General features: G+C 39.4%; 2 protein-coding genes across 2 annotated transcripts; one reads left to right on the forward strand and one right to left on the reverse strand.

Annotated features, from left to right (window-relative positions):
- Nucleotides 1-34,662: 34,662 nt before the first annotated feature.
- On the reverse strand, nt 34,663-38,641 carry LOC131011317 (zinc transporter 1-like). Its single transcript, XM_057939101.1, has 3 exons — nt 37,825-38,641; nt 37,571-37,720; nt 34,663-35,051 (listed from the first exon to the last, which is right to left on the reverse strand). The coding sequence occupies exons 1-3, from the start codon at nt 38,494-38,496 to the stop codon at nt 34,755-34,757; spliced, it is 1,119 nt and encodes a 372-aa protein (XP_057795084.1). The 5' UTR covers nt 38,497-38,641; the 3' UTR covers nt 34,663-34,754.
- A 24,343-nt stretch (nt 38,642-62,984) lies between these two features.
- Nucleotides 62,985-63,746, forward strand: LOC131008028 (uncharacterized). The gene has a single exon (XM_057934932.1). The coding sequence runs from the start codon at nt 62,985-62,987 to the stop codon at nt 63,744-63,746; it is 762 nt and encodes a 253-aa protein (XP_057790915.1).
- The last annotated feature ends 5,782 nt before the right edge of the window (nt 63,747-69,528 follow it).

Here is a 69,528-nt window from a genome sequence, read left to right on the forward strand (position 1 = left end):
AAAAATGAATTTTCGGTAAAAAAAAATAAATAAATATATATATATATATATATATATTTAAAAAAAATTGAAATGACCATTTTATCCCTCCGCGTTTTTTGCCTGGAAGACTGCTGCTACGTGGCGCGCTCCTAGCGTGACACATGGCAACAGTCTTCCAAGGTGTGTGGCAACCCGCTATGTACTATATACTAGTATAAGGGGGTGGATCTACATGATCCACTTCATATATATATATATATATATATATATATATATATATGTGTGTGTGTGTGTGTGTGTGTGTAAGAATGAGTTAAAATAAAAACACTTCTTAAAATATAAAATATCAAGATTTACGGTTGATTCATCACCTTGTTGGATGAATGCATGGTCCCGAGTTCGAATATCATAGGTAGCAAAAAATTAATTCGCAGTTCATACAATTACACAGCGAATTCATATGTGTTCTACACAGAATTCATACATTTTAGTTAGTTCGTATTATATACATTAAAAAGTGTTTATACCGTAGTCGTCTTCTATATATATAGGTAAAGGATCTTTTCATGAGAACGGAGAACCATGAACAAAAACATAATGTATGTGAACAATATATAATCAGATCGTGAACAATTAAATATAATATATATACAAGATATGACCATCTCTTGTTCATGTATTTTATGTATTGTAATTGTTCACGACTTGACAGTCTCTTGTTCATATAATTATATTTTTCGAGAAAATAGATAATAATAAACAAATCATTAAATTTTATGAACCGAGTTCAGCTGGGTTCCTAGAGATGAGAATTCGGTAGTTGACGGCCTGGCTAAGCGTGCCTTACATGCTCGCTCCAGTTTAATTTCTTCTGATGTTTTTCCGCTTGTTTCAAACTCTGTTGCTTTGAGTTAATGAAAGTTCTCCCTTCTAAAAAAAATAAAAATAAATTCTATGAACAACCCAACATAACTCATGAACAGATGTTTATAGTAATATGGTGAAAATCTCGCCTCCTTCAGTATTCAAACCCAGACCAAAATGCTTGTTCATACGATACATTGATTTGTTCATAGAAATTATTGACTTGTTCGTCGTTTTCTCATGCATTCTCTATTCTCTAAATATTCAAGATTCTCCATGTAAACTTTCTCTGTCTCTCGAACCATTCCCAGCCCTTCGACCATGAAGATCTACGGTGAGTACTTCATCTTGTTGGATTAATGCTTCATGTAGATTCGAATCTTAGAGGGAGCAAAAAAATTACTCCCTCCGTCCCACTTCACTTACCTACTTTCCTTTACGGGTCGTCCCACTTGAATTGGCCTGTTTTCCTTTTTAGTAATAAATTTTCACTATAAAATACATGGGTCCACATACTTTGCACCTAATTTGCACTACAATCTTACTCTCCTTAATAACTGTGCCGAAAAGAACTAGGCCAAGAGAGGTGGGACGAAGGGAGTAATTTTTTTCTATTCTTTCCGAGCACAATTAATTTCGCAACGAATGTAACAACTTTATACGACAGTGCAATACTCTCAATTGACACGATAAACTGTGATTTTTACGATAATCAACCCCAATATATATATATATATATATATATATATATATATATATATATATATATATAATGTAATAGACCACGATGGGCTATTAATTAAGTGAGTTCGCAGTCATTAGAAAAATACAATAATAGTGATAACACTCATTTTTTCATATTTTTAGTGTTCGTATAATGTCATTTTTATAAGGAATTGAGTGTTGGATGATTGTTTTGTGCTTAAATTGCTTTATCTTGTGAAATATGTTATTTGCTTGAACTTTGATGATTTTTACAGAAATATGGAGATGGAATTTGGAAATATTCTTAGAAATAAAAGTTGTAGTTCGTCTCAAAAGAAGTTCGTGAGCACAAACGGATCGTTAATCGGAATTCGGACGAAAAAGTTATGGCCAAAACAAGAAAGTCGCACACAGTAGTGAATAGTGTTGACGGAAATTTCCGAATTTTCGGGAATTTTCGGGTTTTTTTATATTTTCTCAGTATTTTTGAGTTCTACACTGTATTTATCTCTTGTGCCTATATATAGGTTCTTTCTGTGACCTATTAGACACATCTTTTCACATCTATTTACCTCTTTTCTCCATCTTTTCAGTTTTAGACTTAGACTTTTATTGTTTTCATAGATTAACTTTATTTTCCTACAAGATTCAAGCTGTCATTCAACATTCTTCCGGGTTTTATCTATTTTATTTATTTCAATTGCTTTATTTTATTTATGTTTTTATTTTATTTTATGATGTCTAGCTAGTTCTTTTATTTGAACCTAGGGTTTGTACAAAGTTGTTTTAATATGTGTGTTTGATTTGTTGATATCAATTTGCCCTCCAACTTATGATTCATGATTCCTGGTGCCTGTTTTCTTGTGAATTACCTGATCAATAATTTACATGTCTAGCTGTTCGGTTTGAGTCTTGAATGTGATAATTGTTCAGCCGATTCAAGAATGCATGATATAGTGTTAGCCTTGAGTCTTGAATGCGACAGGTGAAGCTATAGGAAGCTATTCTTTGTGTGCTATTTGGAGTAAATTTATTCATTGGAGTCTTGAATGTGAAAAGAGGTAAATTAATCTACGTTCATAGGTGTTTGTTAAAGAAGCTTGTGAATAATATAGTGATCTTTCATCAGGGTTGGATTAAATTGTTGAATCAATAGGTTGAATACATGTGTTTGATTAACAATAGTACATCCCTAGGGTCAGAGTCTTTTATTATTTGCGTTTTTATCCAATTTTATTTGCTTTGTTTTGATTTTAGTTTTGTTTCTCGTTTTCGTGGGAGTTTGCCTGAATACTACTAGAGTTTACTCGGGATTACTTAGAGTGATTCGTTATAATAGTCCATGTGGATACGATACTCGACTTGCTATTTCTGTGCTACGATTATACTGTTTAGTTGCAGTTTTTGTTGCTATAAAAATAGTGACCAACTTTTTGGCGCCGTTGCCGGGGACTATTTAGAATTTACTTTAATATTTCTGACTAGGCTTAAGCATTATTTTAGGCGTTATAAGTTTTAATTTTATTTTTAGTATTTGTTTTCTTGTTTCTTATTTTCGTTTGGTGTCTCAGCTGTTGGATAACCGTGAGAAGAAGAAGCAAGCGATGGCTGAGAATTTTGATCTTGAAGCTACGTGGCTTATGATTGCAGAACTGCAAAGACAAATTAAAGAGGCCAACAGACGTGCGCAGCCTCCTCCACCACCTTCACTACTCGATTACACTGTTTAGTTGCAGTTTTTATTGCTATAAAAATAGTGATCAACTTTTTGTAGTACAGTGGTAAGTATTCCCACCTGTCACGCGGGTGACCCGGGTTCGTTCCCCGGCAACGGCGCCAAAAAGTTGATCACTATTTTTGTAGCAACAAAAACTGCAACTAAATAGTGTAATCGAGTAGTGAAGGTGGTGGAGGAGGCTGCGCACGTCTGTTGGCCTCTTTAATTTGTCTTTGCTCATTCAGCTGCCTCTGCAGTTCTGCAATCATACGCCACGTAGCTTCAAGATCAAAATTCTCAGCCATCGCTTGCTTCTTCTTCTCACGGTTATCCAACAGCTGAGACACCAAACGAAAATAAGAAACAAGAAAACAAATACTAAAAATAAAATTAAAACTTATAACGCCTAAAATAATGCTTAAGCCTAGTCAGAAATATTAAAGTAAATTCTAAATAGTCCCCGACAACGGCGCCAAAAAGTTGATCACTATTTTTATAGCAACAAAAACTGCAACTAAACAGTGTAATCGTAGCACAGAAACAGCAAGTCGAGTATCGTATCCACATGGACTATTATAACGAATCACTCTAAGTAATCCCGAGTAAACTCTAGTAGTATTCAGGCAAACTCCCACGAAAATGAAGAACAAAACTAAAATCAAAACAAAGCAAATAAAATAGGATAAAAACTCAAATAATAAAATACTCTGACCCTAGGGATGTACTATTGTTAATCAAACACATGTATTCAACCTATTGATTCCATTACCAATTTAATCCAACCCTGATGAAAGATCACTATATTATTCACAAGCTTCTCTAACGAACACCTATGAACGTAGATTAATTTACCTCTTTCACATTCAAGACTCCAAGGAATAAATTTACTCCAAATAGCACACAAAGAATAGCTTCCTATAGCTTCACCTGTCGCATTCAAGACTCAAGGCTAACACTATATCATGCATTCCTGAATCTGCTGAACAATTATCACATTCAAGACTCAAACCGAACAGCTAGACATGTAAATTATTGATAAGGTAATTCACAAGAAAATAGGCACCAGGAATCATGAATCATAAGTTGGAGGGCAAATTGATATCAACAAATCAAACACACATATTAAAACAACTTTGTACAAACCCTAGATTCAGATAAAAGAACTAGCCAGACATCATAAAATAAAATAAAAACATAAATAAAATAAAGCAATTGAAATAAATAAAATAGATAAAACCCGGAAGAATGTTGAATGACAGCTTGAATCTTGTAGGAAAATAAAGTTAATCTATGAAAACAATAAAAGTCTAAGTCTAAAACTGAAAAGATGGAGAAAAGAGGTAAATAGATGTGAAAAGATGTGTCTAATAGGTCAGGGAAAGGACCAATATATAAGCACAGGAGATAAATACAGTGTAGAACTCGAAAATACTGAGAAAATATAAAAAACCCGAAAATTCCCGAAAATTCGGAAATTTCAGTCAACACTATTCACTACTGTGCGCGACTTTCTTGTTTTGGATATAACTTTTTCGTCTGAACTCTGATTTATGATCCGTTTGCGCTCACGAACTCCTATTGAGACGAAATATAACTTCTATTTCTGAAAATATTTCCAAATTCCATCTCCATATTTCTGTAAAAATAATCAAAAATCAAGCAAATAACATATTTCACAAGATAAAGCAATTTAAGCACAAAACAATCATCCAACACTCAATTCCTTATAAAAATGACATTATACGAACACTAAAAATATGGAAAAATGAGTGTTATCAACTCCCCCAAACTTAAGCCATTGTTCGTTCTCGAATAATGAGAAGAACACAATCAATAACACGAATGAGTAAGAAATCTAGTTCATCAATGCCTCCGAATAATAAAGAATGATAGAATTCTCAAATCCTCAATAATTAAGCACAAAATTCATCAATAAACACAACCTATAGCAAAATCAACCTTGACATTCCAAACAATTGAACATCACAAGGTATGTGTATCACACAACTCTCAATTTGATGGAACGTATAAGACGTGTATGCTCTCATCGAATTCAATGCAATGCAGATCACTTACCATAAGCTTGCCAATCGTCTACAATCTCCATCGCTAAAAGTGTGCCAGGACTAAGATCAAAAAGGTCTTTTTCTTCGGGTTATAATGTAGGGACATTGGTTAAGGTAGGAAAATATAGGCTAAGTGACTCAAAATAATTAAGAACACCAACACCTTATAACTTCGCAAAACAAGTATGGAATAAATTCCATCTTCCTCCCAACTATGCCACCATAATTAACACAACTCAAGGGATTTAATCATCACAAAACAGAACTAAACACTCTTTTATGCTCTCCATTTATTTCCAACAAACAAAGTCGATTTTCTAACCAATTTCTCAATGTACACTCGACTTCACACTTTTTTTCTTTTTTTTTCTTTTCTTTTCTTTTTCTTTTTTTCAATAATTTTTTTTCAACATTTTTTTTTCTTTTTTTCACAACCTTCTAGAGCTTATAAGAGTAAATAGTAGCACAATATCATCCCTTCTTTTTCACAGCCCACTATGATATTCACCACACAAAGATTCCCATATACTACATCACCCCCTATCATCCGGCTAAAGAATAAAAGCTAAATAGGCTCAAAGTGGATAACAAATGATAATTTTTTCGTTAAGGACAGTGTTTGGGATAATAAAATGTGGCTAACAAAAGATGACCTAAAATCATCTCCTAATCCTGGGCACAACAGCAACCTCGACACATAAACCATGGCAAGTTCTAGAAGATCACCACATGCATGACAAAACTCACAACAAAGAATAAACTGTGTATGATAAACAATTATGGCTCAAAATCTCACAGGTTTATTCAACGTCCAAAAGTCAAGGTCAAAATCACTCTAGAATTATGCAAATTTGTTCCAATTATGCTCAAATCATCAAAGAAAATCAAATTCAATTTTTTTTTTCCACAGAAATCATCATTGACATCTTACCAGAAATCTAATGGAGCAATAAACATCTCAAAAACAGAACAATCACACACCACCAACCAAGCAAGATAAAACAATAAACGCAACAAAAATAATAAAAGTGACACACATATCATCATCCCTCCAAACTTATTAGCTCAGCCCAAAAAGCAAAAGCAACCAGGGGACGGTCCGAACTTGTGCCACAACCAATCTGCGGTTCAAACCCAAACCTATTAAGGTTTGTGGTTGTTTTTGAAAGCATCAATGTTGTTGCATTTCTTTCCCGTCGTTGTCGCGATGTGAAAAGCCAATCACATGCCGCCTACCACCACCATTGCTGCCACCTCGTTGGCGTCCAAGCCCTTGCAGTGGGATGCATTTTTCTGAAGAAGGGCAACCCCAACGAAGATTTTACAACAACCACGAAATTTAAAGAACCCGATGTTGTGGTTGAGGCTCCATTCTCTCCAACATTCGAAAATTGCCCTGTACTAGTGCCGTTGAGAGTGGGCTATCGGGGCCAGCTCACAAGCGAGTGCTGACAGTGCCACCAAACGACAGACACTTTACATAGCAATGACTGTCATTAGGATGAGGCAGCAACCAACATGACAATCTCCTCTGCCACGAAGCCTTCGCTCAACATCATAGTATCTTCCAGCGTGGAGATTTTTTGTGGTCAGATACCATTTCTACACTTTCGTCAAAACGGCGCCTAAATCCCAATTTCAAGGGATTGAAGAAATGATGACGGTCTCTAAGTTTGAATCCTTAGAGGCTGATATCTTTAAGAAATTTAATGTCTCAAATCTATGGGATGCTATCCACGACTGGGTGCCAAACTTCAGACAATATCTACTTGCCAGAGGATTGCTCAACATTCCTATCAATGAAGAGGAATTACCCTCAGAGCTACCTCATGCTTCAAATGGCATTCGAAAAGATCAAACGACTGAAGAGACACCAACTGCAACAACTCACACAATTGATGCAAAGATTCAACTAATGAAGATAAAGCTTGAAGCTCAAGAGATGGAGATTGCTGACATCAAGACCAAGATTGCCCTTCTCGAGTCAGCAATAATGAATCTACAGCATCAGAGTGAACAACCAGAGATGGATGCAGTTGCAGCTGAAATGAGAGAACATAGGGAGGAAAGCAAAGAGAAGAAAGGGAAAGAGAAAAAAGAAACAAAGATTGGAAAGAACCTTGAAGAAAGGACCAACAAAAGACTTTGCATTAATTAAGTTCAGGTGAAGTATCGTATGATAAAGAAAGTTGAGTTTTGCTGATATCTGTGAATGTAAAATTTGGTGAAAAGTTATTGTTAAAATTTACTCTCGGAGAAGCTCTCTAGTTTTCGCGTGTTCCCTATCGCGTTTTGCTTTGTTTTTTACAATTGATATCTTATCAGTTAAAGTCTTTGATACAATCTTGAATGAATTGAATTCTCTCTGTCGACAGACAAATGCTTGCTGACTCATTCATGATTGTTACTTGCTCTATTGAGTTTAGTTTGTGAAATGTACGAGCATATTTTTGAGGGGGAACGTTACTATCTGCTCAGTCGAAATCTTGGAAGTGAATACACACAAAGATCAGCAGTCCAATAATTGTTATATGTGTTGTTGTGAACTTTGAAGTATTGTTGAATACGCTTTAAATCTTCAACTGAAGTGTTCATAACTTTAACTGATAGGAACAGAATATGAAATATTGTTGGGAACGGAGACTATAATATTCTTACTGAACAAGTTTTATTCAAATTACTTTTTGAATTTTGTAATACCCCGCCTATTTCTATTAAGTTTAGAATTTATTTTAAACTTAGATTAAGGTGATTCACGCCGGATAAAAAATGATTTATTTTAATTCCAACAAAATTATTTTCAAAAGCTTTCTGTTAAAAAAAATTTAGTCTTTTGAATTTGAAGGAAGTGCTCAACGTATATAATATGAGCTCAGTATATATATTTTAAGGATTTCACACAAAGGTGTTGCATAGAATGTTGTTCCTGATTTTGAGTTTTATCATCGAAATCTTGAGTTTTCAAGTTGGACACTATCATTTTTAGTGATCAAGAATTTTCGTTATTAAAGAATTTTATTTAATTAGAATTCATGAATTTCATTTTATTAATTCCACCCACTTGCTTGATTTTACTCCACAACCACCCACTTGCCTTATTATATTATTTAACCTCAAATATCTTATTATCCTTATCCACACATTTTAGCTTCTTTATTAAGCTAAACATATTCCTCTTTTATCTTACTTAATAAGCCAAATCTTATCCACTTGCCTTTAGCTTTCTTATTAAGCTAATTTTTTTTTCTCTCTCACTACACTCTACACTCACGTTTCCTTCAAGTTTTCAAAATAATTTCCAAATCAAGAAAGAGGTAATTGATTTTGTTTGCTATCTCCCCATTAATTCCAGAATTTATTTTCTTATATCCAACCTCAATTCTGCAGAAACAAGGTTTTACCAACAAGATCACGAACATCAAGGTTACCTCCATTTACACTCTACCTATATTTGTTAACCTCTGAATCAAGAACAAAGAACCACAACAATATACACACACACTTACTATATGTTCTAATCTTTTACATGTACAATCAGTTTTTTTTAGAAATAAACGGAAAGAATAGTTTTTTTTTTTTTAAGAAAAAGCCTGATCTATGCTATTGTGAATCTCAAACTGAAATTTGGGGGTTTGTTTCTCTATGTGTGTGTGTGCTTGGTTGCTGGGAGAGAGGGGCAGAGCAGAGGGCGAGAGGGGCAAAGCAGAGGGCGCGAGGGGTAGAGCAGAAGGGGAAAGGGGCAGAGCAAAGGGCGAGAGGGGCAGAACAGAAGGCGCAAGGGGCAGAGCAGAAGGGCGAGAGGGGCAGAGCAGAGGACACGAGGGGCAGAGCAGATGAGAGTAGGCAGAGCAGAGCTGGTAGGCAGAGCAGAGGAGGGTAGGCAGAGCAGAGGAGAGTAGGCAGAACAGAGGAGAGTAGGCAGAGCAGAGCTGGTAGGCAGAGCAGAGCTGGTAGAAGTTATATCATGAATGATTGGATAAACTGCTCTTACGAATTGTGAAATGTTTTAAAAGTTGCAGCCCACAAAGTACATTAGTACTTAGCCCAAATATTTTCAAATGTTTTTCAGGTTGATGGCTGGTGTTGACGTGGAGAGCTGAGGCTAGGGTTCAACTCCGTGTTTTGACTTCCGCTGTAGTATTAACCTTTAATTGTCTTTCATTTCCTTGACTTAAGACCTTTATGTTATGACTTTATTCGATATCTTTTGTTGAGCCTAGACTTTCGACTCTCAAGTATTTTGATTGATGAATGTTGGTTATCTGAAGCATGAAACTAAACTTATGATCCTAAAGTTGTTGTGTTTGTTGTTTGATTTGTATCAATTGTATATTTATCTTTCTTCATCCAAAGGGGCGATGCCCGATTGTTATCCCTTTTATTCGGATTTCTCAAGGTTTTTCCCTTGTTCAATTTAATGATGAGTCGTTCCCCAGTTATAATTATTGTTTCAAGAATTGGGTTGTGACAAATTTACTTTATCTTGACCCACTCATGATTTGATCTCATACTCTGCCCTTTCCATACTAGAGATTACACCAAATATTCCTCATCATTTAAAATCTCTTATTTTAAGAAGTAATTCTGACGGGCATTTATTGCGGATTTCAAAATTCATTAAATTCGACTTGGCGCGTGGATTTCAAACCGCCGCTGTCTTTTCGAATGCCCTAAGTAACTGTTCGTCTTCTACGATCACATTTCATCATTACTCTATCTCTTCTCACCAACTCCTTAGTCCATCTTTTCTCTCTCTTGTGTGCAAACTAACCCCTGGTCCACAACGATCAACTGTGAGAATCTCCTTTCAAAACTTTTTGTTTTTCAGATTCACAAAAATGGTGAGATCAGAAGAATCGAAGAAATCTGTTGACTGCAGCTTCAAGAAAATCCGGTATGAACATTCACTACATATGCCTTCCTTCCAATCGAAGCTAGGACATGGCGAGGCTGAAGAAATCATGGCACGACATCAATGGCTATCACTAGTCATCAAAGAAGCGCCCATGCTACTGAAGTCTCAAATCAAACAGTTCTATCAGGAACTGCGCTTCATTGAGTCCGGTGAACTCTTCACCAAAGTTCAAGTGTTCACCACTCCCAACTTCCAATCACAAGAAGAGGTTCCAATCAATATCACAAAAGCAGTTCAGGAACTGTTCGGTCTTTTCAACATTGGCCCTAATCCATCCTCCATTACTGATGAGGAGGCTAATGAAACCCTCAAGGGAGCAATGGCTAAGGCAGACGAGACCACTGAAGGAACACTCAAACCATCTCTGCTCAAACCTGGTCATCACCTTTTGGCCAAGATCATACAAAAATGCTTGATAGGCGCAATCGAAACTCCCGACAAAGCTTCACAGCCGCAGAAGAATGTTTTGGTTGCCCTAATGAAGCCCGGACCTTTTAATTGGGAACATGCCTACCTCGAGTTGCTTTGCAGCGAACCTCGAAACTCCAAACCTACCAATTTGCTCCGACAAGGCAACAGGGTTTCACAGATCATCATTCACAGCACCAGGAATCTACCTCAAATCTTCTGGTCAGAAACTTTGAAAGTAACTGATCAAATTTGCCTCTTTAAAGTGGCGAAGGCAGGACCCAAAACCCTCCAAGAAATCAAAGGTGATTGACATTTCATCACCTAAATCCATGGAGATTGTGCCCATTGAATCTCCAACTGATTCGAGTCCCATTCCTTCTCCCTCTCCCACTCAAATTCCATCCAATGCTCATTCTCTCACTTTAACAAACTTTCCTCGCCGTCCTCGCTCCACTCCAAAAAAGACTATCACAATATCTGCCTCTCAGCCTACTTCCAAAAACCCTCTAAAGCCCAACCTAAACTCAAATCAAAGGGCAAAGCAGTCCAACACTCTCATGTGCCAACTCGGTATGGGACTTCAAAATAATTGAAAGTTGTTGCAGCCATGCAAGCCGAAGCCAAGAATAATGCTACTCAGCATTTGAATCACCTTCTTGGTGAATTCAATTCTTCTCTAGAAGTCTATAAAAATCTTCATAAACTTCTCACTTATACCTTCCTAAAAACTGCTCCCTGCTCAGACATCAATGAGCTTCAACTTGTTGAAACAGATGACTCCTTCGCGCTTGAAGAAGCTGCTATGTTCAACATCTTCAACCTTTCCCGAGTGTGAGATGTTATTTACAGGTTTGACAAGTTTGCTCTGGACTACCTTGAGTCCCAAGGCTACATCAAAAGCACCATGTTCCTTGATTCTGATGCTGGCACCTCCACCTCTAAAGTAGTTGAAGAGACCACTAAAGCTGTTGTTCATGGCTCTGTTGCTCCAGTGTCTCCTATTCTTCAAAGACCGCTTCCTAAAGCCACATTTCAGGAAACTCCTGCTCCTAACTCTGTTCCTCATAGAAGCCCTATTTCCTTGTCCACTCCAAAAGATCACACCACCGACCCAGCAGTTGACGATCGATCAACTGAGGATGGAGATATCTCTACTCCAGAAGGACACATAGAGGTCATCACTGAAGATCCTCAACCATCGTCTCTACCCCTGTTTTCCTATGATGATCCCACCTAAGTCGAGGTTATCACTCAAATATCAGGACGTACTATTGCTTCTTCTCTTTCTACAGTAAATGAGCAAGTCATTTATTCCGCTCCAACCGATATATCTGATCTTTCCTCTTCATCTGAAGGAGCTTCCACATCTCAACGACAATACAAGGCACCTCATGTTCCACCTGAGCTTCCGGTTGAATTCATCGAGATTCCTCGCAAACCACGGGCTGTCAGATACGATTCTGACCTCGAGACTGATGGATACGTCATGGAATGGAAGTGTCGTATCCCGCCCCAAATCATATTCCAATTTGCTGAAGACGCAGAAGATCTGATTCAAGCTCTTCTGGACGTCATCTCTGATCAGCAGAATGAGATTGCCACTCTCAAGCATGAACGTGAACTGCGCGACATCTATGGCACCAGATTTCTCAAATACTTGCGTGATGTCAAAAAACAGGCAACCGAGGACATGATTGATCATGATATTTAGATTAAGCAGCTTGATTCGGCCTTGACTAAGCTACGTCAAATTTATTTTGACTATGAACAAGAGATGATTCCTACCAAGGCCATTGCTGCACTCACTCATGATAGACATAAGGCCTTTCACACCTATATCCCGGAACACGAAGTTCAAACCAAAGAGAAGCTTCTGACACTTCAACAAGAACTTCCCGGTCTTCGAATCGAATTCATGAAAGACTTCATGACCTCTACCGATGCTTAGTTGATGGTAGCAGAAGCTCTTCGTCCTGTCAATGCTAGAATTGCACAACTAGAAGGTGAGCTTCGAAGTCTTCACAATTCTTCTGATTCGGTGCTCCTGCAATCCATGCTTGCCGATATCAAAGAGCTCCAACTTCAAGTCAACTCTATCCCTCGTGATGATGCCAAAAAAGGTGAAGAGATTATGGATGATCGCCTCTCTGATGCTCTCCCAAAAGAATTGGCCTAGACCTTTGCCGATTCTAGAGCTATCCTTGCTCGTGCCACTTCGAAGACTGCTCCTGTCCCGTCTATTTTAGGAGAATTCAGCCGAAAGAGAACAAGGGAAGAAAGCTCATCCAGAGACCCAGAGCCTAAGGCCAAGAAGGCTCTCCACCTTGGTGAAGATGCTCTACGACCGCCTCCTCGACACCCTTCCCTCAAATGCTTCAAGAAGAACAGAGAATGAAACACTATATCAGTGAAGGACTCCTGGTATCCTACCTGGATAGGTTTGATAGACAAGATCAATGGATACCAACTGACATGAACGAATGGTGGCAGAAACTGAAAGAATGTTACACTAAGTGGGTTGTTTTTGCCAATCTTAACAGAGATTCAGATTTCCAGAAAGAAGCCTGGAAGTACTTTCTAGTTAACTGGCATGAAAGAGGAATGATTGAAAGGATGCAAACTGCTCAAAGAGAAGCAAAATTCTGATTTCTAATCCCTTAAAGACGACAGTTTGCCATCCAAGAATAAAAAATGGCGTCAACAGAGAATCTATCAAGAGAGAAGTCAGAGCCATTTGCAAGATCTGGAATGTGCCCTCAAACTTCAACTCAGATGATTTTGACAAGATCAGGAAGACTGTATTCAATCAGTGTGGTCAGATTCCATAACCTATAGAACTGGTTCTTCTTTGCTGTTCTGCTTTCTTCCTGTAATTTAAACTGATGTCTCAACAGTTTTTCCTTTAATGAAAAGAACTTCTTTTTTATCTCAACCTGAAGACAATAACTTTTTGTCCAGGCTCTGATTACTGTCTCTCAGTTTTGTCTTCGTTCAGTTTCTTTGAACTGTTGTTCTTCCTTCAAAGTGCAAGTTTTAGGTTCTATTGTTAAGGGGAATAGTATTCACCCTGTTTAATAGCTTGTGCTTTGAGTTCAGTCCTTTTCTTGCTTAGAACTATTGTGTGGTTTTGGCATCATCAAAAAGGGGCAAATTGTTGGAAACTTAATGAAATATCCTAATCCTAGTTTTGATGATACCAAAATCAATAGGTTTCACTTGTAATAGACTAGAACTGTTCGAACTCAAGTGTTTGAGTTCTTTTTCTAGTTCAGTTGTTGTTCTGATGATTGAAGACTGAAGAACGAATGACTGAAGACTAAAGATTGAAGACTGAAGATGCCGACTGATGTAACGATTAAGGCAAAGTCAAATACTGATATTTGACTTATCAGTCGAAGGATCAGTTTCGACAGATTACTTAATACGCGCCACATGGATTCAGCGGATTGATACTAAAGACAAGTATCAGTTAAACATTCTTCCTCGGATTGAACCTCTAGAGTTCAAAGGAAGCCACGCACTCCAGAAGTACAACCGCATTAAATGCAGAGATCTCAGGATCGTCCTTTCTCTGCAGAGCTCATTCCTTTTTCGTGACTACCTTTTCAGAGATGTACCATCTCCTGCTCTTCAAAGTAGCCGTTCTCACCAAACAAGGAACCTCGAAGATCGAAGCCTCAGCCCAAGTTCAAATTACTCTCTAACGGGAGAAACCTTGAAGACCATCTCCGCCAACGGATCTATTGAAGACATCTCCTATAAATTGCGCTTGAGGATCACTTCAATCTTCACCGATTCAACAATATAAGCTGAAACGCTGCCGAATTCGTTACTCAGCAAAACCAAGCTTCCTCAAAGTTTGAATCGAAGAAGAGAATCACAAAGTTAAAAATCAGTCACTGTTGATTACATACATTCTCTTAGAACTTAGGCAAATATTGTATATTCAAAGCCTAGGTAAAACTGACTGCAAAGAACTTGTTCTTTGTGGTTTAGTTGGCAAGTTTTCAAACCTCTTTTCAACGGACCGAATTGAGAGTTTGTGTCGAAAAGAAGTTCAGACCACTGTTCTGTCTCTGTGAGATCTTAGTGCCCAGTGTGCGCTAGGAGTGAGAAATCCAACCAGTGTGTTGGTACTGAAGATAGGCTCTTCAGTTGTTTCGGTTTGTTGTGCACCCGCAAACACACGTCCAGGTTTGTTGTGCACCCGTAAGCACATGCCCAATGAAGTTGTTGGTCTGATCAACCGACCATGGATGTAGGAAGTGTTTTCTGAACCACGTAAAAATCTGTGTGTTATTTACAGCTTTCAGTATTTACCTTCTTACTTGTGCTTTTACATTCCTAAACTGAAAACTGATTAATTGCAAAGAGAAACCTAACTGCTGACAACGTGATTAATATCACAGGCTATTTCGAAACAAAAGTTTTCCGCTGTGTGTGTTATTAGTCTAACTGATCTATCTTCAGATAGTCAGTAAGATTCATAAGATCTCTCTCTTTAACAAACTCGACTGAAGCCTTACGTGTACCAGTTAAAGTCTTTGACTTAACTGATAACTCTTTACTGAAGAGTATTCGGTATCAGTCGTCAACCTTGCTTTGACAAAACTCTTTTTAGTAAAAAGGTTGAGTAAGTTTGTATTTAAAGTTTCATTTTCGAAAAATAGCCTATTGGTGTATTCCCCCCCCCCCATACACCTATTCGAGACCCTCCGGACCTAACATAATTTTAGTAGTATTTGAAGTGATGGGATTCTAAATAATGAAGATAGTTATAATTTTTTGAAACCATGAGAGTTGGCCTATGATAGTTAGGTGATTTAATGTCTTTATCTGCATAAGAAAATTTTCTCCCTAGTCTTGCTTAATAAAAGAGCAGAAGTTGCACTTCTTATCTTATTATACCCATTGTTTTTATGCCCCCTGATTTAATGGTCACCAGAGCTTTTATTGTTCCCTGTTAATTGGAGCTTTTATCCTGGACATAAGCTTGCATTTTTGTCTCCAGCTATTGGTTATTGATCTTCTTAAGAAAGGCCTGAATTACTTCAGCCTCTATGTCTATTTATTCTTAGTATTTTTTGCTTTCTTGGTAAGTTGGAGGAATCCACTATAGTGGATTGCATACATCCAATTTCGAGAACCTGCTTAGTATTTTTTTTACTTGTATAGCTACTTAGTATTTATTTACTTATATAGCAAAGACACAGAAATAACTCAATTTTTCCCTTACATGTCATATAATCTCGAGCTTAACTCAGTCTGTTGTGCCTTATTTTTTCACAGGGAAAGAAAATTGTTACATGTCCTTAGTTTTTATATTTCTGTATATCATATTAACATTTTGCAAAATATTTGTAGATCGGAGTTCATGTTGCTCTTAAAAGTGTATCTCAACTAGGAAAAATTATGGCTAAAGAATGTGTACATAGCACTAACCCAAATGCAAAAGTTGGGAGACAAGTATTGGGAGAGAATTGGTGTGTCAAGTGCAAGTTAAAGTAGTAGTTGAATATGAAGAGCGATTAATTTGACCTTATGGTTATTGTCAAACACTTGGAGACGCACTTGGTGAAATGGTTGCATGGCCATGCGATTTGGTAAGTAATTTAATATCATTTCATTTCATAAGCCATTCCATTGTAAAACTTTTCAAACTCTTAATGATATGTATTTTTTTACATATAGGTGACACCCATTGAATGACAATGAAACGTCAAGTTCTTCCATTGAAGAAGTTTCTACAATAGAAGCTACATGTTTCAAGGAAATTTTTATTTTAGCTAAATATTATAAGTATTGTGTTTTTCAGTTAGGAGTATGTACTTATGAGACAATAGAGTAGATTTGATATTTCTTGGTTATCAATCACTCTTATTAGGCACTTTGACATTTAATTTTAGAATATTTCATACATCAAAGTAATATATTTGTTCATTTGTTATATAAGTTTAAATTATTTTTATTTCCTAAAATTTGTAGCATTGAATTCATTTGAAGCTAATAAATCAAATAATGTGAATTTCTAAATTATTACCTTATTAACAACATTAAGAAATATCGTTAAAAACTACTATATAAAATATATAACTACATCTTTCAATGTCAGCTATTTTTTTTTTAAAAAAAATTTGTTACAACCAAAGAAAGGAAAAAACCCACTCACACTCTAGCTCCTAAGGTGACTCGAACCCCCGACCTATTGGTTGGAGGGGAAGCGTCTTACCAACAGACTGCGCTTCATCGTCTATTAAAATATAAAGTGACATTTTATAGTGTCATAATAAAGTATATTTCTAGACAATAAAAAATGTAGTATTAGTTAGTTTTCGTGACATTAGTAACTGTTGTATTATATTTTTAAATTTGATAAATAATTAAGCTATTTGGACGTTATCAAGTGTCATCATAGCTAATTAACCCTTTAGCTACACTGTTACACACGATATTAAAAATCATTGTGGAGAAAAGTTAGATGTTGCAATAAACTATTTATGAAGACATTTCTAGGTGTCTTTTAAAGCTTTTTTTTGTAGTGTGATCAATGACGCTGTTCAGCCACTCCAAGAGAAGGTGGTGATGCTGGAGACAGAGCTAAAGGAGGTTCGAGACCTGGCCAACCCTGTGAAATTCAGGAGAATTGACCATAACATCGACCAATTATTCGCCAAAGTGGAATCCCCTCCCTGATGATGCCAAAAAGGGGGAAGGATACACTAGAAAAGGTCAAGAATTCGCCGCCGATTCAATTGGTCATCCATTGACAAAGGGGGAAGAAGGTAAAGGGAAAGTAGTTGCTCCTGCACTTCAATATCACACATCATCCAAAAAGTACCGGACTGCTGCTGAAAAGAGGCTGCGCTCTGATGCAGAGGGTCTGCAATCAAAGAAGAAGCTAAAACTTGGTGACCCGACTCCTCCTGCTGCCTCTAAAGAACTGAAAATATCAGTCACCCAGCTACTGAAGAATTATGAGACAACCAATCTTCTGAAGTCCCACACCATTGGAAACAATTTGAGCACCGAGAAACTTGGGTGCCCAAAGAGTTGAACAGTTGGTGGAAACGTCTCAAAGAGATCTTCATCAAGTGATCTCATGCATTTGCCAATATCCCTAAGGATCCCAACTCTCAGAGGCAAGCATGGGATTATTTCCTCAACAACTGGAGAGAACCAAAGAAGATCAAAAAGATCTGGGATGCTGCTGTTGCTGCCAGAATCAAATAAATCAAAGTTCCAGCGCTTCCCAAGGTGACACCTCTAAAGACTGGCGGTGTAATGACCCGCATTTTTATTTTTATTTAATATGGTATCGCGATAATTAATATCGCATCTTTTAGTAAATGAAACCCAGTTGCCAGTTATATATGAATCCAGTTTATGGTCCTGATTTTTTTTATAAAAAACGAAGTTATTATTTTAGCTTTATACTTTTATAAGTATGAGAAAAACGCGACGAGGATTATTGAGCCATTCAATAATCATTATTTTCAAGTTATAACTGACTTAGCAAAGTCATGTTATTTATTAATCGAAAAAAAAACAGAAGCAGTTATATTTTATTAGTGCTAATAGAAGTCGAGAAATTATTCCGACTGCAACGCAGATTAAATATACGTATTTAATTTATACACGAATAATGAGCAGAAGCCAGTATTTAATTGCAAAAACGCGATTAAATATACAGAATCAATCAAGAAGACAACCAAATCAATTAGCAAAAGCAAAAGTTTTTTTCGCAATCAATTAAAGTTTACACGCCTTTGCTCCACCAAACTTCCCACCTACTCCATCAGCTACCCACCACCCTTTTGCTCCCCACCATATTCGATTCTTTAAGGCTATTATCAGCCCTTTTACTCATTCCTTAGTTCTTCAACAACCAAAGGAATGAGAGATTTCATTTACTGCTGCCAAACTTCGAACATGTAAGCTTTGGTTTAAGTTTTTCCACCAGCCCATTCTTGATTCCCCTGCATATGTCAATAAGCATCTGAAATTTCAGCTATCTCCTCATTAAATTCAATGGCAACAAACAGCCACCAACAACAAGCAATTACAGGTATATACTAAGCTCCCTTCATTCGAATCCCATTTGCATTTCATCCAACAAGCATGATTAAGAAGAAATATTGAATGTATAGATGAGTATAGGTTATGGACTTAGCAAAGTCACAAGCACAGAAATCAATTCATATGTAATTCAATTTCTTCACATGAGTCAGACGATGAGAATTCTTATGACATTAGCAAACCACAGTTCCTAGTTTAATCTCTAACTTTATCAAAGTAGGAACACAGAACAGACCCCTTTAACTTCAAACCACACACCATTGTTTATATAAAGACTTATACAAAGAAGAAGAGGAAGATAGAACAAAGACTTAGCTTTTAGAAGGGCGGTTGCTCCGTTCGGTCGAAGCTGAGCCGACGATGGCAACGGCAAATACTTGCTGCTCCATCGAACTTCGACAACAGCAGCGGATCGGCGGGCCTTCACCTGCCGCCGGGAGGAACAGCAGCAATGGTCCAAAGGCAGCAGCGGCGCGGTGAGAGGCGTAGGCCTTCTTACTCCAGTCGCCGGAAACTCAGGAACATCAAAGCGGAAGCGGAATGGCTGAGGGAGGAGACCAACCGGTTTCAGGGACCGGAGCAGAACTTACACGACGACGAAGGAGCTTCCGTTGGCATCGGAACTAGGCGCAGGGACAGCTGACGCCGGCAAGATCAGATCTTGGCCGAGAAAGAGAGAGAGTGGCCGGCACCGCCCGATTCCATGTTTGAGACGAGGGAGACGAACGGCGCTGCTTCCAGGAGGCGACCGCTCGCCGGATTCCAGACGAGAGTGACAGCAGCGGCGACCTGGCAATCCAGAGTTAGGGCTCGACGGGATTATGCGTGAGGAGAGAGAGAGGACGTCGCCGGGGTTCGACGCGTCGACAGATGCCGGCTGAACAGCCGGAGAAGCGAAGCCGGCCAAATTTAGCTGGAGGAGAAGGGGGCCGATCGGCTGGTTTGAGAGAGAAGGAGGAATCGGCTCCTTGAGAAAGAGAGAAGCCGAGAAATTAGAGAGAGAGAAATAGTATGGGTTGTGTTTTATTTGGGCCATTTTATGTGGGCCGAATTTTGGGCTTGTTTTTTTTAAAAACTTGGGCTTTGTTTAATTTGTTTTGGGCTTTCCTTATAATTAATAAATTGGGCCGAATTTAATTACTGTATGGGCCTCTGATTTTGTTTTAAGTTGGGCCGAATTTTTAGCTTGTGTTTTTAAGATTTGGGCTTCTTTTTATTTAAGTTGGGCCGAATTTTTGAGCTTGTTTTAAGGAAATTGGGCTTTTCCTTTTAATTTATTGTGGGCCGAATTATTTTAAGCTGGGCTTGATTGTATTTTAATTGCTTGGACTTTCACAAATAAATTCGAAATGAGCCAGTCTTTATTTTAATTGGCCCTTCTCATTATTTTTATTGGGCTTGAATTAATTTAAGGAGTTGGGCTGATGCATATTTTATGATGGACTATTATTCTAATCCCATTATTATTTCGTTGGGCCTCGTTTGATTTATTTAATTGAGCCCAACTAATCAAATTATTTATTCATTGGACTAAGATTTATTCTTTTCAGCCCACATTAATTACTATTATCACTTGGGCTGAAGTTACTCCTTTGAGTTAAGCCTAGCAGTATCTATTATGATGGAGCCCAATTATTTATCAGTAATGAGCCGCCCAGTTTATTAATTAATGTTTTTGGACTTCCGACTTTAAAGCAAGCCATTATTGTTTATTTCATTTAAGCCACTGGTTTATTTAATTAATTGGCTACTCTCTTTTGAGCCTATTAATTATTTGAGGTTACGCTAGTAATGATATTTCTATCGAAAAGCCCGATAATTTCTACAAGGTCACACCTCGTTTAAAGCCGAGTTAGTCCTTTTTCAATCAAGTACAAATGCGAGGTTTATTTCACGACTAGAATATTCCGATGAGGAAGGAAGAATCACAATTTTATTCGACCGCGCTAGACGAGAATTAACTAAATCTATTAACGAGGATTAATAGTAGAATTCCCGATTATCGCTCAGAGTATTAGTTCATGCATACCAGGTTCATGCATAGTTAAATTACGCTTTCTCATTAATTAAGAATTTTCCTCGAGGCAATGCCTTATTTTATATTCTCGTGATTAAGGTCAAGCGCGAGAGTAAGAACTACACAAGGAGTTAGAGTACCTTAGCAAAACTTTGCTATCAGGTGGGCAATTTCTTACGCGTAAATAAAATGCTATACCAGTGTTATGCTTTAAAATGCAAATTGGATCTTCAAGTGTGGTATGCTTTATTACACTTACATGAGTTAAGCTTTATTATGCTACACGTTAAATGAATTACGCTATGTTGTTTATACTATTTACGCCCTATGTAATTTACGCTTGATTACGCTTATTTACGCTTGAATGCTTTACGCTGATAAGTTTATGCCTGTGATTGATGCTTGCGTCTGTTGGGGGAGGCCTCCCTCAATAGTACGATGCCGTGTCCGCTGAGGAGGGCCTTCCTCACGGCGCGATGCCCGTGTCCGCTGAGAGAGGCCTCTCTCGCGGCGCGATGCCAGTATGCCAGTGTTACAGCGTCTATTGGGGGAGGCCTCCCTCAATAGTACGATGCCGTGACCGCTGAGGGAGGCCCCCTTCACGGCGCGATGCCAGTGTTCGTTGGAGAAGGCCTTCTCCACGACACGATGCGTGTATATGATTGTTGATGATGAAGAATGCCCTTATGCTATTTATGAATTTGGAAATGTTTAATGAGCAAATGATATGAAAGAAACTCATGCCTCTTATGCGATATTGTGAAATTGTTAATGATGTTATGTTATATGCTTGGCAACTGCCCACTAAGTACTCTTGTACTTAGCCCTTCGATGTTTATGTTTGTGTAGGTTGAGCTGTGATGGGCGATGAAGTGTTGCTGAATGGAGTTTTTGTCGAACTTAAAGTAGGCTCAGAAAGGATACATGTCTTCATACATGTATCTCAGTTATGCATTCCGCTGTAAACACTGATTATTTCAGTTACACCTTCCGTTACAAACTCTGATAATGTTTTAGCCAAGCCCCTAAAAATGCCTTTTTCATTTTAAGGAATATAACGCGTATACAAGTTCTTTGAGTACCCTTTTTATGCGAACTATGCCTTTTTCCTTTTTAAGGAATATTTCACGCGTATTCAAGCTCTTTGAGTATTCTTTTATGCGCCCCTTTCTAAACCCGCTTCTTAATTTTCCTTCCCCAGTCATGGTTTTCCCGGATTAATTATCCTTAATTAAGGCCGGTCGTGACAGAGTGGTATCAGAGCAGTTCGTTTGCTCTGAGCCTAATAGTTTATTTAAGCCAAACTTAGAATGGATCACTAAAGTGTCTAGAGTTCAATCGACAAAGCTCAGCACTTCATCGCATCACACTCAACGAAGCAGAATGGTAAGCTATTCCAAGTTTTGAGTTAATGTTTACAAAAAGTGAGAATTTTCGTAATAGCAAAGTGAGTAACTGTTAATAGCTATGTTATGTTGTTATTAAATGAAATGATTTACGCAAGCGCGATTAAGTATGCCTATGGAATGAATCCCTATGAACATAGAGCTATTAAGATATGAGATCACCACTACTACAGAACATAGAAGCAAACGTAGAAGAAATTCGATTGTATCTTTTGGTGGCTATAGTGAAGGCAGCAAGATAAGTGATGCGTATAGAATAATTTTTAAGCTCATGATTTTATAGCCGCTATAAATCTCCATGACTTATGTTTAAGTATCCAATTTAGATGATGTGATATTATATGCTTAAGAATTGTTATGACTCATGGATTTGAGATGCTAAGGACCCTTAAAGCTTACTACATCAATGTTGTCATTGGAGTCTTGACTTGTTTACAAGTTAGAATAAGTTGACCTTTACAAGAATTCTTTAGAGGTTTGTATTAGGTTATGCTAGGGTGTACTAATTGGCACATTCTTGCTATCAGAATGCCGCCTAAGAGAGGACGCCCTGCGAGAAACAATAACAATCGCAGAAACCGTAACGCTGTACCCGAAGAACCACAAGATGCTCAAGGACATAACCCATCCCCTCCGCCCCCAACTAGGAGAGTCGAAGAACTCTTTTTAAGGCAAAATCCACCTACGTTTGACGGAACGAGTGAACCGGCTGAAGCTGAGATTTGGGTGCGTGCAATGGAACGCATTTTCAACTTTCTACGTTGTACTGATGAGGAACACCTATCTTGCGTCTCATTCCAACTAACAGGATCGGCTGACTTCTGGTGGGAAGCACGACGAAAAATTCTGACACCTGAACAATGGGCAAGTTATACTTGGGAAGATTTTAAGACAGGACTATATGATAAATATATTCCGAAAAGCTATAGCAAGAAGAAAGAAGTTGAGTTCTACGAGTTGAAGCAAGGAAAGAAATCTGTGGTTGAATACGACAAGGAATTCTGCAACCTGTCGAGGTTTGCTCCACAACAAGTGGACACAGAGGAGAAGATGGCAGAGAAATTTTGTGCCGGACTGCGCTACGAAATTAAGATGGCTCTAACAAGCCACGGAGGACTCTCATACACGGAGTCTCTGAACAGGGCACTTGACATTGAAGCTGCAATGCTGTCGGACAAGTTAGTCTCACCATTTATCTCGACGCCAAACGACTTACCAGCAGTCTCACATACTTTCAAAGGGAAGCGCAAGTGGGACAACAACGAAGACAATATCAATCAGACCAGTAAGAAAGTGTGGCAAGAAAATGAACGGGCCGAACAGTTTATTCAACCAAGGTACGAGGCACAGACTAACCTCAAGTCAACTGGGGGTAACCAAAGTCGGAAAGGAGTTTTACCTTGCCCAAATTGTGGTAAGATGCATAGGGGTGTTTGTCGAGCTGGAACTAACGGTTGTTACAATTGTGGCCAAAAAGGTCACTACTCCACGCAATGCCCCAACAGACAACGAGGTTCATCAATTGAGAACACCCATACCCCCTTGCCAGCAATACGTGGACACTTGCGAAATCAGCCTCAATCACATCAGTGAAAATCTTATGGAGACACCGCAGACAAGAGAAGCTACGCGGGAACTTGAAGACAAGATGAAGGAAAATACCCCGAACTGTTTTAGCAGATATATGCAAATTTCGGGACGAAATTTTTGTTAAGAGGGGTAGTATGTAATGACCCGCATTTTTATTTTTATTTAATATGGTATCGCGATAATTAATATCGCATCTTTTAGTAAATGAAACCCAGTTGCCAGTTATATATGAATCCAGTTTATGGTCCTGATTTTTTTTATAAAAAACGAAGTTATTATTTTAGCTTTATACTTTTATAAGTATGAGAAAAACGCGACGAGGATTATTGAGCCATTCAATAATCATTATTTTCAAGTTATAACTGACTTAGCAAAGTCATGTTATTTATTAATCGAAAAAAAAACAGAAGCAGTTATATTTTATTAGTGCTAATAGAAGTCGAGAAATTATTCCGACTGCAACGCAGATTAAATATACGTATTTAATTTATACACGAATAATGAGCAGAAGCCAGTATTTAATTGCAAAAACGCGATTAAATATACAGAATCAATCAAGAAGACAACCAAATCAATTAGCAAAAGCAAAAGTTTTTTCGCAATCAATTAAAGTTTACACGCCTTTGCTCCACCAAACTTCCCACCTACTCCATCAGCTACCCACCACCCTTTTGCTCCCCACCATATTCGATTCTTTAAGGCTATTATCAGCCCTTTTACTCATTCCTTAGTTCTTCAACAACCAAAGGAATGAGAGATTTCATTTACTGCTGCCAAACTTCGAACATGTAAGCTTTGGTTTAAGTTTTTCCACCAGCCCATTCTTGATTCCCCTGCATATGTCAATAAGCATCTGAAATTTCAGCTATCTCCTCATTAAATTCAATGGCAACAAACAGCCACCAACAACAAGCAATTACAGGTATATACTAAGCTCCCTTCATTCGAATCCCATTTGCATTTCATCCAACAAGCATGATTAAGAAGAAATATTGAATGTATAGATGAGTATAGGTTATGGACTTAGCAAAGTCACAAGCACAGAAATCAATTCATATGTAATTCAATTTCTTCACATGAGTCAGACGATGAGAATTCTTATGACATTAGCAAACCACAGTTCCTAGTTTAATCTCTAACTTTATCAAAGTAGGAACACAGAACAGACCCCTTTAACTTCAAACCACACACCATTGTTTATATAAAGACTTATACAAAGAAGAAGAGGAAGATAGAACAAAGACTTAGCTTTTAGAAGGGCGGTTGCTCCGTTCGGTCGAAGCTGAGCCGACGATGGCAACGGCAAATACTTGCTGCTCCATCGAACTTCGACAACAGCAGCGGATCGGCGGGCCTTCACCTGCCGCCGGGAGGAACAGCAGCAATGGTCCAAAGGCAGCAGCGGCGCGGTGAGAGGCGTAGGCCTTCTTACTCCAGTCGCCGGAAACTCAGGAACATCAAAGCGGAAGCGGAATGGCTGAGGGAGGAGACCAACCGGTTTCAGGGACCGGAGCAGAACTTACACGACGACGAAGGAGCTTCCGTTGGCATCGGAACTAGGCGCAGGGACAGCTGACGCCGGCAAGATCAGATCTTGGCCGAGAAAGAGAGAGAGTGGCCGGCACCGCCCGATTCCATGTTTGAGACGAGGGAGACGAACGGCGCTGCTTCCAGGAGGCGACCGCTCGCCGGATTCCAGACGAGAGTGACAGCAGCGGCGACCTGGCAATCCAGAGTTAGGGCTCGACGGGATTATGCGTGAGGAGAGAGAGAGGACGTCGCCGGGGTTCGACGCGTCGACAGATGCCGGCTGAACAGCCGGAGAAGCGAAGCCGGCCAAATTTAGCTGGAGGAGAAGGGGGCCGATCGGCTGGTTTGAGAGAGAAGGAGGAATCGGCTCCTTGAGAAAGAGAGAAGCCGAGAAATTAGAGAGAGAGAAATAGTATGGGTTGTGTTTTATTTGGGCCATTTTATGTGGGCCGAATTTTGGGCTTGTTTTTTTTAAAAACTTGGGCTTTGTTTAATTTGTTTTGGGCTTTCCTTATAATTAATAAATTGGGCCGAATTTAATTACTGTATGGGCCTCTGATTTTGTTTTAAGTTGGGCCGAATTTTTAGCTTGTGTTTTTAAGATTTGGGCTTCTTTTTATTTAAGTTGGGCCGAATTTTTGAGCTTGTTTTAAGGAAATTGGGCTTTTCCTTTTAATTTATTGTGGGCCGAATTATTTTAAGCTGGGCTTGATTGTATTTTAATTGCTTGGACTTTCACAAATAAATTCGAAATGAGCCAGTCTTTATTTTAATTGGCCCTTCTCATTATTTTTATTGGGCTTGAATTAATTTAAGGAGTTGGGCTGATGCATATTTTATGATGGACTATTATTCTAATCCCATTATTATTTCGTTGGGCCTCGTTTGATTTATTTAATTGAGCCCAACTAATCAAATTATTTATTCATTGGACTAAGATTTATTCTTTTCAGCCCACATTAATTACTATTATCACTTGGGCTGAAGTTACTCCTTTGAGTTAAGCCTAGCAGTATCTATTATGATGGAGCCCAATTATTTATCAGTAATGAGCCGCCCAGTTTATTAATTAATGTTTTTGGACTTCCGACTTTAAAGCAAGCCATTATTGTTTATTTCATTTAAGCCACTGGTTTATTTAATTAATTGGCTACTCTCTTTTGAGCCTATTAATTATTTGAGGTTACGCTAGTAATGATATTTCTATCGAAAAGCCCGATAATTTCTACAAGGTCACACCTCGTTTAAAGCCGAGTTAGTCCTTTTTCAATCAAGTACAAATGCGAGGTTTATTTCACGACTAGAATATTCCGATGAGGAAGGAAGAATCACAATTTTATTCGACCGCGCTAGACGAGAATTAACTAAATCTATTAACGAGGATTAATAGTAGAATTCCCGATTATCGCTCAGAGTATTAGTTCATGCATACCAGGTTCATGCATAGTTAAATTACGCTTTCTCATTAATTAAGAATTTTCCTCGAGGCAATGCCTTATTTTATATTCTCGTGATTAAGGTCAAGCGCGAGAGTAAGAACTACACAAGGAGTTAGAGTACCTTAGCAAAACTTTGCTATCAGGTGGGCAATTTCTTACGCGTAAATAAAATGCTATACCAGTGTTATGCTTTAAAATGCAAATTGGATCTTCAAGTGTGGTATGCTTTATTACACTTACATGAGTTAAGCTTTATTATGCTACACGTTAAATGAATTACGCTATGTTGTTTATACTATTTACGCCCTATGTAATTTACGCTTGATTACGCTTATTTACGCTTGAATGCTTTACGCTGATAAGTTTATGCCTGTGATTGATGCTTGCGTCTGTTGGGGGAGGCCTCCCTCAATAGTACGATGCCGTGTCCGCTGAGGAGGGCCTTCCTCACGGCGCGATGCCCGTGTCCGCTGAGAGAGGCCTCTCTCGCGGCGCGATGCCAGTATGCCAGTGTTACAGCGTCTATTGGGGGAGGCCTCCCTCAATAGTACGATGCCGTGACCGCTGAGGGAGGCCCCCTTCACGGCGCGATGCCAGTGTTCGTTGGAGAAGGCCTTCTCCACGACACGATGCGTGTATATGATTGTTGATGATGAAGAATGCCCTTATGCTATTTATGAATTTGGAAATGTTTAATGAGCAAATGATATGAAAGAAACTCATGCCTCTTATGCGATATTGTGAAATTGTTAATGATGTTATGTTATATGCTTGGCAACTGCCCACTAAGTACTCTTGTACTTAGCCCTTCGATGTTTATGTTTGTGTAGGTTGAGCTGTGATGGGCGATGAAGTGTTGCTGAATGGAGTTTTTGTCGAACTTAAAGTAGGCTCAGAAAGGATACATGTCTTCATACATGTATCTCAGTTATGCATTCCGCTGTAAACACTGATTATTTCAGTTACACCTTCCGTTACAAACTCTGATAATGTTTTAGCCAAGCCCCTAAAAATGCCTTTTTCATTTTAAGGAATATAACGCGTATACAAGTTCTTTGAGTACCCTTTTTATGCGAACTATGCCTTTTTCCTTTTTAAGGAATATTTCACGCGTATTCAAGCTCTTTGAGTATTCTTTTATGCGCCCCTTTCTAAACCCGCTTCTTAATTTTCCTTCCCCAGTCATGGTTTTCCCGGATTAATTATCCTTAATTAAGGCCGGTCGTGACAGGCGGACATGTCAATCGGGAGGCCATCAAGGAAGAAGTCCAAGCAGTCTGCAACATTTGGAGACTCGATGCGAAGAAGGTCCCCGAGCAGGTGGCCGCGGTGAAGAATCCAATTTTTGGTATTTATGGTCAGAATCCATAATTATAATCTACTACTCCCTCCGTCCACGAAATGAGTACCCATTTGTGGACGGCACGGGTTTTAAGAAATGTATGGAGTGTAGTGCGAATAGTTTAAGGGTCCCACTTTTTGAGTGTATTAATTAAAGAGATGTGTGGGGTACACTTGCCAAAAAGGGAAATGGGTACTCATTTCGTGGACGGACGGAAAAGGAAATATGGGTACTCATTTTGTGGACGGAGGGAGTATTTTTTTTTCATGTAAAAACTGATAGTGTATATTTCTCATAAACTGATGCTTTATCAGTTTCTGAAGCAATGAAGCTATATCGTTCCAAATCACCCTAAAGACAATTTCTTTTTGTCCAAGATCTGTTTTATTTTAATTTCATGCTCTGTTATATGCTTGAAGTCTGCTGATCTGAAAGTCAGCCTATATGCTCTATATTGTTGTTTTGAGCAGCTCTGATACAGGTTGTAGTGTTTTTAAGTTTTGATTGTTGTAATCTGTTTGTCGACTTTTCTGATTGCAGGTTTTAGGATCATATTGTTAAGGGGGAATTGTTTTCCCTCGGTTTATAGAGACTTGCTTTCAGTTTTTATCTTAGAATTTTCTGTATGGTTTTGGCATCATCAAAAAGGGGAAAGATGTCAGAAAAATATTAGAAATATCATATCCTTGTTTTGATGATCCTAAAATACTTAGTTTAACTTCACTAGACTAGAGTTATTCTGGATTCAAGTGTTAGAGTCCATGTTTTTAGCTAGATTGAAGAATGAAGAACTGAAGTACCGAAGACTGTAGTTCCAGTCAAAACTGAAGACCAAGAAACTCAAGACTGCTAACTCATATTGAAGGACTCGCATACTGAAGTATACTGGAAAACACTGATTGTTGGGAACCCCATGGAATATCATGTTTTGTTTTGATGATACCAAAATCCTTAGGTTTAATTTGTAATAGACTAGAACTGTTTTGAACTCAAGTGTTAGAGTTCGTTTCTAGTTTAGCTTGCGGTTCTGAAGACTGAAGGCTGAAGACTGAAGGACGAAGGATTGAAGACTGAAGACTGAAGTTACCAACTGAAGTATCAGTTGAAGAATCAGTTCGGAACTGATTACTTAATGCGTGCCGCGTGGACTCAGCGGACTGATACTAAAGTCAAGTATCAGTTAAACATTCTTCCTCGGACTGAACTTCCAACGTTCAAAGGAAGCCACGTACTCACAAAAGTACAGCCACATTAAATAAAGAGATCTCAGGATCTTCCTCTCTCTGCAGAGGTCATTCATATTTGGTGGCTACTTTATCAGAGACGTCACATCTCCTGCTCTTCAAGATAGTCGTTCCCACCAAACAAAGAACCTCGAAGATTGAAGCCTCAGCCCAAATTCAAAATGCTCTCCAACGGAATAAATCTATTCAAGACCTCTCCTATAAATAGCGTTCGAGGATCACTTCAATCTTCACCGATTCAACGACATAAGCTGAAACTCTGCCAAAATAGTTTCTCAGCCAAAAGCTTAACCTCCCGAAAGCTTGAATCGAAGAAGAGAATTTCAAAGCCAAAATCAGTCACTGCTGATTACACACATTCTCTTAGACCTTAGGCAAACCTCTGTTTACCCAGAAGCCAAGGTCAAACTTGCTCCAAAGAACTTGTTCTTTGAAGTACAGTTGGCAAGTGTTCAAACCTTCTTTCGAAAAAAAGAGCCGAGTGTTTGAGTGATTTGGAGTTCAGGAAGGTACTTTGACTCTGAGAAATCTTAGCACGGATTGTGCTAAGTGTGAGAAATCCGACACGAGTGAAGTGTGGGTACTGAAGAAGTGGTTTCTTCAGTGGTACGGTTGTGTGCACCCGGCAAGCACACGGTTCGGTTTGCAGTACACCAGTTAAGCACTTGCGGAGTGGATTGTTGGTCTGATCAACCGACCGTGGATGTAGGAAGTGTTTTCCGAACCACGTAAAAGTCTCTGTGTTATTTACAGCTTTCAGTTTTACATTATTACTTGTGTTGTTTCATTTGATAAACTGAATACTGAATAACTACAAAGAGAAACCTAAGACTAACAACGTGCTCAACCGAGGCTATTACGAAACTAAGTTTGTTTTCGTTGTGTATGATATCAGTCTGACTGATCTATCCTCTGATAGTCAGGAAGAGTGTTATCATATCTGTTTTAGCAAACTCGACTGAAGCCCTTACGTGCATCAGTTAAGTTCCAGTAACTTAACTGATAACTCCTTACTGAAGAGTTTTCAGTATCAGTCGTCAACCCTGTTTGGTCAAAACTCTTTTCAGTTAATAGGCGTCATAGTTTGCGTGTAAAGTTTCGTTTTGATATCTATCCTGAGATCCATCTGTTTTAGAGGAGAAAAGTAGCCCATAGGTGTATTCCCCCCTCCCCCCATACACCTATTCGAGACCCTCCGGACCTAACACTGATACATGCCACGTCGGATAAAACGGAGACTGATACTGAAGTAAAGTATCAGTTGAAACCTCGGGCTTATTCTCTGTCCCAAACTGATTATCAGTTTAAGGATGTCTTATTTGGTTCAAAAGAAGCCACGTGGAAAGTCAACAAGTAAAATTGCATTTAATATGAAGATCTGCAGAATCACCCTTCAGAATACGGAGTTTCTCCTTTTGTGCTGCTTTATTCTGCAACATCCTCTCCTATGAAAAGAATGACGGTACTTCTTTCAGATTAGAGAGAACGAAGACTGAGGACATGATCCCAAATTTAAATCTGAGTCACAACGATAGAAAATTGAAGATAGACCCCCTTCAACGGATCTTTCTCAGGACGATGCCTATAAATAGAGCTCAATGATCAACCTCATTCTTCACCGATTCAACGCACAAGCTGAAACTCTGTCGAACTTGAGACTCAGCATATTCACTGCATTTAGTTTGAATCGAAGAAGAGAATACCCATTGCTGTAACTATCAGTCTAACTGATAACATTGATAAAGCATCTTATCAACACCTAATCTAAAACGATAAAACGACACAATATTTACGTGGTTCGGTCATCAAGACCTACGTCCACGGGAGTTCTTCGGTTTTCACTATACTTCGAGAGAGTTACATGTTACAAGTGTAGCGCCAGAATGAATAGAATCCCCCAACTCTAATGATAGACCTTCTATTTATAGACATGAGAGTGAGCCCTATTGCTCCAAGCCCATTCACTAAGATAGTTGGGCCTAAAGCCCCTTAATGCCTTAGTAAATTTATCTTTAACTCTTAACTTGAGCCTTCAGCGCCGGTAACTTCGTTATCTTGTGCCTGAGCAAGTGCTTCGAGTTTTTTTTATTATCCACAGTCTTTAGTTGAACCTGCGCTGGTTAGTTTATTTAATAATAATAATAAGGGATAATTGCGTGAAAATACACAAACTTTGCCAAAAATCCATATTTGACGCGAAGTTATGATTTTACATTTTAATACACCAATTTTCGTTGTTGTCCAAATTTGACACGACTTAATTCTTAAAAATTCAAAAAATAACCCCTTTTTGTAAATAATTATACAAAGACCCACTTATGTTATTATTTGGGACATTTAAACCAAAACAAGATATTTTCTTATGATGTTTTCTTTTAATCTTTGATCCGCGCCTAAAATGGTTTAAAAGAAAACATCATAAATAAATATCTTGTTTTGGTTTAAATGTCCCAAATTATAACATAAGTGGGTCTTTGTATAATTATTTACAAAAAGGGGTTGTTTTTTGAATTTTTAAGAATTAAGTCGTGTCAAATTTGGACAACAACGAAAGTTGGTGTATTACAATGTAAAATCCTAACTTCGCGTCAAATATGGATTTTTGGCAAAGTTTGTGTATTTAGGTGCAATTTTCCCTAATAATAACAATAATAGTAATCAAGTAAGATGCTCTTGTATTGCTAAACACAGCGCTGATGAGTATTCTAGTCCTCATCAAACATACATTCTCTTAGTTTTCTTAGGCAGATACATTCAAATCATTAACCTATAAACTTATTATATATTGAGAGCCTATTCTCAGTAATCCTAGTTGGAAATTCGAACCCCTTTTCAAGAGTGAGAAAAGAGTGTTCGAGACAGTTGTCTGTACACTAGGTTGTTTAGCACCCGAAAGCTAGACATGTGGTTTACTTAGCACCAGTAAGCTAAGGAAAAGAAGTCCACCCCAATGTATTGGCATTGAAACGAGTGTTTTAGTTGTAAGGTTTGTTGTACATCCGTAAACACAAGCCTAATCGATTATCAGTGTGATTTACTGACCGTGGATGTAGGAATCAATATTCTGAGCCACGTAAAAATTTTTGTGTTCTTTACTGCTTTCAATATTTCAGTTCCTATCTGCGCACTTACTCTGACTCATACTGAATACTGATATTCTAAAGGATAAACCTTAAAACTGATACTCTGTGTCACTAAAGGCTATTTCATAAATTGCTTTCGGTGAAGTGTTATCAGTCTAACTGACAAGTCTGTAGACAGTCAATAAGATTTCTAACAGTACTCCTCTGATTTCAAAGCTGAACCCTTAACTGAACTTTAGTTTGTCGATCAGTTCCTCACACTGAAGTTAACTGACTGGCTCATTATCAGTCTCAGCCTTGAACCTTTCCATAAACTGATATTTCATTCACTATTCACATCAGTTTCAGTTTCAGTTTTCACGACAAAAATAGTTTAATGGTATATTCCCCCCCCCCTCTACACTAGTTCAGTACCCTACCGAGACCCAACATAAATCTCCATTTGAATTTCACGATACTCAAAATTTTTCTTGCTTTAGGAGTAATTAAACAATCTTACGTAATATTTTATGTGTATATGACAAAAGAAATTTATTTGTCTATTTAATCATGGAGAATCGCATCTATTTCACAGTATAATATAAATTGGACTTTTGTTTTGTCTCCAATTAATTAATCCAATAATCCAACTAATTAATTAATTAAGGGTTAATGGCCGAAAAATACACGAAGTTTCACCGAATTTGTAAATTGCACATGACCTTAAAAAATAGCTCCATAATACATCACCTTTTGATTTAATTGTAATTTGCACATGCGTTGACCATTACATAAATCCTACGTGTCTCCTGAATTTTGCAGATGTGGACGCACTGGCGGTAATGTAAAACGACGTCGTTTTGTCAAACTTTTTTAAATTAAAAAAAACGCTGCTGCCTAAAAAAACCCTAGGATCGCCAAGTCTCCTCCGCCGCTCACCTCCTGCTTCACGCCCCTCACCCCCGCCCCCGACTGCAGGTGTGTTGGGTGGTTCCACTCGAACTTGTTCATCACCAAGTCCTTCTAGATATGCTCCTCGCTCACCTGCGGATCGTAGATGCTCAGCCGCACCTTGTCCCCTATCAGCCCCTTGCACACGTCGATCGCCGCCGTCTCCTCGTGTTCCCCGTGTCCTTCTTGAATGCGAACCCTAGGATCGCCACCTTCTTGTTTCAAGCCAATCCATTGATGTGCTCCAGTTGAAAATCATATGAGGCCTCCTTAGCTGATCTCTTTGTCTCTCTCTTTCTCTAAACAGAAAAAACACCAGCCCTTCTTCTCCAAATCTCGACCGTTGCCTTCTTCCTGGGCCAACGAACCGCCCAGATGAGGCATCGCTTCCCCAACAACAGATCCACCAAAGCCAACGCCGCCCTCTGAATCTTTGCCCAACGATTGGGGAGTTTTGTTCTTTGATTTTACTTGGGAAAATGGTGGTGGTGGTGGAAATGAGGGAAAATAGTGGTGGTGGTGGTGGTGGTGGTGGTGGAGATTTTTGTGGTGGTGGAGGTGAGGGAAAACGTTGGTGGTAGTAGTGGTGGAGATCTTACTTTGCAAAATTGAAGAACCTGATTACAATTAGGGCGTGTATAATTGGGGAATATATAAACTTAGTTTAATTAAAATTGAAGAAAACGTCGAAATGACGTCGTTTTGAACGTGTGTCATGCCAGCGTGTAAAATATGCCACGCATCATGCCATGTAATGTTACATAATGTCCACGTCATGGCCGATCAAAGTTATTCGTAATCGGAGCTTTCGCCATGTACAAATTGCAATTAAATCAAAAGGTGATGTATTGTGGAGCTATTTTTTATGGTCGTGTGCAATTTGAAAATTCGGTGATAGTACGTGTAATTTCCGGCTATTAACCCATTAATTAACTAAAGCCCAAAATCAATATATCAATCAAATACTCATAATGATGTCGATATTTCTTTAACCACCATCGTTAACTCAGATTTAAAAGTTCCCAAAAAAGTTGTAATTAATATTTCTTCAAAAGCATACTCCCTTTATCCCCTAAAATCATGCATTTATGTCCTTTTTGGTATTTGCCTCAAATATATGCATTAATTTTCTAATGCTTTTTAACACTATCTCACACATAATTGGATAATTTTTATCTTTATAACTTACATTTGTTTATCCATAATGAAATTAAGAATACCCTCAATATGAAGTTTTTTTTTTTCCAGAATCTTCACTATCAATACACTTAACATTTTTCACTAAAACTCATGTCAAAGGATTCCCGGTATAATTTTATGTATAATATAGAAAGATGTTTTCACAAAGTGAACTACTTATTTATTTAACAGAAAAGTTGAAACTGGTTTTACAAGGGTTGGTAGGCGAAAAGTTGGTGATTAAAGAAATAGTGATGCTCATGCCCACTTAGCTAGAAACGACATAGATCCTGCACCCAGCAGAAGAGAAGTATGTGCTCCCAATTGAAGCTTCACATTGTTCTCCATCCTGGGGCTCATGAAATCGGCTGCTAATATATCGACGAGCGCCATGTATATCAATATCCCCGCAGATGCCGAGTCGAACACCCCTTCCACTGTTGCTCCGCTCCTCTTGTAAACGTTACAAATTCCGATTCCAATCCCGATCCCCAATGGAGCCGTCACAGAGAAGAACACTGTCATAACCATAGTTTTCAGCCACTCGAATCTCGCCTGCTTATTCAAACAACCATCACCCTCACATAATTAATTGACTTTTCGGGCTCAATTTATTTACGCTGAATTTTTGAAAATTTGTCATATAATTGTTAACTCGAAAAAAAAAAAAAAAACTTTAGGCTCAAATTTATACAAGTATAAAGTTTAGAAATAAAATTATTAGTGGCGACTTAAGCTCGAATAGGATCCTCTAACCTACAAATTACTATGTGTCATTGTGTCTTTCTCTTATTTTTATTTTATTTTTATTTAATTATTTTTTATTCAGTTTTAATTTATTACTTTATTTGTCCCAACTAATAGTATCCAACTGAGAGTGACACGAGTTTTAAAGAAATATGTGAGTGAAATAAGGGTCTCACCTTTTATGTGAGTGTTAAAATATTTAAAGTGGAGTAAGGGTCCTACCTATTTTTACTAAAAATAGAAATTGATACAAAAATATGGGACATGCAAAAAAAGAAATATGGATATTAAAAGCTGGGATGGAGAGAGTATATATTTTAATATAATCGTAAAATAATTAATCAGGGTTCACTCATCGAATTAGAATTTATAATTATTTTTTTATATTTATTTGAATTATTATTTGGGTTAGTTAATTCAAAGTTAGGATATATAATTTGTTTAAATTTCAATTTTTAGTGATAAATATTAATTAGAGTTTATTATATGATAAAATATTTTATTTTTATAACAAATTACTAATAAAATAGAAAAATTAAGAGTGGAACACGATGACACACGATAAGTTGTGTGACAGAGGATCCCATCTGGTTTAAGTCCCTCCTTATCCCTTACCAGTTTCGCTTTTAGGGTAATTATCACTTTAAACCCCAAATTATTTTCACACTATCAATTATATCCTGAACTATCAAAAATAATTTTTTTAAATCTTGAACTATCAATTTTGTATCAATTGTACCATTCATTCTTTTTTTAGCTTTGAAAATTCGACGTGGCTCACCGAATGCCACAATGTATTTAAAATCATTTTTTTTACCTATATTATATATAACGGCATGATTATATGTATTACTCATTAAAAATTCAAATGATGAAAAATGGATAAAGGTTACAATTGATACAAAATTGATAGTTCAAGGTTTAAAAAATCATTTTCAATAGTTCAGGATATAATTGATAGTGCGAAAATAATTTAGGGTTTAAAGTGATATTTATCCTCGCTTGGTAAGCATCAGTTTAGGATACATTTATTTTAAATGATATAAAATAAATTGATAAATTTTAAGATTAAGTATTTGAAAAATAAAATGATCAAACAAGCTTGAAATTAATTGATACATTTATTTTAAATGATATAAAATAAATTGATAAATTTTAAGATCAAGTATTTGAAAAATAAATTTATCAAACAAGCTTAAAATTAATTAATCTATTAAAATAAATGATAAACTACCTTGAATTATTTTTATTTATTCTTTCAAATTACTAAAGTAAAGCGCTCACTTAGTAAATTAATGCTTAGTTACGTAACGTCTCATGTCCAAGCAAATTGCTCATGCAAAAGAAATTGAGATTTGATTTTTGAAGGCCTTCGAACCAGCTGTGACCCACTTTATCATTGCATTGACTTCTCTCGTATCCACCGTCACACACCAATAGACTCATTTTCCTTTTTGGGTAAAAAAATTGTACTTAATTGGTGTGGATCACACCACTTTACTACAATTTTCTTACTAAAAAATAAGTTTTCTTAATCTCCGTGCCCAAAAGAAGTGAGCCTATTGGAGTGGGACGGACGGAGTACTATCTTCATTCCACTCGACTTGACTTATTTTCCTTTTGAGTTGACTTATTCGATTTGACCTATTTTTTATTGGATAATTAATTTTTACAGTAATAAACCCACGCAGTTTTATACACTTTTATATTATAATGTTACTCTCTTAAATAATTATGTCGAAAAGAACTAGCTAGGCCAAGTGAGGTGGAACAAAAATAGCATATATAGAGAGAGTTTTATTTAAATAAAAATATTTTTAATTTATAAAATTAATAAGAATCACGGAAATGTGACGATGTTTAAATTCAATAAATTATAAATTCATCACTTTTAAGTGATTATAATTAATCGAAATACCCTCTTAATTTTATTTTTGAAGCAAAATACCCTCTTAATTTTATGGTGGTACGTACATTCGAGCCCCACAACACCTTAATACAATTAATTCGAATTCATCACATTCATAATAAATTCAGCATATACGTTAAGGTAATTTGTAGGATAGCTATAAAACTCTCTATACTCACACACATAATGGACAAAATTATACGGTTCCTAAATCTTTTCGGGGACCTCAGACGACGGCCTCAATGAAGCAAAAATTTCTGCACATCGATTCAAATATGCATGGTGGGGACGAGAATATAACTTTGGTTCGACTCATTATGACTTCATATATACCGCACCAACAACATTATGACAACATATCTTTATAAATTCCATGATTCCTGAATTCTTGGACAAGTATAAATATATGCATATATACCTGTGAGATGCATCCTCCAAGTCCCATCCCTTCGAAGAACTGGTGGAACGACAGCGCAATCAGCAGCGGCTTTATATTGCCGGGGCTCCGAGACACCCCCACCGATATCCCGATGACCACCGAGTGCACCACCATTCCCACCTCCAAAACCTGCCATATCGATCTTCAAAACTGGAAGAGTACAAGAAAAAAAAAAAAGACGGCAAGTCTGGAACCAAGAACATCAAGATTAAACTCGTGTTGAACGAACGTACTTGTGATATTATGCGCTGTCGGAGAATATCCGACGGCCTCCGGTCGGCGTCGCCGGCCGCCTCCTCGTCGGCGGCGGCCTTGCTCGAGTGCGTGTTTCTGTAGAAGGCGGTGGCGATGGTGTCGACCATGAGCGTGGCGATGGCGGCCGCCATGGCGATGAATCCCGAGAAGGGGAATTGGGCCCAGGGGGTGTGGCTGATGCAGGGTGATGTGAGGCTGCGGAATGCGTCGGGGAGAATGTGGACGAATCCCGTCGCGAGCACCACGCCGCCGGCGAAGGCCTTGACCATAAGGAATATGTCGTTCTCCGGGCGGAGGGCGGGCAGCTTCCGGCCGAGGAGCGGGAAGCTGACGCCGACGCCGCCGGCGGTGAGGATCGAAGCAATCGCGACCAGTTTCAGCTTTAGGGCTTCGCTCTTGTTGCCTTGCTCCGCGTCGGCGGCGTGGGTCGTGCAGTCTTCTGCAGCCGCTACTGCGATGGCTGAGACCACGATGACTGTGAGGAACATTATTTTATGAGCAGTGGCCATGGCGGAGAAGCTCCGCGAGGGAAGGGGTGGTGTTTTCAAAAGAAATATGATTGCATTTTTTTCAACGGGCGCTGGGTCGTTAGGTGCGGATGCCTCCAAAATGCAGGAAAGAAATGCATGTCTGATAAGGAAAAGGAGCATGGCAACTTATATATATATAATAATCTCTATGTCCTATAAAAAGTGTATTAGATAAGTATATTAGAAATGTAGAAAGGAGTCCAATTTATTACTCCCCTCGTTTCATTACAAATGTTCCACTTTTCATAATGAAATGTCTCATTCATTTTTTGGCAATATATAATAATTTTCATCAACTACTTTATCTAGTTTTTACACATTTCTTAATCTTCGTGCTCAAAAATAATGCGACATTTGTAATGAGACGGATGGAGTATAATATAAGTGTAAGAAATAAAGAGTTGGTGGTGGTGTAATGTTCAAAAATAGTAAATACACACTTTTGTGGAACGTTTTAAAAGAGAAAAAAATGCACACTTTTATGGGATGATAGTAGCAATTTTTATATTATAAAGAAAAGATGAAAAAATAGCTAATTTTTATCTAAAGTATTGTTTTGTCATTAATATATTCACAACTAAAAAGCTTCATGATCCTAAATTATAGGTAAAATTGGGTTAATTCATGACTAAGAAGTAAGAAGTTTAGTGATTCTATATTATACGCAAAATATGGTAAATTTGACCAGAAAGAAGCATGTTGGTCATGATTATAGGTAGGATAAGGTCAATTTACAACTAAAAAGCTTTATGATTGTGAATAGTAGGTAAAATATGACTAATTTACGACAAAGAAGATTTGTGGTTTGTGAATTATGGCTAAAATATGACCAATTTACGAATAATTAAGAAGCTTTGTAGTTGTAAACCATAATAATAATAAAGGTAAAATTGTATGAGTTGCTATTTTGTATCTTAATTATTTTAGTACTTTTTATTATGGTAAAAATAATTATTTTATTAGTTCACTCGTTCTTTTATTTTAAGTTGTGTTATGTATTTTGAATTGTATTCCCTCCAATTCCAGCCCTATTTATTTTTGGTATGGTTATTTAATTAGGAGGATAAGATTATACTTCCTTCGTCTCAACTAATTTGATCAATATTTATTTTTGGACTATCGCTCAATTAAGTTGATCAATTTTCTTATATGGAATAAATATAAGTAGGGAAACATCCAAACACTTACTCACTTTATTACCAAACATACTTAAAACACTTAGTTTCTTAAATCCCGTGTCGAAAAGAAGTTGATCAACTTAGGTGGGACGAAGGGAGTAATATAAATGTGTATGGTTCATATTTAATATAGTTTAAATTGATTATCCAAAAAAGAAACATGACAAGTCAAATAGGACAACTCAAAAAGAATTGACTGTGGACACTAAGTAGTTTTTTTAGTAAATAAGGAGTATTAGTAAAATTGAAATATAAGGAAAGAGTGTGGAGTTATATCCCAACAATGAAATACTCCCTCCGTCCACAAAGAGTGCGTGATGGAGTGGAGGGCACGGGTTTTAATAAAAAAAATTAGAAAATGTGATTTTAGTATTAAATGGTAGTATTGGGCCCACCAAATTATAAAAGTAAAGGGTGAGTCTTTTGTAAATATTGAGTGTGAATGAGGTTTCTATAAAAGGAAAACACACAATTTTTATGGACGGATGGAGTATAATATACTCTCTATGTATGCGAAACAAGACAACTGTTCTATAGTCTTCATTGACAAATGGAGTATTAGCATGCATAAATATGTTTACTAAAATGCCATTTTATTAATTTAATTCAAAATATAAAATTCAAAAATTGAATTTTATTTTATAATTTTGTTATAAAAAGTTCAAATAAAAAAAAATCAAAATCCTCCCCCCATCCTGTCCCGTCCTCTGCAACGTAGGTGAACTCACATTACCATTACTATCGAACGAGCATCGCCGTCTGCACCTACTGCTTGCATCATCAATTTTCAAAATTTCCAACAAAAATCAAAACTTTTCCCACCTTTTTTTTGTGGTCATGACGACATATGTCAGGATCCCCTGGATCAAATTCAGTGTCGACCAAGTAGATGAAGAAGGTAAATAGTTTACTTTTTCAGCCGACGACAATGGGCGGTCAAACACCCTCTTCAATCCACCAGTGATGGAAAATTACGTTAGACATAGAAAGTTGGCGGTCGACGATGTGTTGCGACAGTGGAGGCCATTGATGGTGCATGGCGTCTAGTTCACCTAATTTTGATTTGGAAGCAGATTTTGGTGGAAGTGTGGGCGACGAAGATGAGGTAATTAACTTGTTTTGTTTGAATTTAAGTGTTTATGTTTTTATTTTGTCAATTTTTCATTTATATTTTTCTACTCCCTTCGTCCATAAAATATCATTCTATTTTTTTTCTTATGTTCATGCGTAAAACATCTTCCTACTCCTTGTCGGGACATAATTCCATTAATTAAGATTCTTTAAATTCTCACATTTACACATATTGCTATTTGCCACTAATGAACCTACATAAACCCACTAATTATCATATATTTTTTTTCTAAATTATAAGACCTTTTTTCTACTCATCAAATACACATTTTCTCAAAGGGTTAAATATCAAATAAACCGCAAGGTTGACCCGCCTTGAGCAAAAACAACTCCAACGAAACGTAAGTGGCATGGAACACCTTATTGTAACATTTTTTAAAATTTTCCGTCCAACCATCTGACGTCCGTTACCTTTCCGTCAACAATTTTATTTTTAAAAAAAATTATATCAAAATGGGCCCCACTCTCACCCTCTCTCAATCTCACCGCCGGTCTGGTGGGGGCTCCAGGCTAGCTAGCCACGACGGCGGTACCACCGCAGCGCTACAGCGAAGACATCGACAGCAACTGCTCCACCCCCTTTGTCAGCGCCCCATCCAGTACTGGACACGGCCCATCCGGCTACTTCTACAGCGCCCCTGCTAGCCCCATGCATTTCCTCCTTACCAACACCAGATCCAAATCTCCTTCATCGACTGATTACGAGGCCGTGTTTCTCTTTAGCGATTTCGGATCCTTTGAATTTGAGTTCTCCTCCAGGTTCTCCCCCAACGGTTATGGCGGAATCGGCTCCATGACGTCGACGAATGAGCTATTCTTCAACGGCCAGACCCGCCGCCGTCGATGGATCTCAACGATGGTACGACGAGCTCCAGAGGCAGAGATTTGAGGCTACCGGGCACGAAGCTCGCAAACCGCAGAGCTAGATCAATGTCGTCGCTATGCTTCAATCAGTGGCGAGTCGCAGGAGGATTGGATTCACAATCAATGTGCCTCCGCCGCCGCAAGCGCCATCGTCGAGGTCTTCTTCCTCTGTGAGGAACTCGAATAAGTGGATATCCCTCAAGGATCTTCTTAATCGTAGCAAAAGCGAGAGACGAGCGCAAAGCAAGGAGAGATTCTGGTTGGCGATTTCGTTCTCGGCAGTGAATGAGAAGAAGACGCCACTGTCTCCGTTGGTGCTTCGCCGTCGTCCTCGCGCGGCAAGAAAAAGGGCGGAACAGATATGAAGAACAAGAAGACGAAAGCTCCGGCGTCCAGGAAACCAACGAACGGCGTGTGGAGGAGGCCCATTTCATATAGAATTAAAAAAACCAGGAAAAATTGTTGACGAAAAGATAACGAATGTTAGATGGTTGGACGGAAAAGTTTAAAAAATGTTACAATAAGGTATTCCATGCCACTTACGATTCGTTGGGATTATTTTTGCACAAGGCGGGTCAACCTTGAGGTTCTATTTGGTATTTAACCATTTTCTCAAATCACGGGACCACTATTTTGAGTAAGATATTTCATGGATGAAGGGAGTAATTTTTTATTTTTCTTTTATCTTTATTTTGATTTATTTTTATTTTAAGTTTATTAAAAAGTAAAACAGTAAATTTATATAAAAAGTAACTAAATTTAATGCTATATTTTTATTTTTATAGCTATAATTAACTCTTTTATTATTAAATAAAAAAGTTATTCCGAAATATAAGCACATTTCAAAATAGCATGTCCATGTTGGCATGTGATTCAGTCCACATGTGCCAATGGCGGAAGACATGAAAAGGTGATCACCATATAACAGGAATTTGAAAAGGCCAAACACCTCTAAATCAGCCAATTTGCACTCAAATGGTAACCATACATTTCAATAAACACATGAACTTATCATATTTTACACGTTCCGATATTCGATGTAATTTTTAGCACCATCTTTAATAATATTAGCACCTTCAGATTCGTAACGCATCTAAGACAATTATCTCTATATAAATTAATATTCGTTTCTAAATTAAAAAATAATTAATATTCATTTAGCAAGAAAAGATTCATTTTTTGAGATATTAGTTAGAAAACAAGTACTCTCCCGTTACACTTAAAACATGTCTTATAATTACGGTACGAAACACTTAATAAACATGTCTTAGTTATTTAAATTGTGCCATTTGAAATATTCTTTTTCATTTTGAAACACTTAATAAATAACGGTACGAAAACTTTGAACATAACTTATAATTACATAATAAAAGGCTATTTTTATATATCTCTCTTATTTGATTTGGCATAAATACCCCTAAAATCTAATATCCATATTAAAAAGAAACAAGATATTTCAAGTTGAACAAAAAGAGTAGTAAATAACAAAATTAGAAAAACCAAAAAGTAAGTGGATGTTTTACTTTGTATTATTGATAAAATGTATGATTGAATATTTTTATTGTTATGAGTATGATTTTTTCAATCCTACTCTTTCAATGAGATATAATCAAGCAAAACTAACTTAAAATTATCAAGAGTCTTGGGATATTTCAAAATTTCAATTCATCTAAGTAAATAAGGGATTAACCTTACTTTTTTCATATATCAAGACTAATTATCAAAAGTAAACGCTCCTAAAAAATAAAAAAAAATATATTTTAATCGAACACCTCCCAATACCATTTAATTATTTTCATTTTCATTTTCTTTTTCCAATTTTCACTTATATTTTCCATTCACTACCCGTCTAATATAATCTACTCATCCACAATCTATAGACGGCCACTTCGATAAAACTACAATTTATTTTATTTATATTTCGTAAACACTCACATAGAATATCTCGTTTTGATCTAAAGAGGCGTGCATAGATGTATAAATATGTATATATTTGGATAGGCAGAATGCTGCCTTTATTGTGGGGTTGGGTGGAAATGGAGATAAAATGTTGTCATCTAAGGCCATATCACTATTGTGTCCAATGCTTTTTCATTTTTCTACTGCGTGAAATTAGATTATTATACTAACCATTTTAACCGATGGCTAATAACTCTGTTAAGTAGTCAAATTACTCAAAACTTATCAGAATAAAAGAAGAAAAAGTGTTCGATATTTTCCTCATTTTATAACTCATTTAGAAAATAATAATGAACTCAATTTTAATATGACGTATATCAATTTTAATAGCCAATGAGTACTTCCCTTGTATGGTGCATCTCTTCAAATATATCAACTTCGGTTTGAAGTTTGGCTCATTATGTATGCTTTTTTTTTCCAGTAATATTGAACAAAATGAATTACCATAATTTTCAATTAGTTAATTAATTAATTTATGAGTATTTAAAGGTTTCAGTGTAGTGAAACAAATAGTATTTTCGGTAAACATATGTGACCCTGATATGTCAAATTCAAATGTCCAATATTTTTTTATCGTCCAATCCTTTTGGCCTCATAATGTCGTTATGATGTCTCTTTTTCTTGTGTATATGCAAACTAAAGACATCCTTTTGTTCCTTTATCTTTTTGTTGCTATTCCTTTTTAACTAGCTTTTTTTAATATTGTGATTGTGGGTTTACTTTAGTGTCCCACCATAGGCAGTCAAGTAATATATTAATGATCCTTTTTGATATGTTGCTTTATAATGTACGATGAAAATTAAAATTAAATATAATTAAATAAATAAATTAATGAGGATAAAAATATGCATATCTAGAAGATCGAAAGAACACAACAAATTAGAAGCCGAATTCCCTACAAACAGTGTTGGTGAAACAAAAATCCCCGCCAAAACCCAGAACGATAGAAGCAATAAATGACGACACAATATTTACGTGGTTTGGTCATCAAGACCTACATCCACGGATGGTTCTTCCGAGCTTTTCTACTATGATTTTAGAGTGTTTACATATTACCAGTGAATTGAGAGAGTCCCCCCTAATGATAGACCTTCTATTTATATGCACAAGTATAAAACTAAGGGCCATTGGGCCCATGAACTCTAATAAACGGGCTTAGGCCCTTATTACAATTGATTCTAACTTCTGACTTGAGTCTTCAGCGCAGAGAGCTTCGTTGTTGTTACTTGACTGTGCAGGTGCTTCGGGTTCTCTTGACTGCATAGGCACGCGTCTTTCATACTTCGTTTTATCTGTGCAGGCGAATCTTCTTTCTATTATCCAAAGTCTTCAGTTAAACTTGTGCTGGTAATCTTTACTTAATAATAATAATAATAATAATAATAATAATAATAATAATAATAATAATAATAATAATAATAATAATAATAATAATAATAATAATAATAACAATAATAATAATAATAATAATTGAGACAGATATTTCGATATTGTTAAATACAACACTGATGGAGGATTTAGTCCTCATCAGCTACTCCCCCTAGTCTAGTTGAACTATGTCTTTATTCGTGTTCAGCCAGTAGTGTATTGTGTGGAGTCAGCGATATGCTGCTCTTCCAAGTTGGCTAAGCATACATGATTCCCTGCAACTCATTTGAGGTGAAATGTTTTTATTCTATAACATAATATATGTAAAGTAATTCACAGTAAAAAAAATTAAGTATTTTAGTGGTGCCCACAGATAAAGTATTTCAGCGCTGCCACGCAGCCCTGTAACTTGTCAGAGATAGAAATGTTAGTTTTTCAAAACAGTAAAGACAAAATATGGTAACCCTGCAAATTATCAACACAAAGGAATTTTCAACGCTGTAAATAAGCAAAGACAAGAAATTTCTCGTTAACTTTGGATTTATGGACGCATACTTGATTTCTTCTTTGATTTTTGAATGTTGCCCAATATGATCTGCTTTCATTTCTTCGGGAACATAAGAAGACCAATACATAACTGTACCAATAGTACCTTAGATAATCCACATTGAGAAGGCCTAGATGATTTGCCCTGAACATGACTGAGATGTTCTGTACCGAACATGGCTGGGATATTATGTGCTGAATACGGCCTAGATACTCCGAAAACAACTGAGATAATCTGCACTGAGAGAGCTGAGACAATCTGCACTGAGATAACTGAGACAGTCTGCACTGAGATAACTGAGACAATCTGAACTGAGATAGCTGAGACAGTCTGCATTGAGGTAGCTGAGACATCTGCACTGAGATAAATAAGACAGTCTGCACTGAGATAACTGAGACAGTCTGCACTGAGATAGCTGAAATATCCTCATTTTGCTGATGTTATGGCCCCTTACAATGCTTTACAGCCCCTGTGCTGATGTTATGGCCCCTTTCAATGCTTTACAGCCCCTGTGCCGATGTTATGGCCCCTTATAATGCTTTACAGCCCATGTGCCGATGTTATGGCCCCTTTCAATGGTACATCCGCATCTGCGGCTGAGTTGCCACTTAAGGCTCAATCTCTGCCGAAGCAAGTTTTCCAGCGCTGTCAACTATTATTCATGCGCTGTAAATTTTCAAAAAGAATACAAATAGTGACATATACTCTACTACCCCCTCTTGGTAACATGTGCATGATTCAAATAATCATGTTATGTGTATGCTTGTGATTGGTGTTCCTACTTATGATGCTAGTGACAGCACTGTCATGACTGTAATCATGAAGTAAGATATTCAAATTATGCTTCAAGCCCTAGGACATATGCAGAAGGCGTGCAGCTTCATACTAGTTAATTCACATTTCAATCCTAGGCACATATGCAGAAGGTGTGCAGCTTCCAAGATAATTATCAAATTCCCACATCCCATTAAAGATAATATAAAATCATGAATATGCTCAAGTGTTAAAGTAGAATATTTCCCAAATTCCTATCATGCTTACATGCTTCGATGAAATAATCTAAGATCATGTAGTGAAGAATTATAGTTCTTGCGAAGTACCTGAGTCACCACTTGTTAGTGGGTTACCTTTTCGCGTTATAGCGTGTATTATACTTGTTCAAGTGTTTTTCCAAATATGTTAATCCTATGCTGTAAGAACTCTTAGGCAAAAATATTAGTAAAATATGAGAGCCCTTTTTAGCAGGGCTGTAAACCAATTATTGAGAAAATCCAAAACCTTGATCATATAAAATATTGCTACACATTTATTTCACTATGCTTATCACAACAACATATTCCCTATTCTTAGAATTAAACGAGTCATAGTGTAATTACACTATTAGACCCAGGGTTATAGCGATCACAAGTTCGACAAAGATTTACATTCCAGCCATAAGCATACCTTTGTTTCACAAGTCCAAATGTATGATTAAAATCAGATCAAATCAAATCATATAAATATAATAACCTTATTTTCAAGAAAAATAGCGTTATGTCATTCAGAATCATATATCCAAAAAGAAAATTGATAGTGACTGCCCAGGTTTCAGTAGCACTCAAGCACGTAGCCATAAGAAACCCCCAACTCAAAAATGTAATAGACCAAGAATTAGAGTCATCACGTAATTCAAAAGTTGAATAAGCATTAATTGAAAATCCATCAATATCATTGTGGTTCCTATCATTTAATGCACTAGTAATCACCAAAGCTATTCTCATATGGACTTATCGTAGCAGTTGATAATCAACAAAGAATCTCATGTCGAGAGTTTCAAATTAACCTGCTGAAGTAGAAAGTTTATTAAAAAAGAATAAAGAGGTTCAAGAGAAAAAAAACAAGCGAAAGCACCCACGAGAAGCAACGGGTAACTGAAAAACAACCAAGACTAAGAGAACATAAGATCGTCCTCGTCAAAAGTCTTCGTCGTCCAGCATATCTCCCCATTTTTTAGAAACCACAGCCGACATAGCTCGAGCTGCGTCTGAAGAAGAAGAGTGAACCACAAAATTTTGCATAATCGCTCCTCCAGACTGAGCATTGCGCACTTTATTCAAGAACTCCACCGACGACGGCGTGTCAAGAACGGCGCCCTTATTGATAACCCGCATGCTTGGACCCTCTGAATTCCTGAGCTGACTTTTTATACTGTCATTCGGTGGAGCTTGCGGACGTTCCATACCCTTTTTAGGTCGACCCAATCGACGCTTAGGATTGTCAACGAGCATTTGCATCCCCTAACTAACCTGCTCCTCTAACCTGCTAATACGACTAGCCAACTCCTCTTGAGCAGATTGTGTGGGCTCAAAGACCAACCGAGATGCCGAATCATCTGCCATGTCCGTGGACAGAACCACGACAGACTGTATTATGACCTCTTTATGCTGCCTGAACTTCGCAGCGGCTTGCAGAGGAGAACCCTCAGACCCGGTCGCGCCCTCCCTATGCGATCGCGCTGCCGGGCTTGCGGCCTCGCTATCGTCTGCAATGATCTCCTCATCCACGGAGCTGTTAAAATACTCCATAACACCCGTGTCCTCTGTGCTAGCTTGAGCATCCGAGCCAGCTTCAATGGGCCGATCGAGAACATAATTCTGAACCGGTCTCATTAAGGGCTCCAGTAAATCTGGTCCCGAAAGCGAGTCATCTCTACGCGCTGCCGTATTATCTCCATTCTCTAACTCCATATCCTCCAGCACCTCAAACCGATTTCTTTTTTCCACAGAATTCTTTTCAACAGTTACATATTCAAGTCTGGGCGAAGACTCCTCATCATTATCCAGCCCAGCAGAACCAGGCACCTCATTCGCGTGCTGTCGATTCTCAACAGAGCGGCTCTTAGTCTTCTTCCATTGTCGAGATCTGTTGCAATTCTTCCTGCCCCGCAAACTATTATCCTCAGTCTGCTTAGTCGGAGAAGCAGACTCTTTGCCCCGAAGAAAGTTTCTTGCAGTCATCAGTGGCATGGCCAATCGCAGAATAAAGACAACAGAAGTATGGCAAATTCTCATATCCAAACTCAATTTCATAAATATCATCATTACATTTAACATCAAGAAACTCAGGGATATCCAAGGCCACATTCATCTCAACTAACACCCAGACATGCCATCAACGAGAATAGGAGTGCCAACATGCCTAGCTATACCAGAGAAAACTTTAGATTGCCAAAACTCATGCGGGAGATTAAAGATACGGACCCAAACCTGAGCAGAAGAAGAAACAATCTTGTTCGGATTGAAGTTGGGAGTCCATGCCTGAAGGAAAAAAATCTCCACACGAAGACGCCAAGCAGATTTCGCGAAAGCCAAAGCATAATCCTCAGGTGACGAGAACTTTAAAGTGAAATATTGCCGAGAGGGATAACCTGCTATGGAGATGACGTTTTCCAAATGATAGAGAGCTAAGTAAAAAGATCCGCCGCAAATCTCGGCGAATCGCTTTTGCGAAGAAAAACCCTCCCATGAATGGCATGCTGAAAAGGATTTGATTTGCCGTTGACGAAAAGCCGAGGAGATAGAAAGACACGGCCTGTCGTTCACCATAGCGGGTTTCAGCACCGCAAAATCATGAGCCGGGACGTCTGCGAGACGTCCCGAAGATTGCCTAAGATACTCGGCAAATGACTTCACAGGAGGATTACCGGACGGACGTCGGACTTCCAATTGATCATGCAACGGAGGAATATCGCAAATAGTAGCAGCGGCCGCACCAGAGCCGGCCTCACCAGTAGGATTAGGGTTTGACACGAGTGTCAAAGACTCATCATTATTACGCAGCGGCGGAAGGATTTCACGGTTGGCAGCAGAGGCTGCACCAGAGCCAACTTTGTTGACGGCTGGAACCCCCGAGGATTTAGGGTTTGAAGAAAGCAACGAAGACACATCATCACTATGGTTGAGCCCAAGCTTAGCCGGGGCAGAGGAAGGGTTGGTAAAGTTATTTGAAATCGGCGGAAGCCGGAGAGCAGACCGATCTCCGGCCATCAAACGGCTACAGCGGAAGTAGGGTTAGGGTAGAGACGCATCTTTCGATCGCCCCACGTGCCCTCGAGAGTTTCAAATTAACCACAAGTAAGATTCAAGGAAAATTCACAGAGGTTAGCCATCATATAGCTACTGTTTTGCAAACAATATTGCTAATTATACAAAAACCATGCGGAGACATACGAGTCGAAATCAACTTGACCAGAAAAGTTTGACTCTTAAATAATGAGAAAAGTTTATCAATTCAGACAATATGGAATCTGGTGAAACTATAAACCAACACCTAATCTAAAGAATAATAAGCGTGATTATACCTAGTGTAGATGATCGGAGAAAGCAAAGTAAACAATTGGAAAACTGGAGCTCAAGAGAAAACTAGCTGTTGTATTTGAAAGTAAGAGATAGCGTAGTTACAATACACGAGCTCAGGTTCTATTTATAGACTACATAGGAGGGCAAAATAGTAAAATCATCAGTGGTGCATGCGCTTGGCGTGATAGAGGGGCATGTCGGTAAATTTGTCTTCACGCGGGCAATCTTCCGCGTCTCTGGCGATTCCGCTGATGAAGGTAGTTCCTCTGGCGAAGGCTGCTTCTCTGGCGAGGGTGACTTCTCTGGCGACGGTGACTTCTCTGGCGAAGGTGACTTCTCTGGCGATGGTGACTTCTCTGGCGAGGGTGACTTCTCTGGCGATGATGACTTCTCTGGTGTATAAGATGCCTTTAGTGAATAAGATCCCACTGGCGAGGATAATTTCCTCTGACGAGTGCACTTCCTCTGCCATACTTATTCCGTTGGTGGAGTCGATTCCTTTGATTTGCATCATTTCCCTACTCTGCACATATCACTCCTCATCAGAATCCAATATGAGACCCCAAGTTTATGGATGGCCACCATCCCACATCCTAATATCATGATTAGCCATTTCTACAATTGATTAATCGATTTTAAATATTTGACTTCAAAATCACGGTACATGCTTATGCAGAAAAACCTCACCCATAATGTGTGATGACAGATGAGATGACAGCAGCTATGTGTCAGATTGTAATACAAATATCACATAAAATCGATCCCAACCAGTAGTGAAAGATTCTACGTATCAACTATCAACCAACCTTAACTTACCAAATTTCAATTACATTACGAGGGAAAATTCCAACCAGTATACTATGTTTATTCCCCTAAAAAATTTGTAATGTTATGTTCTACATGCATTTTTCTTCTCCTTTGTTGCGTTTATTCATAGTTTTTGGGTGTTTTCATTGAGTTCTTGAGTGCCTTTGGTTTGATTTGTTAAGTTTCTGTGGAATAGACTACTCGTCCGTGCTCGTGTTGTTTTTACAGGTCCTTGGACTCGATTTGTGAAGTTTTGGATGAAGCGTAGTGAAGTACGCGAAGTGACGAGTCCATAGGCACGAATGGGGCTAAAATCGGGCATCGGATGAGCAAGAACGGGCGCCGGGAAGTCCGCCTGTCGGAGGACACGCGGCCGTACGCGAGGAGGGCTCCGGGAGGTCGTGCGGTCCGGGCATGCGGCCGCATGCCACGGCCGCGCGACGTTGCAGAATTCCCTGGAGGACCGTACGGTCTGGGGGCGCGGCCGCGCGAGCTCGCGTGGTCCAGCCATGCAGCCGCGCGAGCAGGCCGCGCGAGGTGCCGTTTTTCGCCCAAGTTTTCGGATTTTATTTCAAAACGCGATTCTGGGAGTATTTTTGAGTTAGACGACCTAGGGCATATAAATACCACCCAATAGCTTATTCCAGACACTTTTTATCATTTTCTTTTACTTTTCCTGAGAGCTGTGAGACACGGAGCAATAGCAAGACTGAAGATTCTCGACTTCACTACGATTTTTTATTGTTTGATGTTCATTAGTTTTATTGAGATTTTGATTGTTAGTCATATGTCTATGTGTGGTTAGATTTCTTTTTCCCAGGGTTTAGGGAGTAAACATGATTCGAATTTCTGACTGTTGATTCAATTAATTGAGATTTCTATTCCTTTTTATGTTCTTGTTATAATTGTTTGCTTTATTGCTTGATCACCAATTTAGCATAATCATAGGTTTTAATTTGAGATCGGGAGATGATAATTATTACCTGAACTAAGAACATAGAACACATTTATTTTAATTCTAAAGAAAATTAATAATTGTGAGGGCGTTAATCCTAGGAACTTTTAGGAGTTACATGTTAGAAGTGTGATCCAGGGATGGTAGCCTTGCATGTAATCAACGATTTGTATGCCACGGGAGTGGGTATGAATTAACTTTGAGATTGCCTTAGGAATTATCTCATTAATTGAATCAAACGTGTTAGTTAGGAGAATCTGTTGAAACCTTTGCCTTGGGAAACTCTCTTTCTTCTGTTACTTCACATTTTCACAGCTTGATTTCTTTTCAGTGTTTCTTTATTTTAATTTAAGTTTATTTTCCAAAATCAAACCTTTAAAATTCGTTTTTCCAGATAGAGTAGAATAATTAAGGATAGGCATTGATAACCATTAGTCCCTGGGGATTCGACCTTGTTTGCCACTATATACAATTGCACCCGTACACTTGCGGCGTGTAAATAAAATAGTCCCTGTGAATCAACTGATGGCGTTGCATGATTTTTTTTTGTCTCTGATTGCTTGCATGTTTTTGCTTAGATATTCTCTTGCATTTTTGTGTTCCGTTTTGGTTGTGCTAACCCTTGTATTGAGTCTTGTCCGTTTTGTTTGTGTCTGTCTTTTGGGCATAATCGCATGTGCACGCTTGAGGACAATCGTGTTTAAAGTGTGTGCGTGTGATGAGCCCATGTTTGTGCTCGTTTTTTGTGTCTGTTTTAGGTCTAGATAGAGTCTTTTTCCTTTGTTTTGCTAGAGTCAGTCGCCTGGGAGGGCGTAGTTCCAGGGCAGGCCCGTTCTTTGGGCAGAAGGTGCTTTTAAGGCATAATGCTGCTGTATTCCGCGAAAGATGCATGAGTTTGAAGCAGAGGAGTTTGGGACACTCAAAAGCTTGTTTTGAAGATCAAAAGTCCGAGAAGCAGGATGTTGGGCAAACCGACCCTTTGCCCATAAGTACCGCGCGGGATTCAGTTGCACCGGAAGAAGGTTCTGGGCATAATGCGACTTCGGTTCGGGGAAGAAGTATGGGCACAGCTACAGAGCCAAATGGAGATGGAAGCAGCATGTTACAAAAGCTTAGATGAAGTTTGGAGTTGCTCAAGGCAAACCGACCCTTTGCCCATAAGTACCGCGCAGGACCCAGTTGCATGAGAAGATGATCGTGGGCAGAAGGTATAGACGGGGCAGAGAAGAAGAGTGCAGGAGATGGAGTACATAAATTCGTGCTGTGGGCAAAGGCACAATCTGATCAGAAGATGTAGATAAGGAAAGAAATCCAAAAACCTTATCCCTTGAGGTTTGGATAAGAACAAATCAGCCTCCAGATCAGGATGCAATCTCTGGCAGAAGGAGCCCTAATTCCAGCCCACTCCTTTGGGCCTAGCCTGAGTAGCCCTAACTCATGCCTATAAATACCACATAGCTGTGAACCATTCAAAGGAGGAGAGCAGAGAGGGGAGCACGAATTTGAGAGACCACTGCTGTAGTTTTACTTTCCATAGTTAGGTAGGAGTAGTCGCCCCTTATGGGCATAGTAGTTTAATTTTCTGTTCATGTTTTCTGCGGCACTTTTGGCCGTAAGTACCCTTTACCTTAAGTAAGTTTCTATTTCAGTTTTTACTTTATGTTTTCCTTTATGTCTTTTGCCTGTGTTATTTACTTTATGTTTGGCTAAGTTTTATATTCTGATTTGGGCAAGATGATCTAAGCATGAACACTTAACTCGAGAGGTCTAATTTAGGCATAACAACTGTATGAGCATATTCCCGATACACTAGGTTTGATTCCAATAAGGTTGTAACAACTTGGTTAATTAATTGATTACTAGTTAACTAGGGAGTTCTGGCCACAAGTAATACTTTGGGCATAAGGCGAAACGCCATCGACCTCCAAAATAGTACAACGAGTGTTGGAGCCGAGACTACTGTGAAATATCGGCGTAAGAGTCAAGTGGGTCTATCTAAATCTTAAAGCATTCTGGGCAAAGCACAACTAGCGATAGGCCATCGCAGAGAGCGTGGATGTTGCCCGGGGTAGTTGATTTCTATTAGCTGAACCTTCTAAGGGATCATAAACTGAAAGGATAGATTGGGCAAGGGGTTTTTGCGTGCGTGACGAGTGACAATAGGGGCGCAACAATTCTTATGCCTATAACCACTGGTATGCGAGTATAGTGATTTATCTTTGCACCAATGATCGAGTGACCAGTTCATGTTTAGTGATTCAAACCCAAGTCAGAATTGTTTTGTTATTTGATGTGTTTACCTTGTTATTTCAGTTTTAGTTGGAAACCCCGTTCTGCCCATAAGCACGTTGTGGTCAGAACCCTGCAGAATACAAACCCTTGTTAATGACACCCTTGCAGGAGGAGTTACTGCTCAGTTCCCTGTGGATTCGACTCTGGACTTACCACTAGCTAGTCTAGTTGTGGGCACAGGATATTTTATTTGCGCGAAGCTCAAACGACGGCTTCGTCAAATTGGCGCCGTTGCCAGGGAACTGAGTGCGCTAGTAATCTCTTTCGCGAAATTTTGTGTGAGTTTTGCCTTAACGTTTGTGTATGCGTTGTACTAGGAGTGCAGGTCACAAGGAGTTATTATTGTTTGATCCCGAGATCGAAAGAATCGCACACCAAAATAATGGTGAACGACGTCGGGCAGAGCAAGAGACACAGCTGAACAGGAACCAAGAGGGAGATATGGTCAAAGAAGACAATCCAGCCGATAAGACCCTTCGGGATCTGATGTTCCCAAACAATCTGAACCTCCGACCTACGGGCATAGTGTTGCCCAATATCACTGGGAATTGGGAGTTGAAGCACACCTTGATCCAGATATTGCCCAAATACAGTTATATGCCCGGAGAGGACCCTATGCGGCACTTGCAAGATTTTGAGATGGCTTGTGGAACTATCCGCACCGCATCTCCTGCCCTTACTGAGTACATCCGACTCCTTACTTTTCCGTTCTCTCTTCAAGAGGGAGCGAGAAAGTGGTTGTACGTTTTGCCCGAAAACAACATTACGACCCGGCATCAGTTGCAGCAGAAGTTTCTCGAAAGGTACTTCCCAGTCAGCCTGATCCAGAGTTTAATGGCCAGAATAAGCAACATCAAGATGGGGGATGGAGAGATCTTATATGACTACTGGGGAAGATTCAAACAAATGCTAGCCAAATGCCCACAACATCAAATACCAGCCCACGATCTTGTTCGATACTTTGTGGGAGGACTTCGAAGGCAAGAAAGGCAATGGCTGCATGCTGCATGTGGAGGATCCATTTTGAACAAATCGGCGGCAGAGGCATTCGAACTTATAGCTAATATGGCGGAGGAATCAAGGGATGAAGAAGGCACAATAGAGAGAATGTCACCACCAGAACCATCGTCTGCCCAAGACGATAAGATTGACAAGCTGTGCATTGCCTTGGAGAAGTTCATGAGCAACCAGATTCCTTTGATCAAGAAGCCGGTGAAAGCATGCCAACTTTGTATGGCATACACCCATGCAACGGATGAATGCCCTCAACTCTTTGAGGATGAAGAAGAAGTCAATGCTTTGGGACAGCTGGGAAGCAACAATGGAGGATATGGCCAGAAGCCTTTTGAGCCCTACAGACAGCAGTACCCACAACAGCCTTCACAGGCAAGAGGGCCTTCCTTGGCAGAACTTGTGCACACGATGGTACAAGAAAACATGAAGGCATAGCAAGAGCTTGAGAAATTCAAGATGAAAACTCAAGGAGAAATGCAAAATATCAATGCCCAGTTATCCCATCTTGCCCAAACGATCGCTGATCACTAATTTCTTAGTAACAAATACCGCAACTAACACGGTGCAATTGTAGCAAATAATCAGTAACCGAGTATCGTATCCACAGGGACTGATAAACGAAATTACTCTAAGTAATCCTAATATTTCCTATAGCAATATTCAGACAACCAAAAATATGAAGGAGAATAAAAACTAAACTCAAGACAAAACAAATAAAATCAAATAAAAAAAACAGATAAATAAAACGACTGATCCTAGGGATATAAATTCATTAATCAAATTCACATAATCAACCTATTAATCCTAATTACCAGTTTAATCCAGTTATGATGAGAGATCACTTAATTAATCAATTACTCTCGCTAGAGCAGCAACGATCATAGATTAGTAAATTCTCTATCTCCGCTAGGTCTCAAGAAAATCTACTAACTCCCAAAAGCTCTTAAGAATAGCTCCCTATGATCCACCTATCTCCGCTAGGTCTCAAGGTTAAAATCATATCATACATTCCTGAATCCGCTAAACAGTTATCTCCGCTAGGTCTCAAACCGAATAGCTAAACATGCAAACTATTGATCAGATAATTCACAAGAAATTAAGCACCATGAATTATGAATCATAAACTGGAAGGTAAATAGGTACTAACAAATAAATCACATGAACCTAATTAACTATTTACAAACCCTAGAATCAAAAAAAGAAACTAGCCAGACATAGCAAAAGAAAGCATAAACATAAATAAAAAGAAAGCAATAATAAAAACTGAATTAAATAAAACCCGGAATGAATGTTGAATGACAGCTGAAATCTTGCAGGAAAAATAAAGCTAATGTATGTAAGCAATAAAATTCTAAGTCTAAAAATAAAAAGAAGAAGAAAAGAAATAAAGAGATGTAAAGAGATGTGTCTATTAGGTCAGGAAAAGGACCTATATATAGGCACAAGAGATAAATACAGTACAGAGCTCGAAAATACTGATAAAATCCGAAAATCCCGCAAAATCCCGAAAATTCGGAAATTCCCGTCGGGCACTATTCACTGCTGCGCGCGACTTTCTTGTTTCGGCCATATCTTTCTCGTCCGAACTCGGATTTGCGAACCGTTTGCGCCTACGAACTCGTATCGAGACGATCTACAACTTTCATTAAGAGCATTGGTCCAAATTCGAACTCCATATTTCTGTAAAAATCATCAAAGTACGAGCAAGTAACATATTTCACAAGATAAAGCAATTTAAGCACAAAACAATCATCAACACTCAATTTCCTATAAAATTTACATCATAAGAACACTAAAAACAATGGAAACATGAGTGTTATCAATCGCTCAGGTGGAAAAGAAGCAGGGCAAGCTTCCTGCCCAGGTGGAGGTTAAGGAGATGAATGCTGTGACGCTGATGAGTGGGGAAGATATCCTGCCCCAGAAAACACTTCTCGACCAAACGGATGTTATGATCCAAGAAAGTCTGACAGAGGACTATGCCCAAGACGAGGATATGGAAGAAGCTGCTGGAATGATGGATACCCTAAAGGAGGAAGTGGGATACACAGAAGCCCTTAATATTCCCACCATCGGACCAGAGGACAAGTTGGTGTCGTCACCCGAGAGAGCACCTAAGCTCGAATTGAAGAATTTTTCCAAGCACCTGAAGTGCATCTGTCTGGGCGAGAATGAGACTTTGCCCCAGATCATCAATTTGGAATTAAGCCCAATAGAGGAGGAGCAAGTCCGAGAGATTTTGAGCACACTCAAGGAGGCAATCGGTTGGACCCTAGCGGACATCAAGGGCATAAGCCAGACTCTGTGCATGCATCATATTCTCATGGAGGAGGATGACGTTCCAGTTCGTGACCCACAACGAAAGCTCAATCCAACCGTGAAAGATGTGGTAATGAAGAGACCCTTGAAACCTCCTCTTGAGCATAACCCCCTTATGGTTTTGTTTTTATTTTGTTTTGTTTTGAGTTCGTTTCGTCTCTACCTTCTTTATTATTTTTGTTTTTATTTTCGTAGTGTCTGTGCTTCGACCTCCTCTACACACCCACTTTGCCCAAAGCAAAGTGTATGTGTGGGGAGGGTCACCTTTTTTATTTTCGTTTGTTGTTGGTATTCCTCCTTCTAACACCCTTTGCCTAAGGCAAAGTGTGTGAGTGGGGAGGAATACATGTTTTTTATGTGTTTTGTTTGTGTTTCAACATGGTTCTCCTGAAGGACGTACGTATTAAGGGAAAGAGAGTCAGATTCACCACCTCTGTAGAGGTTACGCCCACAACAAGCTTTCAGCCATTTGCCCCCAGCAAGTAAGAACAAGGAAAAGTCAGAGAGCCCTACCCCTTTGAGTGCAAGTAATGACGCCCGTATGGGCATAACAGAAGCCATGATGATGGAGATCAGAAAAGCACTCTTTGCCTACTTTCCGAGCACTAGATTTAGGTGCCCACCTGAACTCTGTTCTGGGCATAACCCTCCCTAGGTCTTAGTTTATTTTTAGTTTTCGTTTTGAGTCTGTTTTTCGACCCCCTCTACACACCTACTTTGCCCAAGGCAAAGTGTGTGTGGGGTGGGCCGAGCGTTGTTTCTTTGTCCTGTGGTTAGCCTTTCGATTTGCAATCAATTAAGCATGATTATATTCTGAGTTTGTTGTGCAAGTAGTATGAGATTCGAATGTCAATGCATGTCGTGTGTAGTTGAGGACGATGGATAGGGCTGTGGGCATACCATGTGAGGTTTTGAGCTTTGATATATGCTGTCTTATGCCCATAACAACTTTTTTTCTTTCTTGTGTGAAAATTGACATCTTGACTAGGGTAATGCTAGAACTTGCCTTGATTCTTAGTCGAACCCTGTGTACACAGTCTAGGTGTGTTAAATGATTTAGGCAATTCTTTCTTTAGCCCACAAAGCCGAACTGACCAACCCTACATCTATCACTTGTGAACCCTTTTGAGCTTAATAATTCATTTGAATTCACTTATAAATTTGCCTAGATTTGAGTCGTCCCGGTCAAACTGAACTTAAGGGCAAAAGAAGGGAAGATAGTGTAGTGGATCCTATGGGCAGGACTAGTGCAAAAATCGCAAAATGGGACATCTAATCCCAAAATAAAGAAAAAGTCCAGAAAGAAAAAAAAAAAAAAAAAAAAAGAGAAAAAAAAGTGAAAGAAAAAAAAAAGAGAAAAAAAAAGAGTTAATGTCTTTGTTAGTATGTGCTTAGGCCTGCAAGAATAGGCAGGGATCTTAAAAATCTGGGAAGTCTGTTGCCCAGAATGACCTTAGCCTCGTACCAAAAATTCTCACCTTATGCCTTAAGCCACGTTACAACCCATAAAAGACCTAATGAGATGCACCTAGAACACTGACTAAAGGGGGAGACAATAGAAGATAGGCAAACCTATGGCAGAACTTAGGATGATGTCACGAGCGTAAACACTTCCCAAAAACACTTGAGAGAATGAGCGATGGGGAGGAACATCCTTACGCCCACAGACCCCTTCTTGACTCAACTGATGGCGTTGCATGAATTTTTTTTTGTCTCTGATTACTTGCATGTTTTTGCTTAGATATTCTCTTGCATTTTTGTGTTACGTTTTGGTTGTGCTAACCCTTGTATTGAGTCTTGTCCGTTTTGTTTGTGTCTGTCTTTTGGGCATAATCGCATGTGCACGCTTGAGGACAATCGTGTTTAAAGTGTGTGCGTGTGATGAGCCCATGTTTGTGCTCGTTTTTTGTGTCTGTTTTAGGTCTAGATAGAGTCTTTTTCCTTTGTTTTGCTAGAGTCAGTCGCCTGGGAGGGCGTAGTTCCAGGGCAGGCCCGTTCTTTGGGCAGAAGGTGCTTTTAAGGCATAATGCTACTGCATTCCGCGAAAGATGCATGAGTTTGAAGCAGAGGAGTTTGGGACACTCAAAAGCTTGTTTTGAAGACCAAAAGTCCTAGAAGCAGGATGTTGGGCAAACCGACCCTTTGCCCATAAGTACCGCGCAGGATTCAGTTGCACCGGAAGAAGGTTCTGGGCATAATGCGACTTCGGTTCGGGGAAGAAGTATGGGCACAGCTACAGAGCCAATTGGAGATGGAAGCAGCATGTTACAAAAGCTTAGATGAAGTTTGGAGTTGCTCAAGGCAAACCGACCCTTTGCCCATAAGTACCGCGCAGGACCCAGTTGCATGAGAAGATGATCGTGGGCAGAAGGTATAGACGGGGCAGAGAAGAAGAGTGCAGGAGATGGAGTACATAAATTCGTGCTGTGGGCAAAGGCACAATCTGATCAGAAGATGTAGATAAGGAAAGAAATCCAAAAACCTTATCCCTTGAGGTTTGGATAAGAACAAATCAGCCTCCAGATCAGGATGCAATCTCTGGCAGAAGGAGCCCTAATTCCAGCCCACTCCTTTGGGCCCAGCCTGAGTAGCCCTAACTCATGCCTATAAATACCACATAGCTGTGAACCATTCAAAGGAGGAGAGCAGAGAGGGGAGCACGAATTTGAGAGACCACTGCTGTAGTTTTACTTTCCATAGTTAGGTAGGAGTAGTCGCCCCTTATGGGCATAGTAGTTTAATTTTCTGTTCATGTTTTCTGCGGCACTTTTGGCCGTAAGTACCCTTTACCTTAAGTAAGTTTATATTTCAGTTTTTACTTTATGTTTTCCTTTATGTATTTTGCCTGTGTTATTTACTTTATGTTTGGCTAAGTTTTATATTCTGATTTGGGCAAGATGATCTAAGCATGAACACTTAACTCGAGAGGTCTAATTTGGGCATAACAACTGTATGAGCATATTCCCGATACACTAGGTTTGATTCCAATAAGGTTGTAACAACTTGGTTAATTAATTGATCACTAGTTAACTAGGGAGTTCTGGCCACAAGTAATACTTTGGGCATAAGGCGAAACGCCATCGACCTCCAAAATAGTACAACGAGTGTTGGAGCCGTGACTACTGTGAAATATCGGCGTAAGAGTCAAGTGGGTCTATCTAAATCTTAAAGCATTCTGGGCAAAGCACAACTAGCGATAGGCCATCGCAGAGAGCGTGGATGTTGCCCGGGGTAGTTGATTTCCATTAGCTGAACCTTCTAAGGGATCATAAACTGAAAGGATAGATTGGGCAAGGGGTTTTTGCGTGCGTGACGAGTGACAATAGGGGCGCAACAATTCTTATGCCTATAACCACTGGTATGCGAGTATAGTGATTTATCTTTGCACCAATGATCGAGTGACCAGTTCATGTTTAGTGATTCAAACCCAAGTCAGAATTGTTTTGTTATTTGATGTGTTTACCTTGTTATTTCAGTTTTAGTTGGAAACCCCGTTCTGCCCATAAGCACGTTGTGGTCAGAACCCTGCCGAATACAAGCCCTTGTTAGTGACACCCTTGCAGGAGGAGTTACTGCTCAATTCCCTGTGGATTCGACTCTGGACTTACCACTAGCTAGTCTAGTTGTGGGCATAGGATATTTTATTTGCGCGAAGCTCAAACGAAGGCTTCGTCAGTGGTTTTCGATTGGAGACAGGGTAGAGCGCAGCGGCCGATTTGGTGGCGGGTGAGATGGTCGATTCTGGCCGTGGGTGATGAATCTGGAACTTGGGGACAGCCGCAACTGTCTTTTGACCAGAATCCTTGAAGAGAAGAGAGAGGTCGAGATTATGGGGGAATTTTTCAGGGCCCTACTCTAGATAGTTTTTTCTTTGAGGATTTTGATTCTTCGGGACAAGTTTTGATTGAGATTTGGTTTTGATGGTGGAAATTATAGAGGGTGACCCGATTCGGATCTGCGAGAAAAAGACCGGCAGGAAGCCAGATCCCTACCAGCCGGCGATACACGCCGAAATTCTGAAATGGCGATGGCCAGGCTTTTGTGCAAATTTGGAGCATTGCCAGATGGAAGGCTAGGATGGCCGGCGGCCGTTGTGGAAGAGGTGGCTGGGTGAAATTCCCTAGAAATGAAGCAAAAAAAATTATGAAGAAGTTGATCTCCCCCCTCCGCCAGAATCCGAAAACCGAAGACCCAAACCCAATCGATCTTTTTTTTTGATGAACAGTAGCCGGAAAAACACTCACGCCTTAGCTCGGTCGGTTCCCACAGACGGCGCCAATTGGTGAAACAAAAATCTCCGCCCAAATCCAGTGAATTGACAGAATCCCCCAACCCTAATGATAGACCTTCTATTTACAGGCACAAGTATAAAACTAAGGGCCATTGGGCCCATGAACTCTAATAAACGGGTTTAGACCCTTATTACAATGATTCTAACTTTTGACTTGAGTCTTCAACGCAGGGAGCTTCGTTATTCCTTGACTGCGCAGGTGCTTCGGGTTCTCTTGACTGCATAGGCATGCGTCTTTCATACTTCGTTTTATCTACCCAGACGAATCTTCATTCTATTATCCAAAGTCTTTAGTTAAACATGCGCTGGTAATCTTTACTTAATAATAATAATAATAATAATAATAATAATAATAATAATAATAATAATAATAATAATAATAATAATAATAATAATAATAATAATAATAATAATAATAATAATAATAATAATAACAACAATAATAATAATTGAGACAGATATTTCGATATTGTTAAGTACAGCGCTGATGGAGGATTTAGTCCTCATCAAGTGTTGTTTGACCTAAAACAGCATTGTCTTTAACAAACAGTCCCGATTTTACGTAGCTGACCCTATCCGAAAGAACCCTAAAACACTCGGCTTATTTGAGATCAAGATCAAGATTACAACGAATACGGGATGCCGAATGAGGACGCCCTGCAGTTCATTCGTGATTTTTGCACCCCAAGTGCAAACCTTTCCACTGTTGGATCTTACGGAAGATCAGTTAAAGCTTAAGTGCCTCCCTTATGCACTTAAGGATCGGGCGAGGACCTGGCTGCTGTCTCTACCTTCTAATTCCATCACCACTTGGAGAGAAGCTTGTGAGAAGTTCATGCTGAATTACTACCCCAATCATAAGACGTAGGAGATCAGAGCTCAAATAATAAACTTCATGCAAGGAGCTGATGAGACTTTTCATGAGTCTTGGGAGAGATTTCAAGTGCTCCTCCGTCAATTCCCGCAGCATCACAACAGTATGAGCTGCAGAAGCAGGTGGCAGTCCGTCAACGAGCTTAAGGATATTTTCAAGACCCTAGCTGAGAGCTCACAACAGAAATCAGTTCGTGGAAGGAAGGCTGAGGCCAGTGTAGTGGCTCCCCAGTATGAGCTGCAGAAGCAGGTGGCAGAAATTATGAAAGAGATGCAGCAGTTGAAGATGAGTACGGTGGAACCACCTCGCACCCGTGAGCCTAATATCGAGAGTTGTGGCATATGCGGCGAGTTTGGTCATGGAGTTAATGAATGCCACGGGATGGGTGATTACACACCAGAAGGAGAGGACGAGGTTTATGCAGCCCAGGGGTACCAGGGAAGACCGCCATTTGAGCAACGCCCTATGTACAATCAAGGGTAACAAGGCTCAAGTACGGGATGGAGGAGTCAGCAGAACTCAGGATGGAGGAACCAAGCTCCTGGCCAAGGGTCAGGATTCAATTAAAACAACCAGTTCCGCCGGACTCCACAGCAGATGGGCTATCAGAGCCAACAACAATATTACCCACCTCAGCCGTAATACTTTCCTCAGTACCCCCAGCAGTTCTCCATGCCACAAGGGAACTTTCAGCAGCCGCAGCAGTATCAGAATGCTCCCCACCAGTTTCAGAAGCAGGTTCAGCCTCAAAAGTCATCTCTGGAGGATACAATGCAATCTTTCATTGAGATGACCAAGCAAAACATGGAGTTTCAGTCTGCTACTATCAAGCGTCTTGAAACGACTGTTTGTCAACTTTTTGGTACCTTGAACCAGATTCAGCAGCAGCAACAGCCAGGGAAAATTCATGGCCAAGGATTGCAACCCCACCAAGCTCAAGCTGTCACAATCCTTCGTAATGGAAAGTTGGTGGACAACAAGGTGGAGGCCCCTACTAATGAGCGTCCTAAGGAGACCTGTGAGGAGGAGAGTGAGAAGGAGTCGCCCCCACCGAGAGAAGAAGAGAAGAAAGGAGAGCCCAAGGTGAAGCTTCACAAGGCCACCAAGCCTTATAGACCGCCGATTTCTTACCCCAATCGGTTGAGGAATGAAAAGCAAGATCAACAATTCACCGACTTCTACAACATTTTAGCGAAGGTGAATGTCAACTTACGACTTTTGGACGTGATCAGAAATGTCCCGGCCTATGTGAAGTTCTTTAAAGAGTTGGCCTCCAAGAAGAGGAGGTTCGTGGACAACGAGAAGATTTTTGTGTCCGAAGTTGCAAATTCAATCATGCAACAGCCCTTGCCGCCAAAGCAACGTGATCCAGGTAGTTTTGTTATCAATATTACTTTAGGGAATGATAAGGAAGCCTCGAGGATGCTTGATTAGGGGGACGGGATAAATTTAATGCCATACTCCATTTTTAAACAACTAGAGCTAGGCGACTTAAAACCCACTCGAATGTGCTTGCAACTAGCAGATAGATCAGTGAGGTATCCTCGTAGGGTTATTGGGGATATTCTTGTTAGAGTGGGTGGTTTGATCGTGCCTGTGGATTTTGTTGTGCTAGAAATAGGAGAAGTGCATGAGAATGGCAAGGAGTATACCTTATTGCTAGGAAGACCATTCATGGCCACTACTAGCACGTTAATTGATGTTAAAAATAGAACCATAAAAATGACCGTGTTAGGAGAATCTGTGTCCTTTTCCGTGCACCATAGTCGTGCCATGCCATCATCTTCTCTTACTAATGAATGTTCTTACATAAATGTTATTGATGGCCTTGCCGAAATGGTTTTTATGCAGGAGCAAGAGATGGTAGAGGTTTTTGCAGGATTGGCGGACATGGAGGAGTTTGCTCAAGAAGCCGAGGAAAGAGAGAGAGAACGAAGGGACAAACTTCCCATTGATAAGCCAGTGGTGCCCGAAGATACCACGAAGGATAAGAAGCCGAAGTTAGAGCTCAAGGAGCTCCCTAAAAACCTCAAGTATGTGTTTTTGGAAGAGGGTGAGGAGAAGCCCGTGATCATTTCCGCTGAACTCACGCCAGGGCAAGAGATGGCGTTGATGGAGGTTTTGAAAAGAAACAAGGCGGCGTTTGGATGGGGGCTTGCCGATATTTGTGGCATTAGCCCCGCCACATGCATGCATAGGATACACCTTGAGACGGGAGCAAGGCCCAAGCGAGATGGCCAACAAAGATTGAACCTCGTTCTTATAGAGGTGGTGCGCAAAGAAATCCTTAAGCTATTGGCGGAGGGGATCATCTAACCCATCGCCGATAGTGAGTCGGTGAGCCCAGTGCATGTCGTGCCCAAGAAAGGAGGGATCACAATCATTCTTAATGACAATAGGGAGTTGGTGCCGACTCGTCCCGTCACGGGTTGGCGCATGTGCATCGACTATAGGAAGTTGAATGATGTCACCAAGAAGGATCATTTTCCTCTTCCTTTTATTGATCAAATGTTAGATCGTCTTGATGGGCATGATTTTTATTGTTTTCTTGATGGCTTGTTAGGATATTATCAAATTGCCATAACCCCTGAGGATCAAGACAAGACGGCTTTCACCACCCATTTTGGGACCTTTGCATGGAAGAGGATGCCTTTTGGACTGTGCAATGCACCTGGGACCTTCCAAAGATGCATGATGTCAATCTTCACGGAAATGATAGGTGAATTTTTGAAAATATTCATGGATGATTTCTCTGTGTTTGGTTGCTCATTTACTGATTGTTTGGCTAAAATTAATTTGGTGTTGGAAAGGTGCATTGAAAATAGCTTAACTTTGAGTTGGGAGAGAGTCATTTCGTGGTAACTAGTGGCATTGTGCTTGGCCACGTGGTCTGGAAAAATGGCATAGAGGTAGATAGGGCTAAGGTTGAGGTGATTGAAAAATTACCTCCACCTATTGATGTGAAGGGAATTCAAAGTTTCATAGGTCATGCTGGATTTTACCGGCATTTCATTAAGAATTTTTCAAAAATTAGCCAACCTCTTTGTCATTTACTTGCTCAATATGTGCCTTTTAATTTTGATGATTCATGCATGCATGCTTTTGAGTTGTTGAAGCTGAAATTGAGCACGGCACCGGTTGTGGTTGCACCCGATTGGTCTTTGCCATTTGAAATTATGTGTGATGCATCAAACTTCGCCGTGGGAGCGGTACTTGGTCAACGTGTTGATAAGATGTTGCGTGTGATTTACTATGCTAGCTTAACTTTGAATAGTGCACAAGTGAATTACACCACCACTGAAAAAGAGTTGCTTGCTGTGGTTTTTGCTTTAGATAAGTTTCGTGCTTACATCATTGGTTCTAAGGTAATTGTCCATATTGATCATGCAACTTTGAGGTATTTGTTGACTAAGTCTCAAGCCAAGCCACGTCTTATCCGATGAATTTTATTGTTACAAGAATTTGATCTTGAGATTAAGGATAGAAAGGGGAGTGAGAACTCTATTGCCGATCATTTGTCTAGACTTGAGCATAACGTGGTAGAGCAGGGTCACGATGTCATTCATGAGTCATTTCCTTTTGAGCATGCATATGAACTTGCCTTTGTGCTTTGGTTTGCTGATATTGTTAATTATCTTGCTTGTGGGTAGTTAAGACCCGATCTAACATTCCAAGAGAGGAAAAGGTTCTTGGCTACTTGTAGGCAATATTATTGGGAAGATCCTTACCTTTTCAAGTTGGGTAAGGACGAGGTGATTAGGAGATGCATTCCGGATGTGGAACACCAACAAGTGTTGAGGCTTTGCCATGATGCTCATTGTGGTGGGCATTTTGGTGGACAAAAGATGGCTCACAAGGTCCTCCAATCCGGTTTGTTTTGGCCAAGTCTTTTCAAAGATGCTCATAACTTCTATCTTGCGTGTGATCGGTGTCAAAGGGTTGGGAATATTGGGCGCAAGAATGAAATTCCCCTCACTAGCATCCTTGTTGTTGAGATTTTTGATGTGTGCGGCATTGATTTCATGGGCCCATTTCCTTTGTCGCATGGTTTTGAGTATATCTTACTTGCTGTAGATTATGTGTCCAAGTGGGTTGAGGCTGTCCCGACAAGGATATGTGATGCTAACGTCGTCTTGAAGTTTGTGTAGGAGAATATTTTGTGTAGGTTTGGATTTCCCAAGTCCATTATTAGTGATGGAGGAAAGCACTTTTGCAACAAGCTCTTTGACAAGCTCATGAGAAAAAATGGCATCACTCACAAGGTTGCCACACCCTATCATTCACAGACGTCGGGCCAAGCCGAAACGAGTAATCGGCAAATAAAGGGAATCCTCGAGAAAACGGTGCAGCCATCCCGCAAGGATTGGTCTTTGAAGCTCAACGATGCATTGTGGGCGTATCGCACCGCCTTTAAGGGAGTCCTAGGGATGAGCCCTTACCGCCTTGTTTTTGGCAAGGCATGTCATTTGCCGGAGGAGATTGAGCACTGAGCCTATTGGGCTATCAAGGAACTAACTATGACATTGAGACTGCGGGGAAGTATCGAGCCTTGTAAATGGAAGAACTTGATGAGTTGCGCAATGAGGCGTATGACAATGCACGAATCTACAAAGATAAGGTGAAGCGGCTGCACGATAGCCGTATTGTGCCCAAGAATCTCCAACCCGGAATGAAGGTTCTTTTGTTCAACTCAAGGTTGAAACTCTTTTCGGGCAAGCTTAAGTCTCGTTGGGGTGGTCCTTTCATCCTTAGGAAGATCCTCCCTCATGGCGCCGTGGTTTTAAGCAAGGAGAACGCCGATGAGCAATTCACGGTGAATGGGCATAGGGTGAAGCCCTACTTGGAGCATGGTTCTTCTCCTGTTGTAGTGGAGTCCCAAGCACTCCATGATCCGATTTCTTAATTGATTTATCTTGTGTCGAGCTCTCGACCTTAACTAGAGCGCTCTTGTGGGAGGTTTTGAGCTTGGTGGCTCTAAAAGGGGGGATCGAAATGATGAAATTGAGGTTCAACGCAATTTTGACCAAGTTGGGCGCCCAGAGGCGGCCACCGCCGGCCGACGACGACCATCGCCCGCCTGCTCACGTTGCTCGCCGGCTCTTCTGTTGCGAATGGGGTAGTGGGCGCCCCCGTACCACGGCCACCTCCGCCTTGTGGGCGGCCGCTACCTACCTCTGCGGCCCAGCCCACAAAGGCCCTAGCCCGGCCCATTTTTTCCCCTCATATTACAAACCCTATCCCCTTTCCCCCCCACCCCCCTCAGCCGCCTCTCTCTCTTTTTTCCCTCCCTACTCTCTCTGTCACGCCCCAATTCTTGGAAACAAAAACTATAACTGGGGTACGACTAATCATTTAAATGAACATGGGAAAAACCTTGTGAAATCCGAATAGAAGGGATAAGAATCGGGCATCGCCCCTTTAGATGAAGAAAGACAGATATCCAATTGATACAAATCAATCAACAAACATGACAAACTTCAGGATCACAAGTTTAGTTTCATGCTTCAGATAACCAACATTCCTTAATCAAAATACTTGAGAGTCAAAAGTCTAGGCTCAACAAAAGATATCGTTTAGAGTCATAACATAAAGGTCTTAAGTCAAGAAAACGAAAGACAGATAAAGGCTAGTACTACAGTGGAAGTCAAAACACGGAGTTGAACCCTAGCCTCAGCTCTCCCCGTCAACACCAGCCATCAACCTGAAAAATATTTGAAAATATTTGGGCTAAGTACTAATGTACTTAGTGGGCTGCAACTTTTAAAACATTTCACAATTCGTAAGAGCAGTTTATCCAATCATTCTTGACATAACTTAGAAGGTTTTAAAGTAAAGGAACTTCTAAGCATGTTAAAGTATTTCATTTTATTAGCGCGTTGTTGTCACACTCTGTTTAGTTACTCGCTGTGATACCGGATCTTTTAGCCACCGACGTATCGCTTTCTCCCATGACATTTGCCCTGAGGACGTAACTCAGACAAGTTGAATTGACCTCGGAACGCTACCTAGGCAGGCCTTACATGATATATGCTCCGGAACACATTTATCCAAGCACCCTTATAATGCCTCTTACATGAATTAGTGCCCGATGGAGATCAACCCACCGAAACAACTAACAAGTGTACACAATTCTCAAATAACGTGTTAAGCCATAAGAGAACCTCGATCGATCCATGAATTTCGAGCCTTAAACATAACAAAGCGCACAAAAATATTTATTGGATAAACAGTTTGCATTTCATGAACCATTTAGAGCTTAATAACTCAAACATACATTTGGAAAATAAGCCCACCTGTATAGACAATGCATGTCGTTTAATCTTATCTCTGAATCGGAAAAGCAGTGCTAATCCTCACGATTCACGAAGCCTACAAGAAATCTATACTCTTAATAGGTCTCCTGAATCTAATCTTAAGTCAAGGAAAAGTGCTTAACATTCTATGATTCACTTAGTCGGGTTTTTAAAATTTAATGAATAAATAATTGAAAACTAAAATTCTTGAGTTAAGAACACCAACAATACTCTTACTCGTCTTTCTTTTGTGATTGGAATTATAAATAACCAATTAAATCATGATGCAATGCATGACTCATTTCATACTTATGCATATAATAAGTATTTACTTAAAATATGCACAAGCCCAATTAAAAACAAAGGCAGCCCACGGTCTTTAAATAAAATATGGGCTCAATCTGAACAAAATCGCCCTTTCTTCTACACCCAACTTCCTCTCTCTCCTTCACACTCAAAACCCACACCTCACATCGTCTGCGACGTCTTCCTCCTTGGAAACGGCGAGATCACCGCCTCCCCCATTCTCTGCTCTGCTATTCTCTGCTCTGCTCTACCAGCGCTGCTTTGCTCTCCCAGCGCTGCTCTCCCAGTGTTGTTCTCCCAGTTCCCAGCTCTGCTCTCCACTTCTCAGCTCTGCTCTCCCAGTTCCCAGCTCTGCTCTCCACTTCTCAGCTCTGCTCTCCCAGTTCCCAGCTCTGCTCTCCACTTCTCAGCTCTGCTCTCCTAGCTCTGCTCTACTCTCCTCTACTCTGCTCTTCTCTCCTCTACTCTGCTCTCCCATCCCTGCTCTCCCTCCCTGCTCTCCACTTCTCCTCCTTTCTCTCTCAAGACCACCGCCTCTCTTTCCCTCCATAGCTTCCGCCGCCACCGCCTCCCTTTCGGCGACCGCACGGCTGGAAGGCCTGCTGCCCTCTTCTCCC

The sequence above is a fragment of the Salvia miltiorrhiza genome, chromosome 2 (assembly GCF_028751815.1).
Source record: "Salvia miltiorrhiza cultivar Shanhuang (shh) chromosome 2, IMPLAD_Smil_shh, whole genome shotgun sequence".
NCBI classification, from domain to species: Eukaryota; Viridiplantae; Streptophyta; class Magnoliopsida; order Lamiales; family Lamiaceae; genus Salvia; species Salvia miltiorrhiza.

Excerpts from the sequence above, each read along its gene's own strand:
- LOC131011317 (XM_057939101.1), bottom strand. The coding sequence starts at position 38,496 with ATGCTCCTTTTCCTTATCAGACATGCATTTCTTTCCTGCATTTTGGAG. Across the intron at positions 37,721-37,824 it reads GACAGCGCATAATATCACAA|GTTTTGGAGGTGGGAATGGT; the intron begins GTACGTTCGTTC and ends TCGATATGGCAG. Across the intron at positions 35,052-37,570 it reads TTGGAGGATGCATCTCACAG|GCGAGATTCGAGTGGCTGAA; the intron begins GTATATATGCAT and ends TTGAATAAGCAG.
- LOC131008028 (XM_057934932.1), top strand. The coding sequence starts at position 62,985 with ATGCCACAAGGGAACTTTCAGCAGCCGCAGCAGTATCAGAATGCTCCC.